Source organism: Cupressus sempervirens, chromosome 8, assembly GCF_028749045.1.
Source record: "Cupressus sempervirens isolate cs-2001-9-10 chromosome 8, ASM2874904v1, whole genome shotgun sequence".
Taxonomy (NCBI): Eukaryota; Viridiplantae; Streptophyta; class Pinopsida; order Cupressales; family Cupressaceae; genus Cupressus; species Cupressus sempervirens.
In genome coordinates, this window is record NC_143125.1 from 711,771,066 (window position 1) to 711,843,154 (window position 72,089).

Genomic DNA, 72,089 nt, shown 5'->3' on the forward strand with positions numbered 1-72,089 from the left:
TGCAGTATGGCCTCCTAATACAATGATTGAATTGGAACCCAACAAGTTTTGGCTGGAATAATTCCACTCTCATGACATCTCCATAAATTGGAACATACATCTAAACACACCATTTCCAAGCATATACCAATCCAAAGCAAGTGACTCCATGGCATGCATCTCAAAATCCTAATATTAGGATTGCTTCATACTCTAGAAGGGAATCATCAAAATGATGGGGTTGTGTCTCAACATCATTCATCTCCTCGAGCTCTTCAAGTTCATAAATAGCTAAAGGTCTAAACAAATGTGAGTCACCCATTTCTTTGTTACAAAGCTTGGATTTAAGCCCATGTGATAACATAAAACTGCTGATTGTATACTGAAGATCATCAAGCCAGATTCATCCTTGACTTCTTCTATACGTGCTTGCAATCCATTACTACCTAATACAAAATATGTAGGCACAATTTTTCCTTGATCCATCATGGTTTGAGTCTTCATTAAATGAAATTGGAAGAGTCTTGATTTGGACAAAGGAGCCCAGCATGAATTTGAGGCAAATTTGATTGAAAATGTCATTTTTATTGACTTTCATTATGATTTTTTGCCAACTCAGGTCTATTCGACCCTCCAACCCTAAAAGTGACCACTAAAAAGACCAAAAGAGTTGTTTTAAAACCTCTTACCTCCATTTGTGTATGAACTTATTTGCTGCTACATATATATATAGATAGAAATAAAATATTGTACTTGAACGAACCAAAACGGGTCCGAACCCAACCCAAAAAAAATTAATGAAAAAATGTATAATGTTTTATTATAAATTATAAATATACCATTTTAACAAATAATTTAAAATGTTTATGATTTATCTCTGAATAAAATAAACTATAATATTTTAATAAAGAAATAAAAATAACATAAATTTAAATAAGCTATATTCAAACCTAAAAAACAAAATGAAAATCATATAAACTATTGAAAGTTTAAAACAAAACCTACATGGAGACCATCAGCCATGAGAGGCAAGATTAATGGCTATTGAGTGAGAGGGAATGGTTGTTGATAGTGATATCAGAGACCATAGCAAGCTAGTAGGGAGAAACAAGGTATGATAGAGAGCAAAGATGAGTGTACCACCTAAACAGATGGACGATGACTATTTTCAAAAGATAGTTGCAGTCTTTCACCATTGAATTGGACTATGGGAAGCACAAGGTTTGTAGAGAATCATTTTAAATAAAGTTATTATTGATCCCAAACCATGCAAAATTGCACAGACCCTTGTAAACAGACATGTTGGTTCTTCTATGATATTCAAGCCAGTAAAAGGAAATAATTATTTTATGATTATCATGATGTTAATATAAAAGATCCATTCACACTCTGCCTTATCGATCAAATGGTATATAGGTGTGGAGTCTTCATGTAAGAAAAAATATCCTAAAAAAATTATAACACATAGTGTTGGAATATTAATTGCAGATGGTCGTTTCTCCCTGGAGCCAAACGCCCACCTACCACCTGATGACTAGCAGAACAAATAGAAACATAAATGCAGTGGGTGAGTTTTTCAAATTCAAAAATGAGAGGGAAAATAATTTTGCTGAAGACAAAAGGAATGTTTTATCATTCATTCGACAGTAGAAGGAGAAGAAGTTGAAGAGCTCAGAAGTTGCAGAGCAGAGAAAGTGATCAGCAAATCCAGTTTGTTGCAGGGACAGAGGAAGTTCATTTTGTGCCTGTAGTTGCATGTGTTTCTTCTCTGATCATTCTATAAGTTGAATAGTTTATTTTTTTCATTTGTCCTGTTGAAGCAATGATTTCTCCAAGCATTATTGTATGCAGCCTTTAGAGCTGCAAGTTTGATGTTTTATCAGTTTAAAGTTTTAGGGTTATTTTAGGGTTTTCTGGTTGAAGCTGAATGCTCCCAGATTTGTAATAGTTTGAATCAGTGTTGAATAGAAAGCAAGCAGGCATACTTGAATCCATTGTTGTCCTTCTTCTATTCATTGCATTTTGGAAAGTTTATTTGAAATTTTGAAGCTTTGGGTCTCTGGTTTTAATGGTGGAAATATTCACATTATAAGTTTGCACTCGGTATTGTCTTTCGTAGAAGTCATTCTCTATAGTGGCTACCGAGTACACTCGGTGCCTTCTTCTACCAAGCTCCATTCTCCTGTGGCTACCGAGTACACTCGGTGCCTTCTTCTACCGAGTTCACTCAGTAATCACTTTGCCTACTGAGTTCACTCGATAATCACATTGGTTACCAAGTTGTGTGTTCTTCATTCACTGAGCTCACTCGGTAACCTCTCCTGCCACTCGATTTATTAAGTGTCGAGCAATTTTTGGGTACTCGGTAATAGTTTGTGCCGAGTAAATTTTAGGGTTGTGAGTTTGAATTTAATCTTTTGTTTTAATATTTCTCACATGGTATTAGAGCTTTGAGGCCCCACATCCAAAGTGAGTTAGGGCATTTGTTTCCTTGGGATATTTATCATGGCAGGAGATGCAGGAAAGATATGGCAGTAGCCACCATCATTTAATGGACAGAATTATGATATATGGGCAAAGAAAATGAAGACCATTATGGTTGCAAATGATTTGTGGGAGTTTGTAGTTAATGGGTTCAATGATGTGACAGACCCATCTCAGTATGCTTCCCTCACAAATGCACAAAAGACTCATTTGAAAGAGTCAAGGAGGAAAGATGCTAAGGCATTAAGTTTGATTGAAGTAGCAATGACAGAGACAATATTCCCAAAAAATTGCAGCATCAAATTATGTGAAGGAAGCTTGGGATATCCTTGAGATGAACTTCAAGGGGACTAATAAAGTTTGTACTGTAAAGCTATAGAATATAAGGAGGGAGTTTGAGAACCTTCAGATGAAGGAAAATGAATTAGTTGCAGATTTCAATTCAAGGACCTCTAATGTGATTAATCAACTAAAGTCAAATGGAGAATACTATCAAGAGTAGAGGATAGTGGAGAAGATATTGAGGAGTTTACGTAATAAATATGACAACTTGGTCATGACCATAGAAGAGGCAAAAGACCTCATTGTTTTGACTATGGATGAGTGGATGGGTACACTTCAAACCCATGAGCATAGGATCAATATATCTACATCTTCTACTTCCCAAGAGCAAGCATTCAAGGCTTAGTCAAATCCAAGAGGAAGGGGGAGAGGAAGAAATGGCTCAAGCAGGAACTCTAGAGGCAAAGGCCATGGCAATGGAGGACAAAGAAATGCTACAGCAGAAAGCTCAGGAAGAGCAGATAAATGAAGTAGCTCACAAAATACTTCAAGAGGACGTAAGAAAAACTACAACTCAAATAAGAGTAATGTAGAATGCTACTACTGTCATAAATATGGGCATTATGCAAGTGAATGCTAGAAGAAGCAAAATGATCAGTCAGGACAAGAAAATGTGGCTGATGTGAACATAGGAAGTGAAACCAATGTTGTTTCCTTCATCATGTGTAATGTTGGTGAAGAAGGAAGCCCTGAGGTTTGGTACCTCGATAGTGGATGTAGCAACCACATGAGTGGTAATGAAGCCTTGTTTTCATTCATTGACAAGAGTTTCAAATTAGAAATTAAGATGGTTAACAATGGAACCCTACCAGTTATGGGAAAAGGATCTATTATGGTCCACACCAAGAAAGGTGAGAAGAAAGAAATACAAAATGTGTATTTCGCCCTTGGTATGAAGCACAATTTAATGAGCATTGGTCAACTCATTCAAAATGGATACAAAGTGTTGAAGGAGAATGACATGTGTGTCATTCAAGAAAAGGATGCGAGCAAGAATCTACTTGCAGCAATTCAAATGACAAAGAACAGAATGTTTCTCATCTGAAGTTGGTGCAGCACCTCTCACACAATCAGCTCTAAGAAGTGTGATTAAAGAACCCCCACGACTATGGCACCTCAAGTATGGTCATCTTGGCTATGCTAGTTTAAATTTGTTATCAAATAAAAGAATGGTAGAAAGTTTGCCACATATAGGAAATTCATGTGACAAGTGTGAGGCTTGTATTTTGGGTAAGCAACATAGGCTTCCCTTTAATTCTAAAAATTCTAGGAGGGCTAGATATCCATTAGAGTTAGTGCATATTGACCTAGTCGGTCCTATGCAAGTTACTTCCATTGGGGGAAGTACTTATTTCATGACATTCATTGATAATTTTAGTCGTAGGACATGGGTGTATTTTTTAAAGAACAAATTTGAAGCATTTGATAAATTTGTAGAATTTAAAGCCTAGGCTGAAAGAGAATGTGGACACTATATCAAGGTCCTAAGATTAGATAGAGGAGGGGAGTATACCTCCAATTCTTTTGTAAATTTTTGCAGGAAACATGGCATAAAGAAAGAGCTCACAGCCAGCTATACACCACAGTAGAATGGAGTGGCTAAAAGAAAGAATAGGACCATTGTTGAAATGACAAGGAGCATGATGAAAGAGAAAGGTCTCTCAACTGAATTTTGGGGAGAGATTGTGGCAACAGTAGTTTACTTAATTAATAGGTGTCCTACAAAGGTTGTCCATGATAGGATTCCAACGGAAGCATGATCACGAAGAAGATGGACAGTTGAACACCTAAGGGTGTTTGGATGTGTTGCATATGCACATGTGCCCAAAGAGCAAAGGCAAAAATTTGATGACAAAGGTGTGAAATGCATTTTCATAGGGTACAGCCTAGAATCAAAGGCATACAGATTGAATGACCCATTGAACAACAAGATGATGCTTTCAAGAGATGTGGAATTTCTTGAAAACCAGTCTTGGTATGGTTCAATTGATGAGTCACCGAGCACTTCAAGTAAAGTGCCAATTATAAATGAAGAAGATGTTGATGAACAGCAAGAAGAAGGAGCAGATAGAAGAAAAGGAAAGCAGCCTCAGTCATTATTGAGCTCCTCAAGGCATGACCAAGTGTCAATGCCAAGCACCAGCAGCGAAGATTCTAATCCCACAGTCTCCTCACTGTTACCAAGAAAGACCAAGAGTCTTAGGGAGATATACCAAGATGAAAGGTATGAAGATTATGATGAGAGTGTTAATTTTGCATTATCTTCTCATAGTGATCCAATTTATTTTGAAGAAGCTATTAAGGGGAAGAAATGGTGTAAGGCCATGGATGAGAAAATAGATGCTATAGAAAGGAATGAGACATGGGAGCTAACTAAATTGCCTCCCAAGAAGCAAGTGATTGGAGTGAAATGGGTCTATAAGACCAAATGCAATGCTGAAGACAAAATTGATAGGCATAAGGCAAGGCTGGTAGTCAAGGGCTACCAAAAACAGTATGGCAAAGATTATGATGAGACCTATGCCCCAGTTGTAAGAATGGAAACCGTGTGTGTTGTCATAGCAATTGTAGCTCAGCACAAGTGGAAGGTATTTCAAATGGATGTGAAATCTATCTTTCTAAATTGTGTATTGAAAAAAGAAGTGTATGTGAAGCAGCCACCTGGTTATGAAGTTGCAGGTGAAGAGAATAAATTATATAGATTGAAGAGAGCTCTTTATGGGCTCAAGCAAGCTCCACGGGCATGGTATAGTAGGATTGACTCCTATTTGATGAGCAATGATTTTAGCAAAAGCAATGGTGAGCCCACTCTCTACATCAAGGCAGCAAATGGTAATGTGTTGATTGTTGTCTTGTATGTAGATGATTTGATTTTTGCTGGAAATGACAAGGCTCTAATTGGTGAATTCAAAGAGGTCATGAAAAGTGAATTTGAAATGATAGACCTAGGTCTCTTGAAGTACTTTCTAGGCATAGAAGTAAAACAAATGCATGATGGCATCTTCATCTCTCAAGAAAAGTATGCAAGGCAGATCTTGGAGAGATTTAAAATGCAAAACAGTAAGGCAGCCCCCACACCAACAGCAGTAGGTCTAAATTTGAGCACGGAAGACTCTAGCAAGAGAGTGGATCCAACACTATACAAGAGTATGGTTGGAAGTCTGATGTATTTGACTACAACTCGGCTAGACCTAATGCATGCAGTAAGTCTGATTTCCAGATTTATGGAAACACCAAAGGATTTCCATTGGCAAGGAGGAAAAAGGATCCTAAGGTATGCGAAAGGTACTAAGGGATTTGAAATTTTGTATACTGCAAATGATGATTTTAAGTTGGTGGGTTATACGGATAGTGATTGGGCTGGAAGTATAGATGATAGGAAGAGCACTTCCGGATATATGTTCCATATGGGATCGGGTGCAATTTCACGGGCATCCAAGAAGCAACCTATTGTTGCTCAATCTACAATAGAGACTAAATACATAGCAGCAAATGTAGCAGCATGTCAAGCAATTTGGCTAAGGAGGATCTTGACAGATTTGAATGAAAGGCAAGAGGATGGAACCACAATTTATTGTGACAACATCTCATCAATTGCATTGTCTAAGAATCCAGTCTTCCATGGGAGAAGCAAACACATAGAAATCAGATATCACTTCATCAGAGAGTTTTTGGAGAATGGGGATATCAAAATTTAATTTTTCAAGTCTGAGCAACAGCTAGTAGACATTTTTACCAAGCCATTAGGCATTGGCACTTTTGTACACCTAAGAGAGTGTCTTGGTGTAGTTGATTTGGATCTGTAGTGATCCTTGTTTGTTGGGCTCGGGATAAAGGGGGAGTGTTGGAATATTAATTGCAGATGGTCATTTCTCCCTAGAGCCAAATGCCCACCTACCACCTGACGACCAACAGAACAGATAGAAACATAAATGTGGTGGGTGAGTTTTTCAAATTTAGAAATGAGAGGGAAAATAATTTTTCTGAAGACAAAAGGAATGTTTTATCATTCATTCAACAGTAGAAGGAGAAGAAGTTGAAGAGCTCAAAAGTTGCAGAGCAGAGAAAGTGATCAGCAGATCCAGTTTGTTGCAAGAATAGAGGAAGTTCATTTCATGCCTGTAGTTGCATGTGTTTCTTCTCTGATCATTCTGTAAGTTGAATAGTTTATTATTTTCATTTGTCCTATTGAAGCAGTGATTGCTCCAAGCGTTATTGTATGCAGCCTTTAGAGCTACAAGTTTGAAGTTTATCAGTTTAAAGTTTTAAGGTTATTTTAGGGTTTTCTGGTTGAAGCCGAATGCTCCCAGATTTGTAATAGTTTGAATTAGTGTTGAATAGAAAGCAAGTAGGCATACTTGAATCCATTATTGTCCTTCTTCTATTCATTGCATTCTAGAAAGTTTATTTGAAAGTTTGAAGCTTTGGGTCTCTGGTTTTAATGGTGGAAATATTCACGTTATAAGTTTGCACTCGGTATTGTCTTTGTTAGAAGTCATTCTCTGCAGTGGCTACCGAGTACACTCGGTGCCTTCTTTTACCGAGCTCCATTCTCTTGTGGCTACTGAGTACACTTAGTGCCTTCTTCTACCGAGTTCACTCGGTAATCACTTTGCCTACCAAGTTCACTCAATAATCATTCTTCTACCAAGTTCACTCGGTAATCAATTTGGTTATTGAGTTGTGTGTTCTTCATTCACCGAGCTCACTTAGTAACCTCTCTTGCCACTCAATTTATTAAGTGCCAAGCAATTTTTGGGTACTCGATATTAGTTTGTACCGAGTAAATTTTAGGGTTGTGAGTTTGAATTTAATCTTTTGTTTTAATATTTCTCACACATAGTTCATATCAGTAAACATTAAAACAAAATGGTGAATCTAAAACATGATTGAATGGGTCTATGTGATATACCACCCAATCAGCTCTCCTATTATAGCATATCTAGAGCTTGCATGGGTGATTTCTAAGTCTTGTATAAAGCTTAGGCTATATGATCTTAAAATTGAAAAGTTGATCATAAACGTCGATATAAACATCACTTTTGCAGGAATCTAATGGCTCAGTTCAAACACGGTCATTGTTGGGACCCTCAGATCAGATCCGCTCAAAAGGGGGGTAAAGGGGTTGGAGTAGATTGGAGTAGTTTTAGGAAATGTTATAGTTCGAGAGGGAGAAGTAGGGGTTGGAGCAAGAATTGATTCATTGAGCCGATCAAGAGGGATAGAAACTGTTGGGGTCCAATCTGCAACAAGCAGTATCCAAACAGGGTTTTCTCTTCCAAGCACAAACCTTCAAGTGAAGACAATAAAATTGAGAATCAGGAAAACTATATATCATAGATCTCTAAAATAATATAATGTTAGCAGTAAGAAATTTGATTACAAAATTTCCTGATAATAGTGATGTACTCCAATGAGTAATGATGTGGTTTTGAGTTACAGCATCTTCTCCATTGATATCTTGCACACCACTAGTCATTATGGACTTCATATCTAAGTCCAACACACCTGGTCCACCTCATCTCTTCAAATAACTGTATTAAATAAGAATATTTCAATATTACTTTTATAACTCATATATATCATAGTTGAGGAATCTAAAATAACATATAACTACCTAAAATGGTTTGTTGTAGTCTGTATCAATCTGAATGTGCTATCTAATTCACATAACCCATTTGCATTTTAACCATCATCTCCTAGGGAAACCTGTAGTAAATACAAGTCAGAATTCATCCATTTGAGATCAAACAATGATAAGGTAAAGGGTTATAAACCCACTTGTCATTACAAAAATAGAATATGTTTATTGAATGCCCTAATTAGAATGCGTAATTTCTTACCTGTTTGAACATTTCTAGAAATTGCTTACCTATTTATTGCAACCTAGTCACACAACTTATATCTTGGTTAGTCTCTACAGTTCTCAGCCTTGTATGAGTGTCTCCAATATGTTCTCTAAAATTTAGAAGTATGGAAGTGTTTTCACTAGAGAGGTAGATGATGGATAGAATCTAGTGCCTCATATAGGTAGAATTTCATGTTTCCTATGAATGTACAGTCAACACAAACTCATTTGAGAGCTTAACCAAATGATCTATAACAAAAATAAAAATGTGTCAAAGCCAAATAAAAATACAACAACTCTTTTCAAATTACCTCCCATACTAAAAACTGCAAGTGGTAGCCAACACTACATTACAAATAGAATTTTAACCTTGGAATCATTGTCTAGGGGTAGAAAACCAAGTTTAAAATGATGGTTGGCTTGTAACCCGCATCTGTCACAACCACAAAAAAGTACATACAACATGGGCAGAAAAACAATGCCAAAATGATACCAATTACTCACCTTCATAAACCTTGCCTTGAATAGAACCCAAAACACTAAAAAGCCAGAAGTTCGTAGAGAACTATTGTTTTGCAAGGAGAGATTAAAATAAGCACAAGGGGGGAAATACATGAAAAATTCATACACATCTAAACCCAAGGGATTAGTGCCTTGAATATGAATTGTTTGATGAAATATAGCTCCCTAATAAAAGAATAACACTAATCATAATGTACCCATCCACACAAAAATAGAAAATAGATATGAGTGTCTCTATAAACCACATTAAAACATATGACAGCATTCCATGCCAGATCTGATCCTTTAAAAGCTCAAAAAGTAGAAACAAAAACATCGGAATGAGTAAAACACTGTAAAAGTAAAGTACGTATATCAAAAATGCTGACCAGAAATAGCAGGAAAGTTTCTAGTCAGAAATATAGCAGCACAATTATCACAGTAGACCTTGCTTATACTAGAAAAGTTATCAAAGGTACAAGCCATAGCCAATGAAACCAACAGGTAGATAATTTTTGTTGTGCTTATGTTTTCTATTTGCAACCTTACTTGATCCCTCTTTCTCTATTCCTTGAGAAATTTGTGGACATTTAGAAACCCAATGAAGAAGAAATGCCAATGGGATATATTAGCCATCATATTTATTTGCCTAAGTGGGATGCCCATAGAATTTTAGGCCACGATGCTCATTTCTCCAATTATGAAGTATGGCACCATTTATCACACTCACCATTTACTCATTTAGAAACCCAATGAAGAAGAAATGCCAATGGGATATATTAGCCATCATATTTATTTGCCTAAGTGGGATGCCCATAGAATTTTAGGCCACGGTGCTCATTTCTCCAATTATGAAGTATGGCACCATTTATCACACTCACCATTTACTCAGACAATGGCCTTTTTATGATCTAATTTCAAAAATTCAAAGGCTAATAACTAGAAATCTTTGGCTTCATTAAAAATATATTCTATTATCAAATCCTTATTTGTGTGAATATCCATACAGAAATTCCCTCTAATGGAGTCTTTATTTATCTCACGTCCTCCCCTTCCATGGCCATCTTTGTCCTTGCATTCATATTTCTTCAAAAGACAAACCTAGAATTTGATCTATTAGATTTATTGTTGAAATAGTTAAACAAGAACATGGACAACATCAAAACATCAAAGAACAACACTTGTAAATTCGGTTCTTTGCTAACTTGTCTTTTATTTTATGTTCAAAAGGTTTTCCCATCCAAAGGTTCAATTGTATGGAGGAAGGATACTCCCATTTTGTATCAAATTAATGAATTGATTGTAGAAATGGACAAAAATTTTGAAAGTAATCTGGATAATTATTTTGAAGTTTTCAAGGGAAAGATGAACAATAGATTTCAAATTCCTCCTAAACTAGTTGAAGATTATAAAGATGATGTATGCTTCATGGTCAATTGTGATAAAGTTTATATCTAGGTAGTCAACCCTAGAATTGCATGGGTGAAACCTCTTCCATATGAGGTTAACATTGATGAGACAAAAGACATTATTGAAGCCCTATTCAATGAGCCAATAGATCCAAAGTTACCTATCTTTGGAAACTATGAAGAAGCAAAAACTAGAATAGAGCTTGAGATCAAGCTACCTTAGGTGATAAACAAAGGTAAGAGAAAGATAGAAAAGCTAAAAACTACAAGTGCCCCTGTTATGCTTACTAAGGGAAAAGAAGAGGATGAAGAGCAAGAATCAGAAAGGGAGGAAGAGCTTGTAAGAAAGAGAGGCAAGGTGATTATAACCAAGCCACCCAAGGCCTCCACAGTTGTGTTTAGCAGGAAATCTAAGAAGAAAGGAGGCAGTGAGGTTGTGCTTATTAAGCCCCATGTCACCTTCCAAGAGAGATTGAAGCAATTAGAAGAAGGTATTGGTATTACAAACTTTAATGCATTAAAATTTGGAACTAGGACAGATGAAGAGAAGATGCAGATTGAGGAGTTAGTGCTATCAAAGATGGGAAAATGGAAATATTCCCTAGATCAAATTGTCCCACAGATTTCCAATGAATTATTAGAAAAGTTGAAACCAAGATGGGGATCTACCACTCAAACTGTCAAGGAAATATTTGAGCAATCTTTGAGACAGTTGCTACCAAATCTTACTAATGCAAAAGTTAAGGAAGCAATGAAGAAAAATGAAGAGAAAATCATGATGAGATTTCATACTTGTTTGATTTTGGTCAAAGATATTGAGCATGTAGTTAAAGATGCTACAGATATATGGAAAAAAATTATCATTTGCATAAGCCAATTGAAGACCTAGTTGAGATCAAAGATGATGATGATGATAGTGACAATGATGAAGAAGATAGTACACCTTGTGTCACCATTGATGCTGAGGACTATTAGGCAATGATGAAGAATGGTGAAGAAGAGAAGGAGGAAGAAAGTAAAGAGGAAGATAAGGAAGGAGGAGATGAAGAAAATGATCCAGTAAGGATAGTTGCACAAGTTATAGCCTCCCTTCTTCACTCTCCACCAAAGACTGCTACATCATGTCACATGGAGACAGCTTTAGCAAATGTGATTGAAACTACAATAGATACATCATCTACTCAATCACTATTTTCTGCCTCTCAACTCTAGGTATCAATAATGGAAGTGTCTGCCACTTCATCTACCAAGTTGTAGCCCTCTTCTTCAACTCCCAAGTTAGGAACTTCATCAATAGTATGTGCAGTAAGTTCAACTTCTTGTTCTACAGTTTTATCTACTACAACTTTACTTGCACCTATTTTTGTTCAAGTAAGTTCTTCTATTGTAAGTACTTCAATTAGCACTCCACCTGTTATTACTTAAATTTTTGATAGCACAACAATTTTGGATTCTTTTAGCACTCATGCAAGTATTTCTTCAGTTGGTCCTATTCAAAATTTGTTAGCTAGTCCAACTATCTCTACAATTGTTTATGTTTCTAAGTCTAAGGCAGTAATATTAGAAGTAGAACCAAGGACACCTCTTAAACTTTTGATTATTGGAAAGGAAATTGATGAAGATATAGACTTGGACGAAGAGATTTTAATTCCTAAGTTGGATCTTGATACTGCTATAGTTGAAGAAATGAGATTGGTTAGCCAGCTTTTTGAATAGAAGGCAAGGCAAAATTAGTTAAGAGATGAAAGGGATAAGGAATTCAAAATAATTGAAAGTGCAAAGAATATACTAACAAAGGCCATAAGTATTGACGTGGGTTCATCTCAACACATTTTTTTGTAGTTAGAGGAGGCAATGCACAAGTTTAATGAGGATTCTACCAGACAAGAAAAGTTAATTGAAAAGGCAGAGAAAAAGTTTGATAATAAAGTGCTTGAACACATTGCTCATCACATTGCCATAAATTAGGTAGAACTATCCTCCATTTTGGCTAACATTGAAAATTCCTTTATGAATGTAACATAACTTTTTGCTAAGCTATGTGATGTTACTGGGCTCACTAAGCAGATAAAAGAGAAATTGAATAAGATTGATGAAGATATGAAGGCTAGTGCTCAAAGGTTGCAGCTTGATCTTAGCTCAAGCTCAGCACATCACATTAAGGTGATCTATCAGATATGTAGGCTGAACTACTAAGAGAGGAAGCAAGGATCATATCCACATTGATAGACATCCAAAACATGATCCTTCCAATCATGGACACAATGCAAAAGTATATTGCATATTCAAAGTCATTGGTCCAAGATAACAATCTTTCAATTGTAGAACATATGATATAGCTCTCAGCAGAAGTTCAAGTAGCTCTTCATGCCTGCAAAATTTTGCAAGAGAACTAGGATAAGACATTCTGAGTTTCTCTCACATTTTGGTGTCTCTATATGAATATATTGTATAACTTTTTTGCATTATTTTCAAAAAGGGGGAGTAAGAGATATTTTGTGGAGAGACAAAGGGGAGAGAATAGATTGATATATGAATAGAATAAAAGGGAAAGAGACTATGTATATATTATGTCTTATGTATGGAGGAGATATTTGCAAAGGTATATACAGCAGCATTACAAAGATAAATTTTGAAAAATCAAAAAATTAGTATGTCATTGTACATAAGTCTTGGCTTATTAGTGTTTTTGTCACTAATTGCAAAGGGGGATATTGTTGCCATTAAGTTATGTTTTCCATTAGTGACAACACTTATTCATAATTCTGTATGGTTATCGAGCTCATCATTTAGTCTCTAATGTTTGCCAAGCAATCCAATGATAACTAGGTTTCATAGTTCACACCAAGCATTCCATAGGTTACTAAGTGAAAACAAATAGAGTGCAGTCCAATAGTTATCACCGAGCAATTAGTGGTTACTGAGCTTTGCAGTGTTTACCAAGTGCCAGCAAGGTAAACATAGAAATCAGTTTCCATTGAGTTACACTATATCTACCAAGTCTCCAATGGTCATCTAGTTCAAAGCTATCTTGTGTGATTAGTATGGACCAAGTCTCTACTTCTACCGAGTACATGATGATGCCCAGTAATGCAATGGACATCAAGTATTAGAAGTTCACCAAGTCAGCATACAATACCTGAGTTTCTACTATTTGGCCGACTCAATAATATTTTTTTTACTTGTGTTTTAGCCAACCTTGTAATTGTAAATATTGGAATGATATATATATGTTTATGTGATGTATTGTATCATACCAATGTATCAAGGAATGAAGCAATGCTTTGAGAAGAGTGAATGTGAATCAGCAACAAAGATGAGTATTTAGCAAGGTATATAAGGAGTAGTAAAGTTATATCTATCACAAGATGTCATCTTTACTTCAAGGATCTAATCAACAATCAAGTTGTAAGTTAGATCTACTATTTCAGCCTAATAGGTGAATCATTTTTTAAATCCTTTAATAGGGTAGACTTGATAGTCTTTCTTTAAATCTCTTAGTAGAGTGCATACTTCATTGTATGTTTAAAAAACCAATAACAAGGTGGATCTAGCAATCCAAATTGCTCTTAACAGGGAAGATCATCAGAAGTGGTCATTTTAAGCCTTAATAGGCCAACTTTATATTGCAGTATTGAAGTTTTGTGGGTATCATCCCCACCCCAGTTTTACTTTCTATTTGGAAGGTTTTTGGGTCACAAAATATTGTGTTCATGTGTCATGAATGTTTATCTTTCAGTATCTCATGCATGCAGTAGATTAGATGAATTAATGGTAAATGGATTATGCTGATTAAGTATTGAATTAGTTTAAAGTTTTGGGGTTACTAATTCACCCCTCCCCTCTCAGTAACCTAGCTAGTCTTGATTATTTCCAAAACTACCTACTTTTGTCTTATTTTTCAAGGTTTGATTCATTTGGTTCTTTGTCATCTCAATAGGTTTTTCAAATTTTCTTTGTTGATTGATAGGTGTTGGTGCTCTATTTTTTTAATATCTACTCAAATGATCAATCTTATTAAAACTATAGAAAACCAATCTTCCTTTCATCCAACTCTTAGATTTTCCTTTGAAATGTGTCCTTATAAAATTTTCTCAAATATGTCCATATTCACTGTAATAATGAAAACTAGACCATGTGTTGTAATTCCAATTGTAGGAGTTACCTTGTTTGGATGTATTTTCTTCCTTTTTGGCTGTCCAATTAGGGTTTTTCCTCAGATCTACAATCTTGAGCTCTATGACCATACTTATGAAAATTGTAGCAATATCCTTAAATATATAGTTGCAATAGTTGTATTACTAGCCTTTGGCCTACATTCATGTGCTTGATGTCCATGATTATTACAATTAAAGCTATATTCATTGAATTTAGAATTAGGATTATACTTACTAGTCTTTCTTTTGCAAATGTTTGTTGTATGTCTTGATTTTCCACAGTGATGACATGGAGGTTTTTTATGCTTTGGCTTTTCATTTCTTTGTTCTCCACTCTTTGATGATTATTCATCTTCATGAGATGATAGGTTCCTTGTATATCCTAGTCTAGAAGTATCACTAAGTATTATTGGTGTTCTCATTAGTTCCTCAAAGTATAGCTTCATTAGGTTTTTTCATTCTCTCAATGAGTTACTTTTCATATCTTAATGCATCCCTCAGTTGATCATTTTCTGATCTTAGATTTGCAATTTCCATGTCTTTTCTTTTCACCTCTTGATTTTTAAGTAACACTTGATTTACCATGTCTAGTCGACTATTTGCAAGATTCTTTACATCAGATGTCCTTTCATCAATTCTAGTACCCATTAGTCTCTTGTCTTCTTCTTCCATTTTATTTCCTTCCTCTTCTTTCCTTTTTAGTTTAGTCACTTCACATAGTCTTACTAATTGAGTTCCATGCTCTTGTTTTAACCCTTTAGCCTCTTCATTCAATATGTTATTCATCTTCAATAGGTTTTCTATCATTGCATAACTTTTAGAGGAATTTCCATAATCAAGTAGTCCTTCAGTGTATTCTTCTTGATATAGTGCTTCATTGTGCTAAATATCTAACTCTTTCCTTTTCTTTAAGGATTTATTTAATACCTATATTGGTGCTTCAAGATATTGCAATATATTATGTATTTTAGGTTTTAGGTTCTCAATGATTTTACCCAATTTGTAGGCCTCCATCTCTCATTTCTTATCTCTCAAGTGGTTAGACTTCTTCTAATGGAACTAAGATCTGATACTAATTGTTTGAGGTCTATTGGGAAAGTAGGATACTGAGAGGGGGGTGAACCAAGATTTATAAAAAAATTATCTCTTGAAATAAATAAAATAAACTCGCTTTTAACCCTTATCAAGATCATAAATCATATAACCATAAATTGGAATAGATTTAACTATTCATCGCATCCATAAACATGAAAGTAAATATAAACACATAGTTCATAAAAGATTTAGTTACCCTTAAACCCTCCAAGCTAAAGGTAAAACTGGGGTGGAGAGGACACCCATAGATATTCAAGACTACAACAATAAAGTTTGTCTATCAAGGCTAAATGTTTTATCACTTCTAGTGATCTACCCTTGCATTATTTATTTTTATACTTCATCATTTCATTAGTTCTATAGAATTGTGATAAAATTCTTAATTTGTGTAAAAATACTACCATGCTTTTTCATCTCCCTAGTGTTGCTTCATCCTAACCTATAGTTATAGTATGGAGGACAAGTAACCAATAGAGTATAATTCTATAGCTTTGCCTAACCAATAAAGATTATATTGTTAGTTGAAAATTCAAAATGATTTGTTGAAATTAGGTTTTAGTGCTTTCTCATGAAAATTAAATTATTTTTTGGATCCAACTAAGGATAACACATTTATGGTTTCTCCATCACCTTTAGCACAATATAAAAAGGATTGAGAGATTTATGTGTAGTAGAAGCTAGTGTATAGTTAGTGCAATATTTGTTATTGTAGAAACAATACAATATTTTTTAATTAAATCAAGAGAAGAGCATTATTCATAGGATATTTCATACACTTAATAAAAAATTCAAATCACCACAGTCTCTCCAAATTGGGTGTGCAATATCTTGAAAGGTTTGAAGGTAAAAATCCTTTGATAAGGTGACTCCCAAAGGGATTTTCTAAATCCCTTAATTGGGTAGATCCCAATGTATCTATTTTTTAAGCTCCTAACAAGAATAAATATTATTAACTAGGTACACCTCATTGAGGAGAATATAAAGTTCTTAACATGAAAATCTATTGCTAGAGTATTTAGAATTTATGGTTGCTAGTTCCCATCATTTTGTTTCCCTCTAAGGGTTTCCATGTCAAAAATACTAGTGTTAAAGTTTTTCATGTGTGCATGTTTGATTTAATTTACTAATATATATATGTACACACACACACACACACATATTCATTGTATTTTATGTCTTGTGGAAAATATTTGTAAAATTATTTAAGCTTTTGGTTTTAGTGATTCACCCCCTGCCCCGACCATGCATCCCAAGCCACCCTCTCTTAGGGTATCCTAGCATTAATGAAACCTCTAACATGTCATTAAGAAAATGAAAGGATCAATGATTGTGATAACTTCATTTTAGATGAGCAATTCATCCACACATTAGAGTTCAAATCCTCTCTATATTATTATAACAAAAAAAAAATTGAGAATAAGATGTGGTGATATGATAAATGAGGAGTTTGTACCATAAGAAACCCAAATAGATATTGATGATGTAATGAGAGAAGTGATCCCCAAAAGGGGAAATAAATTTTGAAATGAATCAAGGACAATCATTTACTCTAGGTAGAATATGAAAGTAATGCTAATTGTCATAGCTTTGGAAAAATAATTGGTCCTATCAAGATGACACTACCTAGGGATTTTAAGTAAATTTACATTAGACCATTAAATGATCCATACCAAAAGGTACTATTTGAATGGTTCATCTATCCAAGGAATAGAAGGAATATTCTTTTCAACCTAGAGGAAGCATTTAGCAATTTATTGATTCATCAAGAAGGAAATAATGACCGTATGAAAACTATAGTTTTCATTATAAAAGTAGCTAGATTAAACAAGGATCAAGTATATTTCTTCATTTGGGTAAGTAAAAAATATTATTTTATTATGAAATTCTATACAGCAGAAGTAGAAATGACAAAACATAGTTTATCAATCTCAATCTTCTCATAGGGTGAGATAACAACAAAGAAAATTGACTTTGAAGAGGAGCACATGATAGCTTTGGCTTGAAGAGATGCTATCTCTTAGTGGTACAAAGCATAAAATATTTTTAAAAAACTAAAGAATGAGATTGATAAGAATCAATCAATATTAGGCAAGCACCTACAAGAAAATGGTAAATTTTAAGCCTCTTATTTGAAAGGTCTTTGGTTCAAGTCTACTCATACTTAATACATAATAATAATTAATCACAACACAAAATAATTAATCTTAACTTTAGCCTCTTTTAGATGAGTAACAATACATATCCTGCCCCTTTGGTATATTTATAGAGGCACTTTATGAGTAAAAATACATGTCATGCCCTTTTGGTATATTTATAGAGGCCCTTTATGAGTAAAAATACATGTCATGCCCTTTTGGTATATTTATCAAGGCACTTTTGCAACCTTAGATAACCATAAATAATTCCAACAAGGAATGATTGATAAAATCGACCACAAAGTACTCTTGAAGAGAATGCCACTATAGAAGCAAGATAATTACTTGGAAAATGAGATTATTTCAATGAATATTTAAATAAGGATATGGAGAAAGTTGAGGGTCATGATTTATATTACTAGACTTGTGACTGATAGAGAAATTACATCACTAGACTAATGGTAAACAAAGTTCGTAGAGGACATGAGTACAACACCATTCCAAATATTAAAGAATCAGTTGACATAGCACCTCATATTTCAAGGATCAAAAACATTATGTATAAAGAAGAATATACAATGAAGATTGTGGCTACTAGTTGTGCTCCCTACAAGAATCCAAAATATTTGTAGCATGTTGGTAATGTAAATTTGTTTCTTGAAAGAAACACTTAATCAAAACTTCTTATTGTTTTTTTTTGAATTGTTAAGTATTAGTTTAGTTGTCAATATTTTATTTGAAAATGTGTATTAATCTGAAGACAGAAGATATATCTTTTCACATTTTGATACTTCCAATATATAAGGCATGTCATTTTGTAATAAAGGGAACTATCAAACTTCATCAAATGTGAGTAGATAAATTGAACTTATCAATATACAACTAATGCTTTATTTCTATGAAAAATATAAAATACTTGATTTAAATATAAAATATACAACCTTAAAACCATTACTTTAATGCAAACCAAAACACTAACCATAATTCTAAATAAGATCATAACTTGAATTCTAAACCCAATCATAACCCTAACCATGGTATAAATTAGAACTCTTCTGTTAGCCTCACAATTCTAACCTTAATTAAAACTCTAACCCTAGCGAGAATTACAACCATAATCATAATTCCAAGGCTTAACCATAACCTAGTGATAATAGTAATGATGATGTGACTTGATGATAACCTTAATGACAATAGTAATGATGATGTGAACATTAATGCTAACCATATTTTAGTTGCAGTTGTTAACATAAACCCTAAAACATAATCATAATCATAACCATGAACATTGCCCATAATTAAAGACTAACTCTAACCATGATACTATCCAACATATATTTATTATTTAATAAATTTTCTTGAATACCTAATAATGAATAATAATCTATGAAATTGATAACTATCATTAAATAAATAATCTTATACCTAATATTAATTAAGAATATTAAAGTACAAACTATTAGCAATTTGATTATATTTAACAATTTGTTTGAAATAAATTAAAACTAAATAATTATGAGAACTTAAAAATACATATAAGTTATCCCAATTTTATCGTATCATAAGGTTTTACTTTTGAACATTTTAGTTTATAGATTTTTCAATTAAGCTATATCTTTGATTGAAAAATCATACAAAAGTCATAACTTAAATATTTAAAAATAATAATACATAACTTTAAAAAAATTATAAAAATAATATATTTAACAACATATAAATAAAACATAAATTTCTTTTAAAAATAGATTAACAAACCTTTAAATTTCTTTCCAAAATCAATTCATATCATAAAATCGAAATCCTTTTCATAAATAATTTCAAAAGCAAAAAAATTTTATTTTTTTGTTTTTACAAATGATGATCTTCTTTCTAAATAAGTTATTGTACAAAGCCTTATCTTTATCCAATTCTTCCTTATCATTAGAGAACTTTTTTGAGGGAAAGAAAATCATGATCTAAATTAGAAATAGATTGAACATCTTTCTAAATAAGTTACTGTACAAAGTCTTATTTTTTTCTAATTCTTTTTTATCATTACAGCAACTCCATTTAGGAAAAGAAAATCATGATCTAAATTTAAAAAAGATTGGCTTCAATGAAACCAAGTGATTTCAAGTTTGAAATATTTGTATTTCAAATCCTTGAAGATTAAAGTAGTATACCAGATCATGAATGTAATGAATGCAAACGGAATAGTAAGTTTGACAAAATGTTTAATACCATGCAAAGGCGCCCATGAAAAGGATGAAGGTGAAATTTTAACTTATAGTTAAAGAAGTATGGCATTGAACCAGTAAGAAATGTCTACGTGACTGTGAGTGATAATATCATTTTTTCTGTCTGAAATTATTCTCAGCCATTTAGATTTTAACAGTTGCGCATAATCAAAGGAAAACTATGGTCGGTGCAAAGAAAGGAAATGAAACAGTGTCGTGTTGAGCTTCATCTCAAGTTGAATTTGTACAGTAGCCTGAGTTTTGGGCTTTTTCTGAACCAAAGCCTCTCTCGCATTTGGGATACATTATTTCCATTCGACATGAACAGAGTTCTCCTTCACATGCCAATGGGGACGCTGACTAATATATATGGCTCACGGTGAAAACTGTTGTGAGAAGCAGTTTCAACCCTAAACATCCTTCGGCGCACTTGGCGTAAATATTTAAAATCAAAATAATAATATAATTTATTGAATTTTAAATTTATGGTATAATATAAACATAGAACGCAACTGCTTGTCGAATCACTACTGAGAGATAGTGTAATGTGCCTCCGAGAGCTCTGCATTAGAGGGCTGCAAAAATTTGGACCTCCTCCCTGCAAACTGTTATCGAAAAATATCATTGATTTTTTATAAAAATTTAGCATTTGATTTTCATGATCTGAAAACAACTATAAAAAATGAAAAAAACACTACAATTTCTTAAATCTTGAAAGAAAAAAGATTCGACTTTTTTTTGTTTTTATGCATTTTGCATAGAGATTAGGGTGTCCCCAAAGATTCGGCCATATAGCCAGTTGCCGATTAGAATAGTAATTCAACAGAAGTTTCTTTAAAAAAACGAGATCGTGGATATCTTGCAATCGGATCACATTTCTTTTAAAGTTTACGCGATTGGTTAATATTTAAGTGCCTTTTTAAGCACAGCTGTCAGGCATTGTTAAAGGGAGAGTTTCAGAAGATCAAAAGGCCTCGATAACCTTTTAATTTCCAATGACTTATTGGGTGTCCAGTTTAGACAGCTACAAATCTATCTGGGGAAAGGGATTATTCCGACTTAAAGAGTTTTTCATGTCTAGAGCTATTTTGTTTACAGGTGTTCGGGCATAGAGGAAGAATATCTTTTGTGTTCAAATAATATTTCTTCACCTTGGTGGTTGGTGACTTTTTTTTTGTACAGATGAAAGTTTATCAAGGTAAATCTGGATTTGTTATACTTATTTTCTATTATACCATTTGGTATTCTACAAATTAAGAATTCTAATTTCAATTGTTTTTTAAACTACATACAACTTAATTCGCATTTGAATTGTCATGGTCTAGAATGAAATTTCATTTTAAAAATATCCAAATTATGAATTTGCAAAGTTTTTGCAGATCCTTTTCGTCGGGTGCGTTCATCAGAAGCTTTTAGTTTGGTTGATATGGACGACCTTCCAGAGGTGTTTTTCAGAGACTTGGTAAAGGTCCTCCTCGCCAATAAGATTCGGTTTAAGGAAAACTTTAAGGAAGCAATGTATTCCGAAGGCTTTTCCATGGATCAAGTTGCTAGGGAATGCGGCATTCTCAAATCCTGTGCTCATCAGGGCATCCTCAGCGAATTGGTAGTAGAAGCCCAGTCAAAAAAGGTGATTTCAGACGTTAACAATTGGGATGTCAAGGATGCAGTTGAGCTTGCTAAATGGTGTGAGACCAAAGATGGGAAAAATGCTATTGATCTTGCAGGCTCACGCGCCAACAAGAAACGCAAACATGCTATTGAGGCGGATTCTTGGAAAAGAGTATGTTACTCTGTCACCCCTCAGGATTCCCCTTGGGTCTCCATCTTCAATGTCCAACTGCATGATCTTGATGCAGATGTCTCTTCATACAAGATGGATGCTATGAACAAGATTTCTGATCTCAGATCGAAGATGGAGGCCAAGATCAAGGTCATTGAGAAAGGAATTAAACATTATGAAGACGAGAGGAAAAGAATCTACAATGCTGCAGGACGTTATAAGCCCCTGTATCAAGAACAGATTTCAAGGCAGTGCTGGGAGAGATACCTTAAAGAGCACCAGCAAAAAAGTCTCCCTCTCCCTGCCTTTAATGAGATTAATGTTATGGGTGCAGTTAGGAGGCATGGGGATTCGGTCATCCAGGAACACAAAGACAGATTTTGTGCAGATGATTCAGTTCGTAATGAGCTTGAGAGATATCTCAAAGGTAAATTGCGCAGTTTGAGGTCTGGTTTTCATCTTGCCAAGAAGTACAAAGCTATGCTGGTTGACGCTGGTTGTGAAGTTGGCGAGGAAGCTCTCATTGGGGTTGAGACATTTGCAAGCCAGGCAGGTCCCAGTGGGGAGAGTGCAAATACCCTGACTGCTCTTAATGTTTCTTCTCTACCAGATTGTGCAGGGTCACACATAGGTGCAAGCCAAGATTAGGCACTGCTTATCCCAATAGATTTAAAGGTAAGCATAGAAATTTTAATTGTCACGAGAACATTGTAGGACGGAGGGGGTGGTGAACGCTTCAGATTCCATCGCAATGCTCTATACTGCACTGTCTTTTAACCTCTTAGCACATCATTCCACTATCATATAGAAAAAGACAAGAATTTATTTGTGCTGGATTCATGTTTCCCATCTTTTGTCGAATGCTCTGCCTTATGAGGTGACGGTCTTTTGGTTTTTCCTATGATTAATAGGAGACGGTATGGATTCTTTTTAGGCAATGGATATTCTGAATCAGTACTAGCTTAAACTTTTGTATTCCTTTTGTATTCCTTTTTGTAACTCTAACGGGCACTCCATTTTTATATGCTTGAGGATGACAGTTAAAAGATATATATAGATTATGCTGTTTTCTGAAGGTTTCAAATATTGATATCATAAAGTATGATTATTCATATACAAACTCATATGGCAGTGATTGGGATATCTATGCCTTTTTGTCTCCAAAAGTGTATGCTTGAAACAAGGAATACATCCAGTTTCTTCTTCCAATAAAGGCTTAACTATTTTAATGCCTATCACAAGAACTTACCGTAATGGTTATGCTCATCCATCAAACATTGATTGTTTTCTAACGGTTATGCGCATTATTGTTCACGACATCTTTTGAGTGTAAAATATTCATAACTTATAGTTTTCAAGAAGCATATATATAGAAACCATGATTGTGCGCTTGGAAACAAAATTTAATGGTTCAAAATTAGTTGTCATGAAATCAGATTCCAGTTGGATTACGTCACATATAAAAATTTCATTCTAAGATTAAAAATATTAAATAAACATTTTAGTTGGACTAAGTCACGTACAAAAATTTCATTCTAAGATTAAAAGTATTAAATAATCATAGTTCTCTTCTTAATATTTATGTTTCTTCCAAGCTTAGTTCTCTCCTTAATATTTATGTTTAAGGCTGGCCGATAGCGGTAGCTCATTTGCTGGGAGGAAGATTGAAGAATATGCTTCGTATAATCTAGCTTATCTACTATTCTCGCCTTTAGAATTTTCTACACCACTAATATGCCCCACTGGCTTCACAATAACCCTCAATCTTTATAATACTATTCTTAGAAGACAAAGTAATCAGTAATTAATTAATATTGTATTGCTTCACTTTGATATTTTTACACTCGCGATTTGCATATATTTTGAACTTGTACTTTGTTTTAACCCTCTTGTCACTTCATTGTGGAACCAAACGTAGAAACCTTTTCCATGCGACAAGCCAAGCGTATGGTATGCAATGCCCTTCTGAAGAGGTGTTCAACCAGCAATGGGAAAGGGTTAGAAAATACTGCAAATAGCTGAAATTGTACTTCTATGATTAATTAATTGTCCATCCACAAAGTGAATGATGACGCAGTTCTTTTACATCACAATATTTTTTCAGGCATTTTAACCATAACTGATCCACCATCGCGAGACTATTGCTTCGTACGTTTCAGTATAATCTATTTTGGTGGATGCCTAAAAGAATTGATTCAAAATCTATACTCCTATTATTTTGAAAAGTTTGTATAAATTATAGTTTTTAGCTTTTCAAAAGTATTAGTTAAAAAAATATAATTAAATAACTATAATCATATATATTTTTACTTTTATAGAGGGGGAATGGACTTCTTTGGAGGGAAAAGAATATATGAATGAATAGATTTTAAGTTTGCGTGATCAGTTAGATTCAAGCGCCTGTGCAAGCCCAGCTGCTAGGCATTGTTAAGGGGAGAGTTTCGAAAGATCAAAAGGCCTCGATAACCTTTTAATTTCCAATGACTTATTGGGTGTCCGGTTAAAAAAACTATAAATCTGTATCCAAGGAAAGGAATGATTACGATTTAGAAAGTGTTTACAAGTCTAGAGATATTTTACTTACACGCAGTTGGGTGTACAGGAAGAATAATTTCTATGTTCAAATAATATTTCCTCGCTTTGGTGGTTGGTGAACTATTTTACTAATGAAAGTTTATCAAGGTATATCTAGATTTGTTAACACTACAACATGGAGGGGGTATAAAGACATTTATTAAGACAATTCCTTAATCAATTGTCTCTATCTGAGACAATACAAAAGTTATTTATCGTCTCCCATCTTGTCTTTAACCGAGTGTCTTAGAAATTGTCATAAAATATTGTCTCTATAAGACAATATGAAACAAAAGTAATTTTGTCTCTACAAAGACAATTTACTTCAATCCCAACTATTGTCTCCGCAGGGACAATACATATTTACATCCAACTATTATCTCTAAGAGACATTATTAAAAAAATCTATTAAAAATATTTTTTCCTTACAATCTCTACATCTATTGTTTAATAATACAAATATTAACTATAATTATTTTCAATAGTTCTTACAAGATACTCAACAATGTAGCATAACAAACTTAATTCAATAGAAAAATTCACGTTAATTAATTTATTTCCAATGCTTTTCTTACAAAATGATGTGGGAGTTGCTCCACCACAATCAATAAAGTACATCTTGGATATTGGATATCCACTGCAATGACTTCCCTTAACTCTATAACCTCATAGTGAAGTACCTAAACTAACCCAGACACCTTCATATTACACGACCAACAAGTTTAATGGTGTAGTACAAAAGATCCTTGCTCTAAATACACATTTTTATGAAGAAAATGATAAGGAGATTTCTTCTGTAGATTTTTGGAGTGATATGTTACTCTTTTTATAAGCTCATGAGATCTGAAAATTCTTGCACTTTTACTACAATCTAATTGGCACTGTCCCTAATGACATTAATGTCCATCTCAGTGAGGTCTACAGCCTACAACTCATAGTGAACACCATCAAGCTCCCTTCTAAGTTTGTCTTTGGAGGTAGTACAAATCATCTTTTCCCAAATATGAGATGCAGCTCAAGACTTGATGATATCATTAAAACATTCACCACATTTAGATGTTGGAAGATAGACATTAATGTGCAATGTGTATAGCTTAATTGATAATAGCATTCATCACATTTAGATGTTGGAAGACAGACATTAATGTGCAATGTGTATAGTTTAATTGATAACAACAAACAAAGTAGATATACAACAGAATAAAAAATTGTGATTAAAGCCATGGTGCAATCTCAAATGTTTCCTAACTTAATGAAATTTGATTAGAGGGGAAAATATTCCCATCCATTTGAGCAGAAATTTTAACACCATATGCTTCAATACTCAACTTAATTTGGATCTTGAAACTTATTGTTTCAAATACCAATTGGTGTACCATATTTATGTATGAATCACATAGACATAAGCAAAATGAATGAAATGCACAAAAACTGACCCCGCAATGAAGAATATCTTGCTCTTTTGGCAGTTCTGGTATCGTGCCCCATGGTTATTATTCCATACTATCCTTATGTAGGTAAAACAAAGGGCAAATCCTATAGCTTTAAATTGTTCATCTTCACAAAAAATGCTCCAACTTTTATTATAACATACCCATCCAATTTAAAGTATGCAGATGCACACTACCTTCCATTCCACAATTAAAAAATGCACTAATATTTAGAGCCAATAGTATGTCAATGAGTGGGATGAATATACATTGTGTTTTACTTACCTTGCAAGCAATAGTTGCCTAAATTTGATGCTTGCTTATGCATTCCATTAGACCTGAAACACTAGAGAATAGATTTATAGTTTCAAAATAAGAAATTCTTAAGAATATATTATTTTGATTGAATGAGAAGCTCAATTTGTCTAATTTGATTGACACATAGAAAAGCATAAACAAAATCTATCGAATGGCTAGTAACTCTATAAAATCTATTCATTGAAATGAAGAGCTTATCTATAGGAAAAAACAACTATAAAAGAAACTCATCAGACTGTAATCACTTACAATATTCAGCCTTTTAGAACAACAATATGCAAACAATTGTAGAATGCATTAGTTGATTTAACACCGATGGAGGGAGATTTTTCATCAAAAACAGAGGCTTGTGGAATTCTTGCATTTTCATAATCTTCAAAGGCACTCCTGATCATATCAGGGATTTCAAAAAATAAATCCAAAATGTTTACTTTATTATGCAATTAGCATACTTAAACCATGTGAGTTTACCTCCTACATGACTTATGAGATATGCAATGATTAGAAGTTTAATAGGATTGTGCATATCATCTGTGGAATCAGGATGTTGTTTGTAAGACAGCAGATAGGTGTATTAAAAAAAAACAACTTTAATATGTGCATGTTTCCATATTTAACCATATATAATGATTAAAAAGACTATGTTGGTCTTATTGGTCTCCTTGAACTCAACTGAATATTTTGTGCATCTAGTTTTATTTTGAATAATTTATTGTGCTCCATTCTTAAATTTAACTAACCTTCATATCTAAGCATTGTCAACAGTATAGCTCCATATGTAGATGATCATACAAATCATAGCAAAGATGGGTTATTATGGTGATTTACACTTAGTTCAAGATGTACAGTTCAGATCAGTGGGCAGTTACCTAATTAGAATCAAAGTTAAAAACATAGTGAGGAACCTAGATATGGGCTCTGTACACACCAGCTATCCACAATGTTGATCTGGATGCTGGTAACTGCAAGGTGCCAATGAACATTAAGTAGTAGAGCTCTGATATTACCTAGGGTGTGCATAGACATCTTACCAGGAGGCTCAAGGAAACTGGAGCTTGTGACTAGGGTCACATGTTTGGCTATGCAACTGATGAGATGCCCAAGCTCATGCCTCTCACTGATATCTTGGCTACCAATTTGGGTGCCAAGCTAACAGAGGTCAGACAATATGGTACTTACCCTTGGTTGACACATGATGATAAGACCCAGGTCACCGTTGAGTACATAAAGAAAGGAGGTGTCATGGTTCTTGAATGTTGAGCACACCATTCTTATCTCCACTCAGCATGACAAAACTGTCACCTATGACTAGATTGTGGAAGATCTCAAGGAGCATGTCATTAAACCGATGATCCCAGATAAGTACCTGGATGAGAATTCTATCTTCCACTTGAAACCATCAGGAAAGTTTCTGATAGAACCCCATTCATTGACAAATATGGAGGCTGGGGAGCTCATGGAGGAGGGGCATTCTCTGGAAATGATCTAACCAAGGTGGATAGTAGTGGAGCATATATAATCAGACATGCTGTCAAAAGTGGCCACTGGGCTTGCAAGATGATGCATCGTGCAGGTTTTATATGGCATTGTGGTGCCAGAGACTCTATATTTGTGGACACATAGAGAACAGGAAGGATCCATAACAAGGGAATCCTCATCATACTTAAGGAGACCATTGATTTCAGGCCTGACGTGATTGCAATCAACTTTGATTTGAAGAGGGGAAGAAATCAGAGGTTCTAAAAGACTTCTGCCTATGGCCAATTTGGAAGAGATGACTAGGATTTTAGTTGGGAAATTGTAATGGCCCTCAAGGTGATGGAGCCCAAATTTTTTGCCTCTATTTGAGAGATAATATTGGAGACTTGATGAAGTATTAAGGATATCAATGGCATTCATGATATTGTTGATCTTCGTCATTGATGTCAACAGTAAGACGGCAAAGCATATTGATGAATTTATATATTAAAAAAATATGATTGTGTACTTAATGTATTACATAGATACCAATAACTTCGTGATCACATCCTAGTCAGTTGTATCTAAAGATTGAGGGAGTAATATAATCTACATGCATACCAAAGAATGAAACTGGAAACTCAGAAATAGGAAAGTTTATATGCTTTACCTCATACTCTGCCCTCATACTCTATTGTGACTGGACATGGAGTTTTGTGACTGCTTTGTTCTGTGTAAGTACATGAAAATAAGAGGCTTCAAAAGATAATAGGTATATGATTATCAGGCATCATGTGGAACAGTGATCCAAAAGAATTGAATAAAAACTAACGAACACTAGTTGAAAATATATACAATATCAGAAAAACATAAATAGAAATTAATGATAAGTAATAGTTTGTTTAAAGATTTAAATACAGAGGCCCATCTGTTGTGACTTGTGAGCAATCATCAAAGTAATGATATGCAGTGATGATGAAAAGATGCTATGAAGTTTAATTAATGATAGAACAAAGAATGTAGCAATGACAAATCCTATGATATGGAGGCATCAAATATAATAATACTCGTGAAGAACAATTCTAGCAGAATACATGTGTGTATTTTGTCACTAAACTGAAATAAAATTTTAATTGAACATTGGAAAGACGTGTATCAGAATGCCACAAAGTGGATCTTTCAACATTAAGATCACAATGCATGCTCTACAAATGACTCAAAATTATATATGGTAATTGGGTGTATTTCTGTTGAATATGGTGAATGGGATATCTCAGAGCATCTCATTCAATGATTTAAGCTACTCTAACCATTTGCACCTCTCTGTCATATTCCAAATTCAAAGATAAGACATGATCATATAATATGAGATTGCCATGAAGAAATTTTGATAGAGAAGGTATGATATCAATCAAGAACAAGGATGGGAGATTATGTGTGAAGTGGGTAATTAAAGATATGTGTAAAAGCTTCACAACCCATGTTATATAAATTGAGTACCAGGATAAATCAAATGTGGCATCTATATGTAGAGAATGGGTGGTCATTGGTTGATAGACTTGAATTTGAGACATGAATGCTTCATGCATTCACAGTGTCACTATAGGAAAAAAAACTGGGCTTCTTCAAGAAGTTTGAACAAATCTGATTATTGTCTTCCTATACAATATAAGACCGCACGGCTGGCACCAATATGATATTTTCATGATTTTTCTATAAGGAAACAAAATTTTATAATTGGTAGATAGTACTATCATCCAGATTAGGTGGCCTCAACTTTATGGGTTCATCAAAATCCTCCCATCCCCTAATTGGTTGAACTCAGTCAATTTCAGGTTAGGGCGTTTGAAGATTTCAACTCCTTCCTAGATTGCATCTTCTAGTGGTAGTCCCTTACACTTGATTAAGTATTCAAGAATAGCTTTACTATGCTTTCTCTTTACCCTTACATCCAAAATGGGTTCAAATATCAATTTTCCTTCAGAAACTAGTGAAGGGAATTCCTTGGATAGGTTGATCTATTGTCAAAGAGCTTTTTTCAAGTGTGAAACTGTTAGATTGTGGTGACTGATCAGGAAAGTATTGTACATACTTCATAAATAGTGGGGTTTGAGGAGTAGCCAACATGGTAGGCAACATATTATGGCCGACATATGGCCGACATGTTATAACCCTAAAGCGGTTTAATACTTGTATAAAAGGGCTTAGGGTTGGGTATTTTTCATAATGTTGTGATGCGAAATTGGTTCTTGTGACGGTATTGAGCTGTAAGGGATTACGGATTGTAATCAAAGTGTAATCACTAGATTGTAATAAGATCGGACTTGCTGTTTGGTGGACGTAGCCCAGGGATTGGATGAACCACGTTAAACCTTGGTGCCTTGTGTTCATTTCTGTGTGTTCTATTATTTTTTGTTATTGGTTATATTTGCATGTAGTTTTTTATTTCTGTCTGTGGTTTATCCTAACAGAAACATGGAAAATATAGTGAATACTATTGTCGGGAGGTAATTCTAATTCATAAGCAACTTGTCCCACTTTTTTAATCACTTGGCAAGTGCCATAGAAATATGGTGTAAGCCTCCCTTTTGCACTTCCCTACATAGATAATTGTCTAAAAGCTACAACTTTAGAAGCACCAAATTGTCCTCTTAAATGCTTTCTCTATCTGATATCCATCTGCATACAACTTCTGCCCAGTTTGGGCTTGTTGGAAGTTCTCTTAATTGGCTTCCTAAATATCTTTCATTTGGTGAGTCAAATCTTGAGCACTAGGTACTCTACTATCAATGAGATCTGATCTACAAAAGAAGTTGCATCATAGCCATACAATGCTTAAAGTGGAAGATTCTAATTGATGGATGGTAAGTTGTACTGCAGTAGTACTCACCAAAAATGGCTTGTCCTCAAGCCATTACACATGTCAACTCTGCAGTGACTCCAAATACAGTAGCCAATACTCAGATTCCAAATTAATCTAGAATCTTAGCATGTCTTCCCTTGTAAGTCTCTTTTAAACTTTCATTGTTGTACTCTAATTTAAACATCACCATATACGAATTGTGAAACAATGCATCATGATCCAAATGAAACATCCTACAAAACATATTTATGCCAAGATCTCAAACTATTCTAGGGGTGAATGCACAAAGTTGGGTCACAATTCTGCAAAAGTCAAATCCGCAAAATGAAACTTCTTAGAAATGGGTACCTAATTTTAAAAAACGGGCACCTGTTTTTGGTTTGGGTGCCCAACCTTAAATTTAAAAAATGGGCACCTGTTATTTTTAATAAACGGGTGCCTGTTTCTAAAAAATAAAAAATTTAAATTTTTTAGAAACGGGCACCTATTTTTTTTAAAAAAAAAATAGGTACCCATTTTTTAAAAATCAGGTACCTATTTTTTAAAAGTAAGAAACGGGTACCCTTTTCTTAAAAATTTAATTTTTTAAGTTTTCGGCAGATTTTACATGCCGCTTTTAGCTTTTCAAAACGGGTACCCGTTTTTTGAAATTCAAATAATGGGTGCCCATTTCTTACAACATGAGGCGGGATTTTTTTTTCCTTCCTCATATTTTGGTTTGGGACAGGCTTGGTGAGACCAAGCCTATGCATTGGCCTCTTAAGATTTGGCTAAGGCATTGAACTGACAAATTCATGCCTTGCCATAATTTTTAGAGGGTCTTCCCAATCAAATTTTTTTACGAAACAAAAACCCATTAGAGCTCTCACTGTCCTGATTTCAAAAATATAAATTTTATAGAGTTATGTTTTTATTTACTATTTTTTTTTTTTTTTTTATCAAAGGTGGTACCTAAATGTAAAATAGCAACGTTCACTAAAACTTTAATAACTTTTTTATTTTTTATTTTTTCTTAAATTAATTTATATGTCATCAATCTACATTCAATTCTTTTGAAGTTTTAAAAAAAAAAATTGAAAAAAGTGAAATTTTGACCAAATTATGGTGTCCATACATGAGAGGTTTTAAAATTTTCTTTTATAGCCAATTAAAAATTAATAATAAAGAAAACATTCATTAAAAAATTCAAGAAAAATATTCTCATCAATCTTTGGTGTGTCAGGTAACTCCATTTAAAAGGATTCACAAAAATTCATTCATTTGTGTCAAATTATGGTGTTTGTACACGAGCGTGGTATGGCCCTGAAACATGCATTTTGAAAAAGTGGTTTTTAAAGATCCATAACAAAAAAAAATCTATCATATGGGTATACAAATAAATTACATATTCAAAAATAAGATTCCAGGCACTACAATTTTTATTTCTGAAGTTTTTTTATATTTAATCTCTAAATGGGTCAAATTTTGGCATCAATTGACAAAATATTTCAAAAACAAGAAAAACACTTCCACTTTTTGGCCAAAAGTGAGACCCAACTTCTTGCACTGACCCCTAGCTCCAAGGCCAAAATTGAGAAGATAGATGTATCTCACCATACCACCAATGCCAAATGTTATCTGCACTTTTATTCTGGTCTAAATACTAGGTTCCCATTTCAATCTCAGTAATATGTTTCCCCCAATTTGTTGCACCAATCTGGTATAACTATCATCAATCTGCAGCAACTAGAGAAGATCTCCATCCATAATGTGAATCCCAGGGTCCCAAGTCATTGCACAGTCACACTCCCTCAAATGGAAGAGAGTTGTCTTTCATCATGTCATTGATGCTGACTATCCATGTAAGTGAATCCTCAACACTGTAAGAGATGCATCTAATATCGTCTGTTGTAGGGCCCTTGTCACCATGCCAATATCCAAAGTTGGTGTAATGATCCCAATCATTCTAATCAATCCCAACTACTGATGTCATCAAATTACAATCTAAAACTTTCGTAACCAGCGATGCAGTATGGCCTCCTAATACAATGATTGAATTGGAACCCAACAAGTTTTGGCTAGAATAATTCCACTCTCGTGACATCTCCATAAATTGGAACATAGATCTAAACACACCATTTCCAAGCATATACCAATCCAAAGCAAGTGACTCCATGGCATGCATCTCAAAATCCTAATATTAGGACTGCTTCATACTCTAGAAGGGAATCATCAAAATGATGGCCTTGTGTCTCAACATCATTGATCTCCTTGAGCTCTTCAAGTTCATAAATAGCTAAAGGTCTAAACAAATGTGAGTTTCCCATTTCTTTGTTGCAAAGCTTGGATTTAAGCCCATGTGATAACATAAAACTGCTGATTGTACACTGAAGATCATAAATTGCGGCCCAGTCTGAGATTAGAACAGCATCATCTCTAGTGTAGTGAAGCAACTTATTAAATAGTTTAAAGAGACTTCGATCCCCCATCAAGACAGATTCATCCTTGACTTCTTTGATCTATGCTTGCTATCCATTACTACCTAATACAAAATATGTAGGCACAATTTTTCCTTGATCCATCATGGTTTGAGTCTTCATTAAATGAATTTGGAAGAGTCTTCATTTGGACAGAGGAGCCCGACATGAATTTGAGGCGAATTTGATTGAAAATGTCATTTTTATTGACTTTCATTACGATTTTTTGCCAACTCAGGTCTATTCGACCCTCCAACCCTGAAAGTGACCACTAAAAAGACCAAAAGAGTTGTTTTAAAACCTCTTACCTCCATTTGTGTATGAACTTATTTGCTGCTACATATATATAGAGAGAGAAATAAAATCTTGTACTTGAACGAACCCAAAACGGGTCTGAACCCAACAACAAAAAATAATTAAGAAAAAAATGTATAATATTTTATTATAAATTATAAATATACCATTTTAACAAATAATTTAAAATGTTTATGATTTATCTCTGAATAAAATAAACTATAATATTTTAATAAAGAAATAAAAATAACATAAATTTAAATAAGCTATATTCAAACCTAAAAAAAAAATTAAAATCATATAAACTATTGAAAGTTTAAAACAAAACCTACATGGAGACCATCAGACATGAGAGGCAAGAGTAATGGCTGTGAGTGGGAGGTAATGACTGTTGAGAGTGATATCAAAGACCATAGCAAGCTAGCAGGGAGAAACAAGGAATGATAGAGAGCAAAGATGAGTGTACCACCTAAACAGATGGATGATGACTATTTTCAAAAGATAGTTGCAGTCTTTCACCATTGACTTGGACAATGGGAAGCACAAGGTTTGTAGAGAATCATTTTAAGTAAAGTTATTATTGATCCCAAACCATGCAAAATTGCATAGACCCTTGTATACAGACATGTTGGTTCTTCTATGATATTCAAGCCAGTAAAAGGAAATAATTATTTTATGACTATCACAATGTTAATATAAAAGATCTATTCACACTCTGCCTTATCGATCAAATGGCATATAGGTGTGGAGTCTTCATGTAAGACCGAATATCCTAAAAAAAATAACACATAGTTCATATCAGTAAACATTGAAACAAAATGGTGAATCTAACATATGGTTGAATGGGTCTATGTGATATACCACCGAGTCAACTCTCATATTATAGCATATCTAGAGCTTGCATGGGTGATTTCTAAGTCTTGTATAAAGCCTAGGCTATATGATCTTAAAATTGAAAAGCTGATCATAAACATTGATATAAACATCACTTTTGCAGGAATCTGATGGATTAGTTCAAACACGGTCATTGTTGGGACCCTCAGATCAGATCCACTCAAAAGTGGGGTAAAGGGGTTGGAGTAGATTGGCGTAGTTTTAGGAAATGTTATAGTTCGAGAGGGAGAAGTAGGGATTGGAGAGAGAATGGATTCATTGATCCGATCAGGAGGGATAGAAACTATTGCGGTCCAATCTGCAACAAGCAGTATCCAAACAGGGTTTTCTCTGCCAAGCACAAACCTTCAAGTGAAGACAATCAAATTCAGAATCAAAAAAACTATATATCATAGATCTCTAAAATAATATAATGTTAGCAGTAAGAAATGTGATTATGAAATTTCCTGACAATAGTGATGTACTCCAACGAGTAATGATGTGGTTTTGAGTTACAACATCTTCTGTATTGATATCTTGCACACCACCAGTCATTGTGGACTTCATATCCAAGTCCAACACACCTAGTCCACCTCATCTCTTCAAATAACTATATTAAATAAGAATAGTTTAACATTACATTTATAACTCATATATATCATAGTTGAGGAATCTAAAATAACATATAACTACCTAAAATGGTTTGTTGTAGTCTATATCAATCTGAATGTGCTGCCTAATTCACATAACCCATTTGTATTTTACCCATCATCTCCCAAGGAAACCTACAGTAAATACAAGTCAGAATTCATCTATTTGAGATCAAACAATGATAAGGGAAAGGGTTATAGACCCACTTGTCATTACAAAAATAGAATATGTTTATTGAATGCCTTAATTAGAATGCGTAATGGCTTGCCTGTTTGAACTTTTCCAAAAATTCCTTACCTATTTATTGCAATCCAGTCACACAACTTATATCTTGGTTAGTCTCTGCAGTTCTCAACCTTGTATAAGTGTCTCCAATATGTTCTCTAAAATTTAGAAGTATGGAAGTGTTTTCACTAGAGAGGTAGATAATGGATAGAATTTAGTGCTTCGTATAGGTAGAATTTCATGTTTCCTATGAATGTACAGTCAACACAAACTCATTTGAGAGCTTAACCAAATGATCTATAACAAAAATAAAAATGTGTCAAAGCCAAATAAAATTACAACAACTCTTTTCAAATTACCTCCCATACTAAAAACTGCAATTGGTACCCAACACTACATTACAAATAGAATTTTAACCTTGGAATCATTGTCTAGGGGTAGAAAACCAAGTTTAAAATGCTAGTTGGCTTGTAACTCGCATCTGTCATAGCCAAAAAAAAGTACGTACAACATGGGCAAAAAAACAATGCCAAAATGATACCAATTACTCACCTTCAGAAACCTTGCCTTGAATAGAACTCAAAACACTTAAAAGCCAGAAGCTCACAGAGAACTATTGTTTTGCAAGGAGAGATTAAAATAAGCACAAGGGGGGAAAATACACAAAAAATTCATACACATCTAAACCCAAGGGATCAGTGCCTTGAATATGAATTGTTTGATGAAATATAGCTCCCTAATAAAAGAATAAGACTGGTCATAATGTACCCATCCACACAAAAATAGAAAATAGATATAAGTATCTCTATAAACCACATTAAAGATATGACAACATTCCATGCCAGATCTGATCCTTTAAAAGCTCAAAAAGTAGAATGAGAAACACTGAAAAAGCAAAGTACATATATCAGAAATGCTGACCAAAAATAGCAGGAAAGTTTCTAGTCAGAAATATAGCAGCACAATTATCACAGTAGACCTTGCCTGTACGAGAAAAGTTATCAAAGGTACAAGCCACAACCAATGAAACCAACATGTAGATAATTTTTATCGTGCCCATGTTTTCTATTTGCAGCCTTACTTGATCCCTCTTTCTCTATTCTTTGTGAAATTTGTTTACATTTAGAAACCCAATGAAGAAGAAATGCCAATGAGATAATTAGCCATCATATTTATTTGCCTAAGTGGAATGGCCATAGAATTTTAGGCCACGATGCTCATTTCTCCAATTATGAAGTATGGAACCATTTATCACACTCACCATTTACTCAGACAACAGCCTTTTTATGATCTAATTTAAAAAATTCAAAGGCTGATAACTAGAAATCTTTGGCTTAATTAAAAAGATATTCTATTATCAAATCCTTATTTGTGTGAATATCAATACAAATATTCCCTCCAATGGAGTCTTTATTTATCTCACGTCCTCCCCTTCCATGGCCATCTTTGTCCATGCATTCATATTGCTTCAAATGAATGAATGCCACCTTTCATCATTTGTTATATGGTTAAGTAAAATATACTTTATACAAATATATAAAGATAATGAATGCACATATATATAATATGTCAAATGATATTTATTTAATCAAAAGTTATATTCAATATTTATTATTATTATTATAATCTTTTAATGGCATATATATATATATATATATATATATATATTAGTAAAATTTCTATTTAGTATAACTATTTCATGTATCCAATATAAAGTTATCATTTTATGTTGATATTTGATTAAAATTATATTTTTCTAATCTATATGTTGTATCTAAATTCTAATTATTTTATTATTCATTTATATAACTATACATTTTGATGTTATATTTATTATTTGTATATTTATTTATTCAATTCAACCTCTTATATAGGAGAGATCAAAGCTACTCTTAGTGCAATGGCGATGTTTGTTTATCTACAACACAGCATTTGAATCTTGATGCACATGAAACTCAGAATTTCAAGAGAGAAATGGAGAATAGCTACAAGCTCACTTTGATACCATGGTAGGGAAACCATAATCTACTTGAAAACTCAAAACAATCCACAAATGAGAAATATGAAAATATAATAATTACACTCCTATAAATTGCACGAATAAGCTTTGCTTGTGAAGGCAAGGATGAAGAGGTGAGAAGGTAGAAGTCAAACTCTGTCTACCCCTAGTATAAAATGAGTACTCTGTGGACAAGTGTTGGGACACTTGTTGGATCTATATGAGGTGAGATGAAAGTCTAAATATTCTTTAATTGATATTAAAGTGTAGTGTGAATAGGACTCTACTAATTAAGCTAAAAGCTAACTTGTTTGCTAATGCCTTTTTAATAGTAACAACAATGATTTAAACTTTTGGACATATTGTATAGAGACTAGACAAAAACCCTTAGCCTTCTAGTTGGTGGTTCTAGTTTTGAGAATTATACAGTTAAAATATTTCTAAATAGTCCAGTTTAGCAGTTTTGGTGTTGTCATAGTTTGCAGATCAGCATCAGCACTTACCTAGTACCAGCATAGCAAATCCATTTAGCTATTAACTTTAACTATACTTTATTTCAGTACAGCAGTTCAGTTACTGTTAGTTTTAGAACCTCAGCATAGTAGTTTGGATACAGTTAGTTTCAGCACCTTCCAGATAACAATAAACCAAAAATGACTTCTTGGATTTGAAGGTGAGGCTGCAACCTATGACACCAAAAAAAACATTTTCAGGCTGCAAAATCCTTGTCAAAGAAAGACCTTCATCAAGTTGTAGCAGCAAGACTGTCCTAAAATTCAAGCCAACTTCATATCAGTAGTTCGTTCATTTGTAGGACCCTCTATAAAATTCAAGATTGAAGTTTCATAATTAATTATTTTGTAACCTCGTATTGCTTCTAGACTTGAAGCAAAGCTTCCAGTTTGTAAAGAGAGTAACAATTCCAATATAAAGTGGTGTTTTCTGTTATATTCAATGTAACTAAATTATTCAAAAAAGTATTGTTCTACATTAAGATGGCATGACATGATGAGTGCACACAAGTACTGTAAGGTTACTAAATAAAACCAATAAATTATGATTATGGAGAAGAAAACACTATCAACATTGTCATTGAATAAGTGATGAGATGCCAGAGTAGAAAGGACAATTTGATTGTGGTTAGGAGTAAATGAGGGCACATAATAAGAATCTAATGTTGGTATGATCATCACGAAGAAATATCTCCAAATTGGATTCCATGTCACTGCAAATACCAACAAAAACCAAGATAGGGGCTTAATCAAGATCAAGACTTTGAAAAAATTGATTACTTTAATTCCTCCATAGAAGCAATGGATGAAGGTTATGTTGCTAAACTTCTTTCATAGATTGACCATGTAATGAAGATAATTGTCCAACTTACAATTCTTTGCAAACTAGTAATCACACTCAAAGAAACACCTTACATTACAAGATTTTCACATCCAAAGCCCAAAGCCAAATCAGGCCTAGAAATTGTTTCTACCAATCCTACTTTGTTATTGGAATTGTGGTCCATGAAGAAAGAGCTCCTGAATGAGATTGCCATTTTTTACTCTGAGGAACTACCCTGCCTTCAGCCTCACTAGGGTTCCTTCTAGCAGTGGCAATGAAATTTTGTTTTAGGAAGCATTCAAGACGAGGCTTCCAAACGACCTTCTCATGTGTACCAATTTTATCACTTTTCTATTAATTTCTTTGATCTCTACTGGTTCCTTTACCCTATAAATTGCTTTATTCTGCATAATGCAGTTTACAATTTACTTCATGAGTCTCTAGATTAAGGATATATTCTGCATAATGCAATTAATAATTTACTTCATGAGTCTCTAGATTAAGGATTTATCATATATCTGAAGACTGTCCTCTAAACATTGCAGGTGCAACCATTTGAGTGTATTTGTACTGTCAATATTGTAAAAGGAGAAGAAAGTACAGTCAATACAGACTTTTGAAATAAATGCATACTAGAATGGAATTCTATCCTTAGCTTCTGTTATACCATATTTCTTGAAACTGAAGATTACAATCCCCAATTTGATCTCCATCTATAGCTCTTTTGTCAAATTTTAAGATCAATTTTTATTTGGCATGATTTATATATTCTTTTTTTAATTCCATTTCTTTCATATGCCTTACCTTACACTTTTGTTTTGTGCGCTAATTTATGTTATGTCTTCTTGTAGCTTACAAGTTTACAATAATACTACCCTCTTAGTAAACATGCAAGATAGAGTTTCTTCTCCTAGAGGAGGATTGGCAGCACCAGTATACTGCAAGGATCAAGAACTCAAACTAATTGAGGATGAATTTTGCAGGGGGCAAATAGCTAGCGCCATACAGGAGAATAATATAATATACTATGAATCATTCTCTTTTGGAGGTACAGAATATTCCTGCTATGACTCTATATGCCTTTACAAAGAAGGAGAACCAAAACCATATATTGGGAAGATATTAGAAGTCTAGGAGGACCGAGTAGAAAATAGAAACAAAATGAAGGTCGTATGGTTCTTTCGTCCAATTGAAATGCCAAAATGGCTAGAAGATGAAAGCAAGCCTACATATAAGGAAATATTCCTTGCATCTAGGAAAGGAAAAGGTGTCACCGATGTAATAAATACACTAGTAAGCTAAAAAAAACTAAATAATTCCATTTTGGTATGAAGTGTACAAAAGTTTAACAAAACAATTCTCTTCTTTTGTGCATTATTCTTGTGGTTTTTTGAGCTTCATTTATTTGTTAATTCTCAAAGATTTAAGCAACTCATCTTGATGTCATGTCTTTTCTGATGTGTTGTAAATTTTACAACTTCTCTGTCATACACAAAACACTCAATTTTTACGTGACTAGTATATGAATAGTTATTAAACTTCTTATTTTTAACAACAACAATTTAGTTATGAGAAAAACCTAAAATATTATATACTCTATGAGAAAACAGAATCTTCATAAAGGTTGTCTGAGCAAAATAAACAAGTATAACAAAACTACTAACAGTATCTTAAAAAAAACTCATTGTAATCAATCATAGATATTGATGACCTCACGCTATAATTTCCTAAGTACTCAACAATGCTCTACACTTTCAAAGACAGTAGCTCTCAAATATTCAAGAATTAACCATCTTGCAAGTGATTGTTTTGAATTTCACCCCAATATTGCTTTACCATTTCATTCAAGTCACTTGATTTGAGCTAAATTTTCCTCATTCACACATGGAATATTATTTAATTTTTGTAAACATCACATCACAGTATGAGAACATGATAGAGAGGACAAAGTTGTTAATGTTGTTAGGTTCAAGAGCTATCATTCATACCTTTTTGGTTGAATTTACTAATGGTCAACTGTGCTTTCAATTCTATGTTATCTGAGATGTTTATGCTGCTATGTTTGTCATCTATCAAGCCTCTGCAATTCTGTATCCTCGTATATGTTGAGGTCATTGATGATGATTGTTTCCTTTTTTGTTTATGTTAACAGAAGCTCTATTATTTGTGGCAATTATTCTCATGCCATGGGATTGCCGCCTTGGGTTGATGTGACTCCTTACTACTGTTGGGGGTGTTCCTTTTCCTCCCAACCCTCTTCCTTCATTTGGTTGATTCAGCTCTTCCTTGTAATGTTCACAGCTGCGGTGATATTAATATGGATTATTTAATTGACCTGTTCTTCCTAGTCATTGATGATGGGTGTGATGGGGATAGCGTAGCATTTGTATCTTTTGGAATTCTAAGTGGCATGTTGCATAACTGTCGTAGGGTGTTTGGTGTTCCCCGAGCGATGACCTCTTGTCTTCTGACGGTTTCAAGCTCAGATGGATCAGACTATGTTTCCATGTTCATTTAAAGAAAAATCAATGAAATCATTATTGTGTAGGGAAGAGAACAGTAATTGGGTCTTTGGAAAGTTTTTATGGTAGTAGCTCTTGGCATCACGGTGTCTGCTACGGACAGTATGATCTTTTTTTATTATTGTACTAAATTCATATTGTGATTGATGATATATATTGTGTGCAGTAGAAAGCATGTGTGACATTATCATAGCAGAGCAAGCTATTACAGTGTCAGCTTCAGGCTTTACGCTTCACAGTATCTACAATTTTTTTTAATCTCTTCAGGCATTTTGTGTATGATTAGTTTATGATCATTTTTGTGTGTCTATTATCTCATCTAGAAATTGGCATTGGTTGATCCATACCGTGGGTTGGTAAAGCATCACATGGTTATGATTCTAGAGTATCATGTGAGACATCAGTGTTTAAGGAAGTTGTAATTTTTGTAACTAGAGAATGTCTTATATCTGTATAGTGAGCACTACATATGTGACAAAATTGTTCTGTCTATGATCTGAGCTTGATCAATTTTTATCTGTGAGATACTTAAAGCAGTGTATGTTTTGTATATGTTGGAGTTGTGTTTGAACTGTGAGTAAGGAACATATCTTGAATGTTAAGAGTTAACTATTTTTTATTACTGTATCTCCTAGAACAAAATCTTTAGAAAACATTCAGGTAATTATTATGAGTGGATTCTCAATGAAGGCATTGCTTGTGTGAATGTCCACAAACATAAGCTAGAATAAAATCTTTTTAAAAGGTACCCATAAATCTCTCTGTAATTATTATGAAGATTTAAACAATGAAGGCTTTGTTTGTGTGAATACCCAAATATATAAACTAGACTATAATCATTTTTAAAACTGATTTTTAGGTACCCAGTGTAAAATATTATGTTTGGATAGAAATTATCATGTATTGAAACTTGTTCACAATGAGGATACAGAACATATTCAAAGAAGTACAGACCTTAACAAATCAGAGTTTTTGAAATACAAAAGGAAGAAAACACTTCGACATCCTATACATGATTTGATCAAAGGAAAGTCTATGTCTAACATCTACCAAAAGGATACAGAACATGATTTTTAGGTACCCATTGTAAAATATTGTGTTTGGATAGCAATTATCATGTATTGAAAATTGTTCACAATGAGGATATAGATAATATTCAAAGAAGTACAGACCTTAACAAATCGGAGTTTTTGAAATACAAAAGGAAGAAAACACTTCGACATCCTATACATGATTTGATCAAAGGAAAGTCTATGTCTAACATCTACCAAAAGGATACAGAACATGATTTTTAGGTACCCATTGTAAAATATTGTGTTTGGATAGCAATTATCATGTATTGAAACTTGTTCACAATGAGGATACAGAACATATTCAAAGAAGTACAGACCTTAACAAATCAGAATTTTTGAAATACAAAAGGAAGAAAACACTTCAACATCCTCTACATGATTTGATCAAAGGAAAGTCTATGTCTAACATCTACCAAACATCTTCAAAGGGAAAATATATATATCAATCATCAGAGAGAGTTTAATGATTGTGCCTCTAACCTGTGCCCGATGTCGATGTTTAATCGCTCTTTGCCAATCCAAGGTAACTATTATGCATCTTCTAGTGAATTCAACTTTCCCAGAAATTTCCAAATGCCAGTATCAAGGAAAACCTATAGATCCCAAACTGGTGATCACTAGCGTGCGACCTGTAGACAAACAGTAGTTGGTTCCCACAGAGTAGACTTCCTGACACTCTTGAAAAATTTCCTTTCCATGATATCATGTGTTTCCAGTGGTGAACAGCTCCACTATTGTGACTAACCTACCATAAAATGAATATAAAGGGTTTCACCCAGATAAAGAATTTAATATATGTACAATACCAACATTACAAATAGAAAAACACATGAGATCTAGTATAGGTCCATAAGCAAATTTATTACCTATATCAAGTGCAGATCTAGGTATCAAAACAATAGGAATACCCAGCTTCTTCCTGAGAATCTTAACCCTAACAAACAAAGTTTTAGATGGTCCAAGGCTGTGAGTAGTCGACAATTTCTAGCACAAGTAGTCTTTTTCTAGCGGATTAAAAACCAAAAATCCCCAAGACCAAATTAATTGCAAACCAAAAAGCTCTAAGGCAAATATGAAACAAACTAACTTGAAATAGCCTATTACCTAGAGGGTTTTTACTTGTTTATTGCACAGATTTGAATTGTTCCCATTTAAAACGATGATGGCTAGGGCATGAATACAGATCAAAAAAAAAAAAAACAAGAGCTTCCTGCATACAGCCCGATTAAATTAGCAAATCTTTAACTCAATACTTCCAGTCATCCTTCCCACCCCTATTGATAACTTTTGATCAATACTTCCAGTCATCCTTCTCGCCTCGGTTGATAACTTGTGATTATGCTCACTACTTCCAGTTAACCTTCCTGCCTATGTTGATAACTTGTGATTATGCTCAATACTTCCAGTCATCCTTCTTACCTCTGTTGATAACTTGTGATTATGCCCTATTTAGAACGGGAGCAGTAGTCCGTGAACTATGTTGTGCACTATAAGTTTGGGAAATATCACAATCAGTCTTATATTATTAAAAGTCATGATTTCCACAATTTTCTTTATTTAACTATGTTGTGCACTGTAAGTTTGGGAAATATCACGGGAAATATCACAATCAATCTTATATTATTAAAAGTCATGATTTCCACAATTTTCTTTATTTTAAAAAATTATAAAATTATAAAATAATTTAAATATAAAAATCTTTAATACCGCTAGCATGTAGTAGTGGTTATACTTATATTCTATTTTACCATTTGGTATTCTACAAATTAAGAATTCTTATTTGAATTATTTTTTCAACTACCTACAACTTATTTCTCATATAAATTGTCATGGTCTGAAATTGAATTTTGTTTAAAAAATATCCAATTTGTGAATTTGCAAACTTTTTGCAGGTCCAGTTCGTCTGGTATGTTCATCAGAAGTTTTTAATTTGGTTGAGATGGACGACCTTCCAGAGGTATTTTTCAAAGAATTGGTAAAAGTCCTCCTCACCAATAAGATTTGGTTTAAGGAAAACTTTGAGGTAGCAATGTATTCGCAAGGCCTTTCCATGGAACAAGTTGCAAAGGAGTGTGACATTCTCAAATCTCATGATCATCAGGGCATCCTCAGCAAATTGGTAATAGAAGCCTAGTCAGAAAAGATGATTTCAAACATTAACAATTGGGATGTCAAGGACACAGTTGACCTTGCTAAATGGTGTAAGAGCAAAGAAGGGAAAAATGCTATCGATCTTGCTGGCTCACGCATCAACAAGAAATGTGACAGGTGGGCAGAGGCATAGTAAAATATGAAATGCAATGAATGTGCTGCAACACAATATTTGATTGTCTTTCTATTAATTGACAAAAAATGGATACATCACACTCCCTTTTATAGGAAAATTTACAATTTTTAGAAATCTCTGACATTTTCTATCATGACAATTTTCTATAGGATTCTAGAAACTGCTTGAAACTGCTATAGCCGACACAACCTAAACCTAACCTAAACCTAAACTTCTAGAATCATTTAATGATAGATTGAGTAGAAATTAATATTTCTAACACTCCCCCCTAATTCTACTATCAAATATTACAAAACTTCTTTAATATTTACAACTCTCAGAGCCTCCTTCAAAATTTCAAACTATATTTGTGGTAAGGCCTTGGTGAAGATATCTGCAAGTTGCTTCTCTGATCTACAATGCTGTAGATTAATATCTCTACTATTAACCAGCTCTCTAATAAACCAATACCTTGTGTCAATGTACTTTTTCCTCTTGTGAAACACATGGTTCTTTGAAAGTGCAATAGTGGACTTGTTATCACAATAGATTGTAGTAGGTTCATCTTGAGCTTGCATTAAGTCTTTCAAAATCCTTCGCATCCATACTGCTTGACATGCTATTGTTGTTCCTACTACATACTCTGCTTCAACTGATGAGAGAGTTAGTATAGGTTGCTTCTTTAATGCCCAAGCTACAACACCTATCCCAAGATGAAATGCATATTTGGATGTGCTCCTTCTATCCTCAGTATTCCCTAAAAAAACACTATCTGTATATCCAACTAACTTAAAATTATCTAAAGTAGAATACAAAATGCCATGATTCAAAGTTCCTGCAATATATCTCAAAATCCTTTTTTCTGCCTGCTAATGTGAGGTCTTTGGTGAATCCATGAATCTAGAGATTAAACTCACTCCATACATAATGTCTGGTCTAGTAGTAGTGAGATACATCAAACTACCAACCAATCTTCTAAATATAGTTGAATCAAAACCCTTCTCAGTATCTTCTTTATTTAATTTGGTGCCTACTAACACAGGTGTAGAAACTGGACAGCAATTTATCAATCTAAATATTTTCAAAATATCTTTTGCATATTTACTTTGGCAAATAAAAATTCCTTTGCCATTTTGAGTAACTTCATTGCCAAGAAAATGTTTCATCAATCATAGATCTATCATTCCAAATTCCCTTTTCATTGCTGATTTAAATATTTCAGTAGATAAATTACCTGTGAAGATCAAATGATCAACATATAAACAAACAATCAAAATCTGACCGTGTTCATTGATCTTGGTATATAATGTAGGTTCACTGGTGCTTCTCTTGAATCCATTCTTCATCATGTATGAACCTATTCTACTATACCAGGCTCTTGGAGCTTGCTTCAATCCATAAAGTGCCTTCTTCAACTTATAAACTTTGTCTTCATGTCCTCTTATTTCATATCCTAGTGGTTGTTGCACATAGACTTCTTCATCCAAATATCCATTCAAAAATGCTGATTTGACATCCATTTGGTGAACCATCCATTTGTTTTGAGCTACAATAGCTAATACTATTCTAACAGTATCAAGTCTTTCTACAGGTGCAAATGTCTCATTATAGTCAACCCCATATTCTTGTGAAAATCCCTTAGCAACTAACCTTGCCTTATATTTGTCTACATCTCCATTAGCTTTAAACTTAGTCTTATAAACCCATTTTACACCAATGAAATCTTTGTTCTTAGGCAAATCAACTAATTCCCATGTATCATTTCTCTCAATTGATTCTATTTCATCATTCATTGCATTAATCCAATGTTCTTCCTTAATTGCATCTTCAAAATATATAGGATCTTAAGTAAATAAAGCAAAATTTGATTGCAAATCTAATTTACTTCCTTGATCATAAATCTCACTCAACCTTCTATTTTTCTTTCTTGATCTTAGTTGTGCAAGTATAGGGTTTGAATTATTACTTACTTGTGAATTCAAAGATTCTCCATGGTCAACTTCATTTTCTAATTGATCTTCTTGTGGACTTCGTGGTGGACTTCCTTCTTGGTCACTTGGTTGATCCTCTTGATCTTCATGATCCTTTTTATCCTTCCCATCATATGATATTGTTCCAGCACCTGTAACATTTGTATCTATATTTCCATCCCAAGATTCATCCTCTTTAAATACAACATCCTTACTCACAATGACTTTTCTGGTGAGGATTAAACAACTTATATGCCTTAGATTTATCATCAGAGCCAACAAAAATGCATTTCTCACTCTTATCATCTAACTTACTTCTAGTTTCTTTAGGAACATGTGCATATGCAATATAGCCAAATACTTTGAGATGAGAAACACAATGAATCTTACCACTCCATGCTTGTTGTGGAACTGTGTTCCTCACAATATTTGTTGGACTCCTATTCAAAATATAAATAGCACAAGAAACTGCCTCAGCCCAATACTCATTAGGAAGATTTTTACCTTTCAACATGCTCCTTGTCATCTCCATTATTGTCCTATTTTTTCTCTCTGCAACATCATTTTGCTATGGTGTGTAACTGGTAGTAAATTGCTTTTTGATTCCATGATCTCTGCAATAATCTAAAAACTCATTTGACTTATACTCTCCTTCTTTATCAGATCTCAATACCTTGATAGATAAACCACTTTGTTTCTCAACAAAATTTGTAATTTCTTTAAATTTGCCAAAAGTTTCAGATTTATATTTAAGAAATTAAACCCATGTCTTTCTAGTAAAGTCATCAATAAATGTTAAGAAATAAATGCTCCCCCCTAATGATGGCATTTTCATTGCACCACACATATCTGAATGCACAATTTCTAAAAGTACCCTTGCTCTATATGACATCCCTTTTGGAAAACTCTCTCTATGATGTTTAGCCAAAATACAACATTCACATGGACTTCATGATGCTCCAATTGGAGGTAAGCCTCTTACCATTTCCTTTCTTTGCAATAAAGATAATCCTTTAAGATTTAAATGACCATACCTCAAGTGCCATATCCATGTTTGATCTTGATTTTCTACCTTGAAACTTGCTGCAACTTCATTAGACATAATTCTCTTCATCCAAAGTAGAAACATTTTGTTATTTTTCATTTCTACCATTGCAATTACCATGTTACTAGGAGGCATATCGAATATAGTGCACAAATTTTTTTCAAAAATAACTCTATAATCTTTTTGACTAAGTTGCCCCAAACTTATAAGATTATGTTTCAAACTAGATACAAAGTATACATCAGTAAAATAGTTTTCTTACCATGCTTTGTTATAACACTGATTGTGTCTTTTCTACTCACTTCCACTATCTCATTATTTCCCAACTTTACTTTGGATCTAATTGATCTATCCAAACTTTCAAAAAACTCTTCATTGTCTGTCATATGATTGTTGCAACCACTATCTAAAAACCAAAAATCATTTGTGCTCTTTTGAGCTACATTACAAGTAATGAACAATGTCTCAGAATTACTCTTAAAAAAATTTAAATTTTGCATACTAATATCAGCTTGTTTTTTCTGAAACTCATTTGCAAAATGTCCAAACTTTTTGCAGTAATAACATTAAATATTTGATTTATCATACCTTTGTGATGTTTGATTGTTATAGCTTCCCCTTGAGTATTGATTTCTTCTTTCTCCTAGATCCAGACTCCTTTCTTCTTTTTGAAAATTATTTCTACCTCTTCCTCTTCCTCTAAATCCAGTATTTCCTCTTCCTCTACCTCTACCAAATGTCATTTGTGTTTTGAATGCATTCTCTAGTGAATTACCATTATGCTTGTTCAACCTGTCTTCATGATTATACAAGGATCCAAACACCTCATCTATAGACAATGCTATTAAATCCTTAGATTCTTCAATTGCAACCACAACATTATCAAATTTAGGACGCAAACTTCTTAAAATATTTTCTACAACTTTTTGGTCAGAAAGCTCATCACCATTCATCCTTACTTGATTAACCACATTTATAACACGATTTGAAAATTACTCTATAGAGTCAGAATCCTTCATTTGTAAATTCTCAAATTCTCTTCTAAGTGCTTGCAATTTAACAATCTTTACCTTACTTGTACCTTGATATGTAGTCTCAAGAATGTCCCAAGCTTGCTTGGCTATAACAGTTGGCTTAATTTTTCCAAGAACTGAGTCATCCAAAGCTTGTCCAATAATCTGCAAATCTTTTTTATTCTTCTGCCTATTCTCATCAAGCTTTTTATTTTGGTTAGCATTTAAAGTAGAATCATCTACAGGTTCAACATAACCAGTTAAGATTATATCTAATAACTCATAGGAATCAAATATAAGCTTCATTTTAAAAGCCCAAGCAAAATAATTAAGCCATGCCTGATAGAAACTTATAAACAATATTCACAAATATAAAAAAACCCTAAATAGGGCAATAAGAAACTTATAGATCTCACAATAACTTTATATCCCTTTCTCTATTGCAATCCTCCTTATGCACAATCCTTCAAACTCCTCTTCTGAACTTGGCTCTAATACCACTATGATAGGTGGGCAGAGGCACAGTAAAATATGAAAAGCAATGAATGTGTTGCGGCACAATATTTGATTGTCTTTTTATTAATTGACCAAAAATGGATACACCACACTCCCTTTTATAGGAAAATTTACGATTTCTAGAAATCTCTTACATTTTTTGACAAGACAATTATCTACAGAATTCTGGAAACTGCTTGAAACTGCTATAGCCAACACAACCTAAACCTAACCTAAACCTAAACTTTCAGAATCATTTAATGACAGATTGAGTAGAAATTAATATTTCTAGGAAAATGCAAACATGCTATTGAAGGGGATACTAAGATAGAGAATTTATGGAAAAGATCTTGATGCTGATGTCTCTTCATACAAGATGGATGCTATGAAGAAGATTGTTGATCTCAGATCGAAGATGGAGGCCAAGATAAAGGTCATTGAGAAAGGAATTAAACATTATGAAGACGAGAGGAGAATAATCTACAATGGTGTTGGGCATTATAAGCCCATGTATCAAGAACAGATTTCAAGGTAGTGCTGGGAGAGATACCTTAAGAGCATCAGCAAAAGAGTCTCCCTCTCCCTGTCTTTAATGAGATTGACGTTATGGGTGTAGTTAGGATGCATGAGGAATCGGTTATCCAGGAACACAAAGATAGATTTTGTGCAGATGGTTTAGTTCATAATGAGCTTGAGAGATATCTCAAAGGTAAATTGCATAGCTTGAAGGCTGGTTTTCATCTTGCCAAGGAGTACAATGCTATGCTAGTTGATGCTAGTTGTGAAGTTAGCGAGGAAGCTCTCATTGGGGTTGAGACATTTGCAAGCCAGGCAGGTCCCAGTGGGGAGAGTGCAAATACCCTGGCTGCTCTTATTGTTTCTTCTCTACGAGATCGTGTAGGGTCAAACATAGGTGCGAGCCAAGATTAGGCACTACCTATCCCAATAGATTTAAAGTTAAGCATAGAAATTTTTATTATTACGAGAACATTGTAGGACAGATGGGGTGGTGAAAGCTTCATATTCCATCGCAATGCTTTATACTGCATTATTTTTAATCTCTTAGCACATCCTTCCACTATCATCAAGAATAAACATGAATTTATTTGTGTTGGATTCATGGTTCCCATCTTTTGTCGAATGCTCTGCCTTATGAGGTGACAATTTTTTGGTTTTTTTGTATAATTAATAGGATATAGTATGGATCATTTTTGTGCAATGGATATTCTGAATCAGAGTACTAGCCTAAACTTGTGTATTCATTTTTGTACCTCTAATGGGCACTCTGATGGGCACTCCATTGTTATATGCTTGAGGATGGCAGTTAAAAGATATATATATATAATATGTTGTTTTCTGAACGTATCAAATATTGAAATCATGAAGTATGATTAATCATGTACAAACTCATATGGCAGTAATGATTGTACGAGTCATATGTTTTTTTTCCAAAGATTGGTAGAAGTTCTTAAAAACATTAGATTTTCAAAGTAGTGTAAATAATTGTTTAAGAGAAAAAATATATGCTTGAGGATGGCAGTTAAAAGATATATATAAATTATGTTATTTTCTAGACGTATCAACTAGCTTATATACATATTCTATATATATATATATATATATATATATATATATATATATATATATATATATATATATATATATATATATATATATATATATATATATATATATATATATATATATATATAATAAGTTGAGAGATATCTTTTGAATATATATAAGTGATGCAATGTGTTTAGCACAATAGATTCATAGGATAAATAATTTAGAAATATTAGCAATGGAAGAATTTAAAAATATCTTATTTTCCCAGAATCTTTTTTAGACCTTTTGTAAACTTTTTTAAAATAACATATTGAAAAATAATAAGTTGTTATATTTTTTTTATTTACGTATTCACTCTTTTATAAACATCTTCAATTTCAATTAAAAAAGAAGTTTCTTTATCTGTTATCTTTCTTTATTAGTTCTAGCAATTGGCTTTGTTACCCAATTAAATTCAAGAAAACATCCTTGTGCATGGATAGATGGACAAACTATAAATTATTATTAATTCTTAAAATATAATTAAGTGTGACCTATCATCTCATCATTCTACTAGCTCACCATTTTATAAAACATTCAAGTAAATGTCAAATTTTATTAAAACACCCAAATGTTTACATTGATGAATGCTTCCACTGTAGAAAGCCTCTCGACTTAAATATTGTGATCATAAAATATGATTAATCATGTACAAAGTCATATGGTAGTAATAATTGTATGAGTGATATGTTTTTTTTTTCCAAAGATTGGAAGAAGTTCTTAAAATCATAGGATTCTCAAAGTAGTGTAAATAATTGTTTAAGAGGAAAAAAAAAACTATCTTTTTAAACTAAGAGAATTCTCTTAGCTTGGGCTACTACTATTTCTTTAAATCTCTCACAATTATATAAAATCTTACAGTGTCATCTTCATTTTAGCCCTTGTCTCTTATCTACATTCCGACAAGCTATATAGGCTATACTTTTTGGATTGCAATTGTTCATTGCTTGGTTTTTACATTTTCCTTTCCATGCATTTTTATGAATCATGACCTTTAAAACCCTTGATTTCATAAATTCTATTGATTGGTGGATCATGAATCTCATTGTCTACTATACCTCCCGATTCTTATCTCAACATGGCAATGATAGTCTATTAGCTACATGGTTTTCTGGACAGGCATGAAGGCTTGATCGAGGTTCTAACCATGGATAGAGCTTCTGTACAGTTTTAGTATGGACACCAACATTAGAAAGATCACATCTTTTAAAACTGTCACTTTAATCTCACTACTATGTGGTACATTAGCAGCTATGGACATTCATATAGTAACTACCTTTGTGTGTCCTTACATGACTATTATCTTCAAGTTCTAAAGTCATTGCTTGCACCATAGCCACTACCTTGTGTAGACACCTAAAAATCCTTTAGAAAATAAAGTATTTTTATTTTTTGAAAAATTCTTGATGACATCATCATTTATTAATTAATTATTTATTTTATTTATTTATTTATTTTTATGTCATTAAATCTCTTTATCTTAATTAAAAATATTTAATTAAGGAATCTCTCCCAAAAATGTTTAAATCTTATTTAAACATTATTTCCTTATTTATTAATTATTTAATTAATAAATTGACCAAAAAACCCAAAATAAATAAAAAAATTATTTTTTGCCCAAAACTTGGCCAATTTCCTTAAGACCACTAACCTCTTCCAAAATCTTCTAATCCTTATTTAATTTTGATTAAAGGCTAATCCCATCATTTCCTACCCCTAATCCCAACTTAAAATATTTAATTAAGATTAAATATTAATCCTCATGTTTATTAAAAAAGTTTTAATAAATATCTCCTCAACCCAAACCCTTGAAATAAATAAAACTTTATTTATTTCCTAAAAATCTAATTTATCCTCATCCTAAGAAGTTCTAGACTCTTCTAGAAATTCTTCATCCTCATCCTAGGAAGTTCTAGACTATTCTAGAAAGTCTTTATCCTCATCCAAAGTCTAGACTCTTCTAGAAGATGTCTTTAAACCTAATCCTAATCCCCTCCTAACCTTGTCACATTCCCTAAACATGGGTTAAGACTTACTAACCCAAGCCAAAGTTAACAAATATCTCCTCCTTCACCCACCCTCATTAAATGCCATCCACTTGCCTATCCCTAAGCTAATCCTAAACCATCCTAATCCATCCTCTAATCATTTGCACAAGCCTAAGCAAGCTTAAAACCTTCCTAATTAAGCCCAAGTCAAAATTTCTCTCATCTCCCTCAAAATATCCCAACCATAAAACTTTATGAAGCCCATTAGGCCATAAATGACTCTTCCAAAGCCCTTTCATTGCTCTTACAAGCCATTATGAGGGCCTTTATGAAGATTTTATCCCTTGAGCCTCCTTTGTTGACTCATCCTTCCCCTTTCCTCCATCTTCTCACCCTATGACATGTGTCACTCCCTAATTGGCTATAAGGAAGCACGATCCATGTGCTCTCCTCTCATGAAATCTGAACCCTCCATGAGCTTTTTCCCATCCATGCATCTTAGCCCTCAATCCCTCAAGCCCTTTTCCTATTTAAGGAATCCTCTCCCAAGCCATTTTAACACAATCCATGAAGTAAAGTCATAATGCCATTTTGAGAAGCCATTTTACATCAAAACCATACACTCACACCCAAATTCCAACTCCATTTGAAGCCCTTTTTGAAGCATAAGCTTGAGCATACATCCTATCTATTTAGACAAAGCTACTCAACAAGAGAGCTTCTCATTGAGAGAGCCGATTAATGGCTCATATTCTCAATTAAGAGCTCATCTTAGTCTATCTTGAAGTTTATGAATTTTGTTTAGTTTGTAGAAGCTTTATTTAAATTTGGTTTCTATTAGCATACTAACATTGCTCATATACACCTTGTACTATACCTTGTGGTAGTCCTTCTACATCTTCATGACTGACATTTATGAAAATGTCTTCTAATCATTTTGCTACATATCATGTTCGTGCATATCATTAATAGAAGCCATTATATGCATGATTTTTGTCGATATGCATTGTCTTGTGCCACTTTCATGTATTTTTTGCTTTTGAGGATCATTTTAGATTTCTTCTATAACAATACTTCAAGATATCTTTAATATTTACCTCCTCCTTTAGTAAGTTTCTCTTCTCATTTACTATACCATATTGAACTCTTGGTTCATTCAATTGACTATTTCAATGAATTTCTTAACTTTTGATTGTTTCATGCTAAACCCTATCAAGGTTTAGACCAAATTTCACATCCAAAGCCCATGCATTGCAAAGCTATTTCTATCCCATTTGGCATTGTTTCCTACTACTTGTCCAATTAAGCAACCCATTGTTGCTACTTTGTGTGCATTAAAGAAATCGAGTGAAAAAGTACTATTAGTTTGTCGCAAGATATAGATTAGCCTTTTACTTTTGTGTTTTCAGATAGAAAGTTTCACTTTAAAGTAGATGAAGTCATTGCCAACAAGCTAACTAATGAGATTTTTCCTTTAAAATCCTTAGAACTTGTTGTCTAGGCATCAAATTTACACAAAAATCTTAAAATTTTCATTCTATTAGCTAAGGTTGTTGTTGAGAAAATAGTAGTTACATTGTGGCTAATATGTCTTGTGGTTTGTATAGATCAAGCATCCAAAGTTCCAATTTTTTCAAGGTAAAATGAGTTGAACTATACCTCTCTTTGAGCATTAAAATGGTTACATCTTTATCAAATTTTCAATAGTTTTTTAATTCCAATTTCATCTGCTCATTCCTAGCTCCATCCAGCAGTTTGAATTTTCAGAAATCACTCCCAAGTCAAAAGTTGTCATAGGATAAAAAGGAGATTCCAAACACATGTTTTTGATGATAAGATTAACCTTAAAACTTTAGAAGGTTAAGAAATGAAATTTGGAACATGTGTTTTAATCCAAAATTTAAACCTCTCATCTCAAAAAGGTTTAAGAAAAACATTCCAAATAGGCATTCCAAAACCTCAACCTCAACCTCTAAAAATCAAAAAATGCTTAAGATTGAAGAAAAAAACATGTGTTTTGGAGACGGATATCAACTTCTTTGTTCAGTTGATAAATGTCAAGAAATAAAAGGGTAATTATCTCCAAAGTGTGTTTAGGACAGAAAATGCATTTCAGCCATGAAAGGATGGAATTAATGGTTTAAAGATCAGAAGCCATGACCAATCCAATATTATTCTAATGAGAGAAGAGTTTACTTTCAATATTTTTAAAGAGTGACTCATATCAATCTCCATCTCACAACCAACGAAAATCCAAGAGACATGGCACATCACATTCGTCTAATGCAATATCAAGACAATATTGAAAATATAAATTAGTGGTATAACAAATGTTTGATTGGTGAATAAATGCTAATCTCCATATTGTGGGAATGACACTATTCACCTATGATGACTCTTGTGTTAGAAGATATTGGTACTTAGACCAAAGGAAAAAATTTGGTATCCAAAAGCAAGCTAAATAAGAAAGGTAAAGTTAGAAGGAACAAAAGATACATAGTTTGTAAGGGATATGTACAAGGTGATGGAGTTGAATATGTTGAGATATTTTCCCCAATTGCAAGGAGTGTGAGCTTTTCTTACATATGCTTCTTACAAAGGATTTAATGTATGTCAACTGGATATCATATCTATATTTTTGAATGAAATTTTAGAAGAACTCTACATTGATTAACTTGAAGGTTTTGCTGATCCTAGCAAGAGGAATATTGTATGTAAACTACAAAAAAAAATTATATCCAATTTGAAGCAAGCCCCTAGAGCTTGGTATGAAAGGTTACACACTTATTTTGTCAAAATTAGTTTTGTAAGAACTAATGGCCATAAAAATTTGTACCTAAAAAGTGAAACTGATAGAAAGATTTCGCACACTGATGTTTTGGATAATGATGTCATATTTGAAGGATTGACTTGTTGTGAAAATAATTTTCTAATGAGATGAAGAAATAATTCAAGATATTAATGTTTGGAAAGAATAATATTTTTGTTGGATTGCAAGTTTATCAAATGAAGAAAGATATCTATATTACACAATAAAATTATATCAAGGAGACATGGAGACTTTTGTAATATAATATTCAAGATCAATTGAAACACATATTGTTACTAGTCCTAAACTTTCAAAGAGTGATGATTCTGCTAAAGTGAATCAAACATTGTATAGATCAATGTTTAGAAAGATCAAGTTCTTTGTTGGATTGCAAGTTTATCAAATCAAGAAAGGTATCTATATTATACAATAAAAGTATATCAAGGAGATATCTAAGACTTTTGGAATAGAAGATTCAAGACCAATTGGAACACCTATGGTTACTAACCATAAACTTTCAAAGAGTGGTGATTTTGTTAAAGTGAATCAAACATTGTGTAGGTCAATTATTGAAAAATTGTAATATGTTGTACATAGAAGATATAACATTGCATTAGCTACATTAACAGTTGGAATTATTTATATATTTCCTATTGATCCTAGTAAAAATCACATAATTTTTGTGAAAAGGATACTAAAATATCAAAAAGGAATAAAAGACTATGGATTATGGTAACAAAATAGTGACAAGTTTGACCTAACAAATTATGCACATGTTGATTGGGACAAAAATATTAATGATAGAAAGAATATAAGTAGATGGACTTTATTTCTGGGAAGGAGATTAATTTCATGGACAAGAAAGAATATAAACTACATTTTACAATCCACAATAGAGTCTAAATATGTTTTTGTAGTAGCTACTTATTAAAATATTATTTGCAACAAGAAATTATTAAAAGTTCTGAAGGAAGAGATTACTGAATCTACAATTTCTATAAACATATCTATGAATCCTATGATGATCACAAAGACTAAACACATGCTATCAATTATCATTACTTGAGAGACTTGGTACAAGTCAAAGAAGTAATATTGGAGTATGTGAACACAAAGAAGTAGATAGCTAATATATTCACCAAGGTGTTACTTAAGGATTATTATCAATATCTAAGAGGTAATTTAGGGGTTATTCCCTTATCTGAAGTAAGTTGAGAAGGGAAGTTATATTGCATCAAATTTTATAATTAGAATATCTTACACATTGATTATAGAGGTCAAATTTTAGGAGTTTCCTAAAGATTGTGAAAATTTTAGCTCAAGCGTGAGCATATGAGACTTCAAGGAGTCAAGGTAAGCATGAAATAAAAAGTGATCTTGAACCATTATTCACAAAATGACAAAGTGAAGATGATATGTATGATATAACAAAGAGGAAGACATATGTTATGGATTATGTCTTTGGAACTATTGTCAAAGAGGGAGAATATTTTCAAGTCACTATCCTATATCTGTAGGAGTGAATATATCAGCTATCTACTCCTATGTGGTTACATACTCCAATATTACTTCTTTTTTCTTACCAAATCTCTCAAGAAATGATAATTGATAGCACGTATTTGGTCTTTGTGAACATCATAGGATTCTTAGATATGTTTATAGAACTTATGGTAACATCACAATATATCACAACAAGTTTAGTAATATCTTCCTTCATATCTTTCAATAATTTGTTGATCCACATTATATTTGGATAATTAACTATTGCAAAAACATATTTAGCCTCTGTTATGGATTGAGAAATGTATTTTTCTTTTTGCTTGTCCATGAAATTAATCTCCTTCCAAGAAAGAAAGTACATCCACTTATACTCTTTCTATCATCAATATTTCCATCCAAATCAACATGTGTATAATTTGTTGGCTCAAACTTGTCACTATTTGTTTACTATAATCTATAGTCTTTTGTCCCTTATAGATATTTTAGTATCCCTTTCACAACAATCATATGATTTTTACTAGGATAAATATGAAATATATAAAAAATACCAACTACTAATGCAAGGTTAGATCTTCTACGTACAACATATTACAATTTGACAATCATTGACATGAACAATGTTTATTTCACTTCAGAAAAATCATCACTCTTTGCAATTTGATGGCCAGTAACCATAGGTGTTCCAATTGGTCTTGAATCTCCTATTAAAAAAGTCTTAGATAGATACTTGATATAATTTTATTGTGTAATATAGATACCTTCCTTCATATGATAAACTTGTAATTCAACAAAGTACTTGATCTTTCCAAACATTAATCTATATAATGTTTGATTCACTTCAGTAGAATCATCACTCTTTAAAAGCTTATGAATAGTAATCATAGTCACTCCAATTGGTCTTGAATATAATATTCCAAAAGTCTCCCATGTCTCCTTGATATATTTTGATTGTGTGATATAGATATCTTTCTTCATCTAATAAACCTACAATCCAACAAAAACATTGATCTTTCCAAACATTGTCATCTTAAATTATTTCTTCATCTAATTAGAAAATGATTTTCATAACAAATCAAATCCTACAAATATGATATCATCAACCAAGATTTTAGCTAGAAATATCTTACTATCAATTTCACTTTTCAAGTACAAATTTCTATTTTCACGAGTTCTTGCAAAACTAATTTTCACCAAATAAGTGTGTAATCTCTCGTACCAAGCTCTAGGGGCTTTCTTCAAACCATATAGTTTTTTTGTGTAGTTTAAATACAATATTCCTCTTTCTAAGATCAAAAAATATTTCAAGTTGATCAATGTAGACTTCTTCTAAGATTCCATAAACTTCCATAGATTGATGATTTTACTAAAGTGAATCAAACATTGGGGAGGTCAACGATTGAAAAATTGTAATATATTGTACATAGAAGATCTAACATTGCATTAGTAGTTGGTATTATTTATATATTTCCTATATATCCTAGTAAAAATCACATGATGGTTGTGAAAAGGATACTAAAATATCTAAAAGGAACAAAATACTATGGATTGTGGTAAAAAAAAATTGACAAGTTTGACCTAAAAAATTATACACATGTTGATTGAGATGGAAATATTGATGATAGAGATAGTATAACTGGATGCACTTTCTTTCTAGGAAGGAGATTAATTTCATGGACAAGCTAGAAGAAAATCTACATTTCTCAATCCACAACAAAGGCTAAATATGTTTTTGTAGCTTTCAATTTTTCAAATATTATGTGGATCAAGAAATTATTGAAAGGTATGAAGGAAGAGATTATTGAACCTATTGTGATATGTTGTGATGTTAACACAAGTTCTATAAACATATCTAAGAATCCTATGATGTTCACAAAGACCAAACATGTGCTATCAATAATCATTACTTGAGAGAGTTTGTACAAGACAAAGAAGTAAGATTGGAGTATGTAAACACAAAGGAGTAGATAGCTGACATATGCACTAAAGTGTTAGTCAAGGATTCTTATGAGTATCTAAGAGGTAATTTAGGGGTCATTCCCCTATCTAAATAAAGTTGAGAAGGGATGTTATATTGTATCAAATATTATGATCAGAATATCTTATACATTGATTACAAAGGTAAAACTTTAAGAGTTTCCTAAAGATTGTGAAAATTTTAACTCAAGTGTGAGTATATGAGACAAGGAGTCAGGGTAAGAATGAATGAAAAAGTGATCTTGAAACATTATTCCCACAATGAAACAATGAAGATGATATGTATGATATAACAAAGAGGAAGACATGTGTTATGGATTATGTCTTTAGCACTATTCGTAAAGAGGCGGGATATTTTCTAGTTACCATCCTATATCTATATGAGTGAAGGAGAGTATATGTATACCATTGAATATGATCAAATTTAGAAGATGAGTGTATGTGCAAGATCATGGTCAACCAAACTATGCTCTTAAGTGGCAATAAAAAATCAAAAAATCATGGTTATGTCAACTTGATGTGCAATTTTCTGCTTGTTATAAAGTTTGTATCAAAAAGTTGAGAGAAAGAATCTCTAGAAAATTGAATCCAATTTCTAAAATACTAGGACTTATCTCAAAAAAATAAAAAATTGATTGGTTAAAATTTTGAATTTTAATGCAATATTACAAAAATTCTAGAACAAAAATAAGAAGTAGGCATATGTCTGACCACGTTAATCAAAATAAAATGATATTTTTTTTTAATAATATTCAAGATATAAGTAGCAGACTCATGCTTGGATGTGACATATATTTTTTGGTATTCTTATTCTAAATAAATAATAATTAATTAATTTTTTACTTTAGTATTTTTGGAATAAAAAACTCTCATGTCTGATCACCTTAACTAATTCAAAACTCTGCAAAATGAAATTTTTCATTTTTTTTCCTTTATGGTAGAAGAAACATAGAATGTGATACATCTTTTGGACTTAAGAAATGTTGTACCATTTGAAAGTTTTTTTTTTTTTCAAGTAGTGTGTTAATTAGCACTTTATACATAACTCCATTAGAAAATAAGTAATAATTACTTACTAAACTCATAATTTGACAAACCTTACATTTATGGAAAGATTAGAACATTATTAAGAAACTCTTTTCATTTCATCAAATTCTGGTAAAAAAAAAGTCATCAGCTACATGTTTGAAGTAAAAATCACATAAAAGTAGGACAAAAGCACATTTTTAGGATGTTTTTAAAGTTGACAATATAGGTTTGGTATCAAAAGATATTGTAGACCTTATAAAGATATTAATTATTTTCATTTAGTATCAAGGTGGGTGGGAAAAAATGTAATGCCCCGCTCGGGAACCCAAGAGAAATAAACCTAACATGTTACAATGTTAATTGAACTAATTTTTATTTTTTTTAAATTTTAAACAACATCAAGATAACATGAATGTGGAAGCAATATGAACATACACATCAAATACACATAATCAATTACAGATTTAGTTTCAATTCCTCAAGGGTTCCTTTACGTTGAGTCACATTTAATAGTTTTAAATTAATTAGTTTAAGTTTCAAGTACAATGTCACATGATCATAAAGAAATACCAGATACATATTTGTATAAGCAAATACATAAGTATAAACAATACAATGAAAGTACATCCAATTAATAACATCCACTGCACATGTCGCAGGGTATGTGAAAATAGATACAATAAATCAGAATACATGATAACATATATACATCACCTGAAAAGAAGTCTCTAAGATAAGAAATAAGAATGATAAAGGTACATCTTTTGCAATGAACATCCAACAGCTAACAATGTGAAGGGGAACCCAAATGGTAAGAAGACACTACCTCCCGACCGTGTGGTTACCTAGTCAGGCTTCCACTCCCACCAGGTAGGGAAGATAATGAATGATCCACATATGGCTTAATCAAACATAAAACATTCCTAGGAAAGGTACCCTTAATAGCCAAAACTACCTCAAAGGTAACACATACTACTCAAGAAGATAAAATAATCCAAAAGTAAGAACTCTCAATCCAATATCGACACCACATAACCAAACAACATACACGAACCAAGTATAAACCAATACCAAAATCATAAGATAAAGTCAACGAAAGATAATCACCTCAAGTCAATAACCACATGTCAAAAGTACATCATCCATGAATCACCAATCATCATCAATGAAAGTAATAACCACAATAAACACATCCAACAATAAGTACACCATATCCAACGATAAGTACACCACCAGAGGTACAATAATCTACAGAGGAGACTTAGGCTACATACTAGGGAGTGTCATCACATGGCTGCTTGAATTACCCTGGACTGATCTCTTAATAGACCCGGACCCTCAAGCATTGAATTACCCTGGACTAGTTACTCTGAACCCCGGACCCTCAACATCACACATGTGGAAACCAAAAAGCCCTCTCAAGAAGATGAGGCACTCATCCCATTCCCATCCTTAGTCTATACAAGCACTCAAGGCATGGTTGGGTCAAATATCTCTAACTTATCTTTTTTTGTGTGTTCCCAGAGTATCACTTATTACATAACTTGCATTAAGTTACCTTGGCACTGACCACTTTGGGTCCCAGACCCCTGTGCAAGCCACTCCTAAAGTCATGTACCTAGACAACCTCTCCTAAGCACATAAATCCACAGTTGTGTGCCATACAACAACACTCATAAATATCAAACTCAGTTCCTTAACAAGCAACATGATAATAAGATGGTTCTCCCATCCAAGTACACATAAAAGCCCCACAAGATAAACCTCATAAATATAATCTCCAATATGAATCACAAAACACATCACAACATCTAGTCACATAAATAGTATACAAGAAATCTCACAAAACCTCTGGTGTACATCCTAGATTGGTCAACATCTAATCAACCTCAAAAATCCAAAAGCATAGATAGTACAATCAAACGGTACAATTTTATAGTTTGGGTTTGATTTAAAAACACAAAGTCTTGAGTCAAACAATAAGGTTTCTAGTTTCTATTTTCAGTGTAAGATTCAAGTAGATAAGATTCATTCATTTACCCGTATAATTCAACCCGTTCTTACATTCCTATAAATTGCATAATTACCTCCATACATTTTTAAGTCAATTCTTCCAAAATAATCCAAGATAATTATTTATTTAAACTATTAGATAACACTTATTGATATTAGAATAAGAGCTTATAATTTTATTAAAATCAATATTAATAAAATTAAATATACTTAGATCTTAATTGAACATCTTTCATTATTAATTAATCTTAATTGAATCATATTTAATTAAATTAATCAATAATATTATAACATATTAATTACGAAATCTAATCAAACATTATTAAAATTTAATTATCTTTCTTTTATTCTCTGACTACATAATAATAATTTATTAAAACTTTTAATTAAATATTATTAGTATCTCTTTAAAATATGAATATATATTTTTAAAACTATTAATTAGAAATCATTATTTTATTAATAAATTATTAAAAGCAATTTAAAATTTAATTGTTATATCTACCCTTTAATAATAATTATTTATTAAATATTAATATTTTAATATATATACATTCATTATTACTAAAGAAAACTTAATAAAAATCAATTATACTAAATTAAATTAGAATTTTACTAAATTAAACATAATACAAATTTAAATCTTTTTAAATAAACTATACTAAAATTATTTAAAGTAACTACTACCCTTTTCTTTTTAAGAATTACGTGTGCCTCTCTTATTATTATTTTTGTTTTAATAAAAATAAAGGGGCCCACTTTAATGAAAGGAAAGGCATGCGGTTGTTTTAGATATGTCGTAGCCCACCAAATCGCATGTACTATGCAGTCTTTTGGAAGTCGTCGTCAGCAGTAGGGTGGGAAAAAGGTAAGTTTTTTTTTTTTTTTTTTTTTTTTAATTTAATTTAATTTTTATTAAAAACTTTGTAAGACGTCTTTGGCAAGTAATATGTATATATTATATTTTTTCTTTTTTGAAAAATAAATTTTATGAATTATAAAATTTATAATTTATTTATTTTTAATAACATTTACGATGTTAACCTGATAGGATAAATAAATCAAACGATTCAAATTTTCAGTTTAGGATTTTCATTTCCAAAAATGAAACCCTTCCAAATTTAAATTTTCTTTATTCCATTTTAGTCCAAAACCTAGATCCTGATTTAATACTAATTTTCTTTCAATTGTAGAACGAGGTTATCTAAATAGTTTTTCAATCTCGATTCCCAAAAGAAATCAAATAGCAAAAAATTCAGAAGAAAGGTAGCAAGATTCATTCAATAAAATTTGAGAAAGTGATTTTCAACAAGCACGAAGAAGACATAGATTCGAAAGTATTTCTACAATGGTTCACAAACCCTACCTTGATCTGATGCTATCAATCTGGCAACTAGATGCAAATTCCTACCACAAGCAAAGTCCTTCAAGCCATGAAAATTCCCTTATTTTCCAAACCCTCCCAATTGCTCTCCAAAACTTGTGTGTGCAATAATGACCCGAAAACCCCTAATATAGAACTAATTACCTTTTAGGGTTTCTGTCACCACCACTTCTAAAATTATAATTATTTTATTTAGTTAATTCTTCATGCACAATTAATTTTCTTTTTAATTAAGATATTCTTTTTATTGTTCCTCTCATGCATGTTAAGTGAATCATTAAATTACTTTATTTAACTTTCCGCTTCACTTTGCTTTTAAGTTAATTTATTAAATTTTAAATCTCATGTACACATTATTAAAAATATCTTTATTCAAGTTCACATGTTTTTATCTTTTTAATTAATTTTCTATATTTTAAACTCATTCATGCGAACTGAAATCTTTTCCATAAATTAATATCTTTTCACTTCTTAATTTATTTTTTTGAACATTTAATTTCATAAATATTTATTAACTTAAATAACAATAATATTTAGCATCTATTTAAAAATGAAACTCTAAATATATTATTATTAAATTAAATAAATATCATCACATTCTAAATTTATTCTTATAACTTTTATCTTCAAATTCCATTCTTTTTATTTAATTAATTTATCAATTAATTAATTATATTTGAAAATTCATAATAATTTTTCATTAAATTAAATCATTAATTTAATCTTTTAATTAGACTTAATTAACAGAAAATTTATCAAAGACTCACAAAACAACATACGCACAAAATACTCACGGGTTTTAAAAAGGTAGACAGTCTGTTACGAGTCCTCCTTGTAGGACAAGTATTATATGCTTATGGCTAGGATTGGACCTGATCATTATCTTCTCATTCTCACCATTTGAGTATTTGTAATAGGGCACGCTCATCCTGGCAATTCAGGGAAGTCGATGCCTGATACCTGCATCCTGCATAAAAGACGAGCATGTACATGTATATAATATATCTAAACTAAACAGACAATGGCGAGGAGTGGTTCATCGTGTACATCCTAACTAGCAGGTGACTACGACTCCCTCCCTTAACCACATCAAACATGTTAGATAGAAAGATAAAATAAACACTCACACCATACACATGCAAGTATGGGGTAAGTATCGTAAAAATCAAAAGTCTAACATCAAATGCGTACATATAATAATGCGTCTCTATCAATAGAACATAATCATCATTAAAGACATCATGTTAACATTTTTATGAAAGAAACCACATTTACTAACTAAGAATCATCAAAACATCATTAACGTCATGTGAAATGAAATCAACTAAACAATTATAATCGATATATTTGTAATTCAAGACATGAAATAATATCATAATATTGTAAATCCAGTATCTCTAAAACTAATCAATGCATAAAATCAGCCTAAGGAATTTGACAATGATAACAGAAATGTGAACTAGGGGCAGGCACTACAAAAAAATTGGAATAGATTTTGAAATGGTTTGAGATATTTTAGAACTACAAATTTTTTAGATGACCACTTTTTGGCACACCATGATCCTGCACATACACATGAATTATAAGAATAGATTTGACAAAGGAAGTAAATATAGCTGGTATTACAATTAATGTTAGCATTAAAGAATTTACAATTGGAATCATAAAGGGAGTTGTTACTCATAAATCATGAGAATTTATTTTGAATTTACATGGTTACTAGAGGTGTCTTCATCAATGCTAAAGAGGGGGGATGTTGGAAACTACAATTGGAACAATTATTATGTTTTCATTAATGCCAAACCTACTAGAGAGGCATATACTAGAAAGAGAGTTAAGTGATGAATGAATATGTGAATTTTTTGATGAGTTTCTATATAGACTAAGTGTTTTAATTTTTTTGAATAGGTTGTTTGAAGTTTTTTCTTAAAAGTAAAATTGGTACATCTAGACTTGAGGATAACTAATTCACCACCTTCTTAGTTATTCTAAATATTCTAATAATTATTTTGATTCATTACATATTATTACATTATTATTGATTCTCTAAAACCTATTTAAACTCATTAGGGTGATATTGACCCCTTTTTACAAAGATTTGGTCCTTGGGTCCTTATAAAGACCCTTAGGACAATTTACTATTTCATCATTATTTTTGCCTTCATAAGTCATCATTGGTTTTTAAATTACTAGGTGAATGTCATTTATATATAATATCCTCTGTATTCCTTTAATTATTTCATGTGTTGGTTTCATGGTTGGATGCTCTTGCACCATACTCTTGACCAATGAAACAGCTATTTTCCCAAGTGTCACCTATCATGCTCCAACTTCCTTGCTAACTATTCAAAACTTACAATCAAAACAATTGTTGTTTTGTCATTGATGTCAAATCTACCAATGAGGCATGTTTCTAGGTAAAAGCACAAAACTGTGTCACCCTTTTGTAAAGAAAAAGTCTAACAAAAGTATAACTATTCATCTTCAATGACATAAAACTAGTATTATTATTCAAAATTTAAAAATAAAGTACACTAATGAAATGTAGAAATGGATAAAGTTTAGCATTATAATTTTTAATAATTATTTGGAATAAGAATTGATATATGTTCCTAATTTTTATAGATCATTTTTCAGCTACTGAAAAATGTTGAAAACTAAATGGAAATAAACTTATTTCCCTTTCATCCTAAACTATGTTATAGATAACATATATAGCTAGAACAATCAAAAAGAAAATTTGGCTTTAGATCTATATTTTCTCTTTTATAATGATTCAAATTTCAACTCACATAAAATCAATAGTTTTCATCTCACACAACATTTTTCAAAATACATCTATTCTAAGTGGAAGAAAAATTATACATTCTAGAAGAAGACTCACTCCTGTAGAACACCATATAATTTTTAATTTTTTTTAATACGATTTAATATTTTTTCCTCTCTCAAAATTGAAATATTTTGAGTGTTAAAATATGTTCTTATAGAATTTTTTAATTATAATAGAGTATATCTAATTAAAACACTATAAACTCTATATGATAATATTCTTGACTTTGACCTCTATAAAATTGTATTTATATGATTAAAAGGATATCATAAAAAACAGTAAGATTTATTGAAAAATAAGTTTCTTGAAATAATTTTTTCTTTAGTAATTTGATACAAATTAGTATAAATCATGCATTTAATAGACATTTCCAATTAGAAAATTATGAGACCATATATAACTTAGCTAGAATAAATTTATCTAGATCATACGTTTGAACAAAATTGATTTTTAGATAGAAATAGTCCAACTAAGTCATTTTGAAAAATCAGCCTAAAAGGTGACATAACTTTGTACTTACTCTTGAACTATCTAGTCTAAATATCATATATATTTGATTCATGAAGTGGATTTGAGAGATTTCTCATAACAAAAGAACCTAAGAGGAAAGGTTGGGTTTGGAAATGGAATCTACAATGTTCATTTGATTAGATAGAATTTGATAAGGCAAAGTGATTTTTTATATCTTAAATATAAAACTTAACTAAATAGTAAAGTGATAGATTAATGTATTCCAAGTGATGCTACTTTCAACCGAGTCACAATAAGTGCTGAAGAAATTTAATGTTGATTGAGCATCAATATTGACTAAGAAATCTAGTTAATGTTGAGCTAGAAGTTTTACAACAACCAAGAAATTCAGTGATGACTGAGTGTAAGAATTTAGTGATCTCCAAGTGACAATATTTTGAATGTATTTAAGAAATCATGATTTACAGCTAACTCAGTTGATTTCTTGGGATATGGAAAGTTTCTTGAAGATAAGATTGATGAGTTGGATCATTAAATTCAAGGTGGGGACTAGGTAAAGAATTAATAGATGGATACCACAAAAGTTTCTAGAGGATGATCAAGAACATGGAAAATAAAATGAACCAAATTGTAAACCCTAAGATCTACAATGATCATAGAAAATGGAAAAGATATAAATATATATATAAGGATGTGAAAATGTGAACTTTCAATGTGTATGGATACATCAGAAGACCTACAACAAAAACAAAAAAATTATTTGCAAAGCAGATCAAGAGAAATCAAGTGAGAGATTGTATGCACATGTGAAAGTGTTTCTAGCATGAGGGAAAAAGGTTGTTAATGTTGATAAGTTGATCAGAGTAGAGGACTTGAGTTTAATGAGAATAATGATGATTTCTTGAAGGGTTGTCAAGTAAGTTAGAGATAGAGTTGACAAAGGGGGAGTTATCAAAAGCTTAGCACATGAGCCAAAGAGTGAGCCAAGGAGTGATCTAAACCTGCAAAAGTGAGTTGTAAATAACACAGATTAAGACCCTAATGTTTTTTTTTATAATAATTGTAAATAGTTTATATTGAAATCCTTTTAATTAAAGGTTAACCTAAGAGTCATTTGAAGGACTTAACAGTCTATGTAAATCCTTTAGCAATGTGACATTCTAAATGGAATGATCAAAGTCCTCTAACAAGGCTACACCTAAGATGATGATTAAACCCTCTAACGGGGTCACATTTAAATATTTATATTGTAATCTTTAACACAATTGGCTCCTAACAGAGCTCACTTATAAAGAGTGAAAAAGTGATGACATGTTTCTAGTGGTTTTACCCAAATTGGGTTTTCATGTAAAATCCTAGTGTCAAATCTGTGTTGAATGTTTCATGATTTTCTAAAGTTACATATTTCCATTCAACAAAGTCTACTATGTTACAACAATTAAATACAAGTAATTGTGTTTATTAGTAAACAGTAGAGACTGACCTATAGTAGGAAAAGAAGAACAATGAATGTTTATGTCTAATTCTTCATATCATACTTATGGACATTGAGTAACTAATTCACCCCCCCTAGTCTTAGTTATTCTAAACATTTCTAACAGGTTCTTCATGGATGATATTGGACATAAATTTTTCATAAGACACATGAAATTTTGAATTATTAATTTGTGTATTGTACCATCTACATAAAAATTGTCACAAGAATTTGTACAAAAGCCAAAATCTTGTAGACCTTTACTAGGATTGTACCCTTGCATTTTCTTATTTCTTCTTTTCCCATGACTACCTTAATTATTCCTCTATAACCTTTAAATTTATTCTCCAACTCCTTTCTCAATAATAGCCCAGCTAATTTATACCAATTTCACATATTTAAAGTCCTAAATCTTTGATCTTTTAGGATTGTTTCCATCCTCATTTTTTAATTCCTTTTACCTATGCCATTTTATTTGCACACTTGCAATATATCACTAAAATACAGCATAATGTTCTTCTATTCTTCACAAGTTATAGGTTTTATTTTATACATTGCATTCCACTTGTACACTATATATATATTAGTGAAGCCATCATGTATAATTCTCGTTATGTATTTCCAAGGCCTAACTAGAATCAACTACCCAAAACACATGTTCATAACATCACATAATATGCTATCATGATATGTACCAATAGCGAACTCAACCAACTCTTGTTCATTGAGGTCAATATAATCTAATGTTTACCAACCCATGTACTATAATATGGATTAAGATGTGGAAATATCTTCATTTTAAATGTAATTAAAAATTCATAAGAAACAAGATTATTATGTTTACCAAAATGTATGATCAATTAGCCTACCATGTTATGCATTTTTCAACCCATTTTGAAAATAGAAACTTTAGTACTATATATTTGATATGAGGTCCTTTGTTAATCATGAGTTTATATACTAATCCATTAGCCAATTCCACTTCCTTTTTCTCGTATTATTGAACCAAATTCACATTCTTCTCAATTTACTTTCCTTTGTCTTTTTTCTCATGTGTATGACACTTAAAAGAAGAATTTTTCTCCTCATTAAAATAATAGCATCTACCTACAAACATTCCTCTTCCTTGATAAACTTATGCTACCCATCTATATGTATTGCCTCTTCTCTTCTCTTATACAAATCCTCTATATTTCTCATCCCATATTTTTTTAAATTGCCTTCTTTATCTTTTTATACCTCTAATTAAATCTCCACATCTACCATTCTTTATTATTTGCTTCTTCTTCAAATTCTCCTCAACCCTTATAGTTAATTTAAAACATTCACCAAATGTGTGTGGTAAATTCAAACCAACCTCATCTTATAGATTTAATATAAGGCTATTGGTGTACCTTGCACCCTTCTCATCTTAATCCTCCACTCCACCTATGATACTTAAATTATGAAATTTCAACTTGTATATCATAACATCCATGTCTTATTACTTGAAGTTTTGTATTGTCCTTTGTTTTTTGAATTGGAAAGTCATATGGTAGAAATTTCTCCTCCACTATAAGTCTCATTCTTTCCTACTTGTGAACTTGTTAAGACCATTTGACAAACTTTTAGTTTTTATACTTGTCCACCAAGTAAGTTTTATGCCACTCAATATTGATTTGTCCAACTTTACCTTCTTCTCTTTATCTACATCTTTCAACTCAACATCATTTTCAAGTGCTTCAATCCAACCAAGAACTTATTCACTATCCATTCTACCTTGGTTGATAAATAGATCCATATTTCTTCTTGCTACTATCTCTTGTACCACCTTTACCAATATAAAAAAACCTCCTCTCCTCGACATCATCATCATCTTGACCTTGTTGCTTAGGTTTCCCTTGTCTTTCCTCTTCATGTGCCTCTTCTTTATTATCTTGATTTTTTTCTACCCTTCATACTTTAATTCCTTTCTCCAAGTCATCTATCCTAGCAAGTAACTACAATCTTTCCTTCCTATTCCATCCATCCCCTCTTTTCCTATTGCCTACAAATCCCTACTTTCCCTAATTTCCCTTTCCAAAGTTTCTTCCAACTCTTTTATCCTTCTTGCCATTTAATTTCCCTTTCCAAAGTTTCTATTGTTATATCATAGCCGCTAAAATCATGCACTTTCCTTCACCAAACTAATGGGATATACCTAAAAAATTAAATATTATTGCCTATATTATATTAGAACATTATAATAAATAATGGAATGAGTCTATTTCCCAATAATCAAATGGCTATTCAAAAAATGGACCAAGTTAATATGATTCCAATAAAAACTATGTTAAAATAATTGTAAAATTGCAAGGGCCTATTGGGGCAAACTATGAAATTGGGCTTAAAAAAATAAGATGAACATACAAATACTTGTTGCTTTCTAAGCCTATGTTGTCAATTAGTGTCCAAAAACTTAGTCATTTACTAGGAAAGATTATGATGTCATCACTCTTGGGACTCAAAATTACCTTCCCAATTTGAGTACCATTCCAAGCTTTTGAGCCTTATAAGTGCATTTAATGAATGTGTACCTGGCTATACGTAAGAGGCCTAAGAGCTTTTTAATGTTTTTAAAACCTTGAATTCAATATATCCTCTTGCCTCGTGAAAATAAATTGTCATTTTGAGTCATTCCATGTGTTGGTGTAAATAAGTATTTACTATTTACACTTTACTTAAGTTTACTTAAGTCAATGTATTATTTTATTCTTTCTTAGGTGAGACACTTAGGAGTCTGTGTACTCTTGTGAGTTTTCATGTTGACAACACTGGTGTAAGAAACTTTAATGTAGCACATGGTGTCTACAACATAATTTTATGTGCTACACCTTTGTAGGCTTATCCTCTTATCATTGCATTCACTCCTATGCTTAATGGAGGATAATCCACTCCTAGTGGACATGTACCTTGTTGTAAGACTTATCAATATATTGATTACTAGGCATTCTAGAAGCATTCCAAAGGCCTTTATATATGGGCACTCCTAGTGCACTTAGACATTGAATTGAATATCATATTGTTATTGTAATCATACTCTATTGGTATTTTATGATAGTTGTTATGCTTCTTGGTCTTGGCTGAATTTTTTCCTAAGGTAAATTCTTACATGGTATCAGAGCTATACCAAATTCTTACATGGTATTAGAGCTTGGGGAGATTCTCTTCACATAGCCATTAAAGACCATTCTTGCTTTAGCACCTCAACCCAAATCTAGAGAATCTGTAGATATTGGGAGCATCTAGAGCCAAATCAAACCTTGCCATTATGTTTCGGATGATGATTTGGTAAAAATCTACTATAAATTCACCTATATTAGGCAATAGTCTAATTTGAGGCAAAGAAAAGTTTTGCAAACTAGAAACTCGAAGGTCCGATTTGCAAAATTTGTATGACCATTTCAGATCTTTATATTTAATTTTTAGATCTACATTTTTTTATCTACATCTCTAGAATAAATTCAAATCTACATTATTTTCTAGAAAAAAAATTTGGCCATTAGGTCAGTTGGAGACATTTTTGCAGGTGAAGATTGAAGCTTGTTGGTGCAAATTAGATATTTGCATCACATTCAAAAGGTCAAAAAACCCCTAAATTGGATTTTGTTTCATACAAATTAGACACTTGAGGCAAAATCTAGAGCTATTTGATTTTTGGAGGCGCAAAAACAACAATTCGAGAAAAATAACAACAGAGGTGATTTTCGAATAGCTATATCTCCCCCATACAAACACATTTTCCAAGCAACTTTTTTTTTGTTTTGGGGTAGAATTTTGTGATCTACACATTGGTACAGGAAGTTTCACATCTCTATTCCTAAATTTTTTTGCAACTCAAAAATCTTGACTTTTGTAATTTCAAATGCTTAGTACGAGTTCATCTGGATACATAATCAAGTTTTGTTTTGTTTTTGAAAGTGAACTTTTTTGTCTACTTTCCAAATCTAGAATCAGATTATAGGTTCTATGGATAGAAATACTACTTTTAGAAATAGGCCCTAAATTGGCTATTGTAATCACACTGAATATAAAGTGTCAAATCATATATTAGGGGGGGTTGATTGATTATTTCTGCATTTTGGGGGGTGCATACATGCTTTGATCTCATGGAGTCCTATCACACATGCTAGTCTAGTTTAACACAGAAGTTGACACTAAGGAACTATAAAAAATAGAGTG

The 72,089-nt window shown here is 32.4% G+C and overlaps 1 pseudogene; it reads left to right on the top strand.

Annotated features, from left to right (window-relative positions):
- Positions 1–17,591: 17,591 nt before the first annotated feature.
- On the top strand, positions 17,592–28,119 carry LOC149544420 (S-adenosylmethionine synthase-like; annotated as a pseudogene).
- Positions 28,120–72,089: the final 43,970 nt, after the last annotated feature.